Here is a 72089-nt window from a genome sequence, read left to right as displayed (position 1 = left end):
AAGGAGTGTAATATGAGCTTGGGTGGGGCCGGAGTAGAGAGAAAGCTTCAATTGGCAGAATTAGAATGTTTGAGATTGGAAGCTTACGAAAATTCTAGACTTTATAAGGAAAAGTTGAAAGCCATCCATGACAAGAACATTAGGAGAAGAGAATTCCGACCCGGTGACCTAGTCCTTCTCTACAATTCAAGGTTGAGATTACTACCCGGAAAGCTTAGATCAAGGTGGAATGGGCCCTACCAAGTGGAGAAAGTAGAACCTTATGGAGTCTACCACTTGCGCCACCCATCAAACCTGGACATCTTCAAGGTAAACGGGCACCGTCTCAAATTGTATCATGGTGAGCAAAGAAAGAATGCCAAGGAATTTGAAGTGTTCCTCTTGAGGGATGCAACTCTTGAACAAACACTATAAGCCACTGAAAGTCCAACTTAAGGACGTTAAACAAAAGTGCTAGGTGGGAGACACCCCACCATGGTAAGATCTTCCTTTGAGATTTGTACATAGACACTTGACTTCATTTGTTGACTTCCTTGATAGTTTACCAAGTAAAATGCCTTGCTATAGTGCTTAGGTGGCTGTATGGGGGGGGGGGTTTTGAAATGTCAAAAGTGGTGTAAACACTTGCAAATTTAGAAAAAAAAAAAAAAAAAAACCACCCCTCTGCGCATGCGCGCACATGGCGCGTCCGCGCACATGGGCGAAATCTGCCAATCGACGCGCAAGCGCACTGTGCGCGTCCGCGCCGATTGCCTTGCTGCCCTCCCCTAGTACATCCTACAGAGAGTTAAGCCACTCTCAAGCTTGCACTAAGCCACCGGCCCAGCACCTTTGCCGCGTGCGCGCACCTGGCGCGCACGCGTCCATACAAGGCGAGCACGAAATGCGCGCGCGCGCCGCAGCCGCGCACGCGCCCTTTTATTCTGCACTCCTCTCTGGGCCACTTCACAGAGAGTTGAGCCCCCTCCAGGCCCCTCTCATGCCTGGGGCACAACCACGAGGACGCGCGCGCGCGCGCCAAAAAGCGCTGAGGCCATCTCTGGTACTTCGTCCAGAGAGTTATGCCACCCATGTGCCTCTCTTGTGCCGCCAGCCCAAGCGCAGGGACGCGCCCGCGAAATGTGCGCGCGCGCGCCCCTAGTCCACCGCACTCCCCGCGCGAGCGCGCACCGCGCGCGCACGCGCCGGTGATCGACGCCTTCTTTAAAACAAAAATTAAAAGGGGCACACTCATCCCTTCATTCTCATTCCACTTTTCTTCTTCCATATCCTTCTCCATCTCACAAGGTATTATACTAGGCTCCCTCTTAGTCCATTAATCTCTTGTAGTTCTTATTCATTTAGTTGCACCATCTTTTAGGTAGCTTCTTTCTTCTTTTTTTTCTTCTCTCTTCCTTCTTTCTCTAGTTACTTTCTTGGGATGTCTTTGCTCTCTCCTCTCTTTCAATCCAATTCTTCATGGGCATTTAGGTCTCAAACTCACTTACATGAATAGATGAATGGTGTTGCTTAATTTTCTTGCAATCAATATGCACTATAATCATTAATAATGGATTGTGGAAAGTTACATTGCTCTCATTTTCACATAATCACATACTACTTGAAGGATGCACACCAAGTGTTCGATGAAAGGCACACTTAAATTTTGGACTCATTGTGACTACCTTGCCTCTCAACCAATCACTTTTGAGTGCATCCCCACTTTCCACAAACCATTCTTTCCCATTTTCTTGGCTTGCCTTCCATTTATGGTCCCTAAGGGTGTGTGCTTCTCATGCCTCTTCCTTGCATGCTTAAACTACCCTTACACCACATGAAAATAATTTGCCTTGCTCCTCACACATTATCCTAGTTACATGTTGCAGCTGTCATGTAACAAAGATACCCATATTTTATGGCACAACTTTTTCATTACATAGAGCTCATGTACCTCCACTTCTTTGAGTTTGATATTTTCCCTTTCTTGCTTCCACAGGATGATCATCAAAAAGGACAACGGGAAAGGCCCCAAGAAGCCAGCTTCCAATAAAGTGCGCCTAACCTCTAGCACGGAGGACCGCGCTAAGTTTTAAGTGTGGGGAGGTCGGCCGACCGATCTCCGTAGGTAACATCTGAATAAATCTGAATAAATTAGGATAGGTTGCATGATTAGGTTTTAGTTGGCATCATTCGCATGATAAGTCTGCTTGGTTGGAACAATGAAATTCTCTCTTAGGAAACCAACACTTTGGGGCGACCATGGCATTGCAAATTTTAAATGCTTTGATGCCAAAGTTGCATGAAGAATTATATTCTGGAACATGGGTTTGAAGTTAAGAACACAAGCTTGTGAGATTTGAGCCTAATGGTGTGGTTACATCTTATAACCACTTATTTTTCCTTCTTGTGTGCACTATTCTCTTTCTATGATTGCGATCTTTGATTTGTTTGATTCTTTATGTCCATTATTCAGTGTATTCTTGCATTTATATGATTGAGGCCATCATTTCATTAGCTCACTCACCCAAATGGCCTTACCTTCTATCTTCCTTTGTTAGCCAAATTTGAGCCTGCGATTAACCCACTTTGTTCTTAATTTAGCACATTACAAGCCTTAAAGCGGAAAACAATAAAAATCCTTATTTGGATCTTTGATTAGCTTAGGCTAGTGTGTGTGAGTATCATTCAAGTGTGAGAACCTTGGGACATTGGGTGAATAAAAGGGTATTTTATATTATTATTGAAAATATTGGGAATTGGGTACATACTCATGTATTGATCAAATGTAAAACCCTATGCATTGACGCTCTTGTATATAGAAAAAAAATGAGAAAAACAAAAGAACAAAAGAAAAAGAAAACAATATGGAAAAGAAAAAAAAAGAATATAAAAAGAAAGAAAAGAAAAAAAAAGAGGAAAAATAATAAAAAGGGGACAAAATGCCCCAAAGTGAAGCTCAAAAGGAATCAATGCATAAGTATTGTGAAACGAAAAGAAAATGCATAAGTATGTGGAAAAGTGAGGAATGGATAGTTAGGTTAGTACTTAATTGTATAGGTCATTATATAGGTTAGGTGGGAAAAGTTTAAGTTAATCAAAGATTCAAATCCTAAGTCCACTAGCCATATATGACCCTACCTTAACCCTAACCCCATTACGACCTAGGAAAAGACCTCATGATAATTGTATGCATGCATTGAATAATTGTTGATTGTTAGATGAAAAACAAATCTTGGAAAGCATGATTAGGGGAGAATTGAGAGAATAAACCCCAAACACCGAGTGATTAGAGTGCAAACACTTCCGACAAGGGTTCGATGCTCAATCCTTTGATTCCCGGCTCTCGCGAGCATCCCTCATGCAAGGTTGCGCATATTGCATTTGATGCTTAGAAAGTGGCAAGTCCTATGCTTTGACCACCATCGTATCCCATGTGCTCGCATATGTCCTAAGAAGGCTAATTTGCTCCCAACCAAGTGGATAGTGGCACTAGTCATAGTTGCATGCATATAAGTAGGTTGCACTTTATGAGTCTTATACTTTTGCAATCTCTCGGTCTTCTGTGTTTCTTTGCATTTCTCTAAGCATGAGGACATGCTAGAATCTAAGTGTGGGGAGGTTGACAAACCCCAATTTGAGGGTTTATCTTGTACTGATTTCAGGGGTTTTATCAATGATTCCACACACTTTCTATATGAAAATACAAGATTTTGCATTCCTTTCCTAGTTTCGCCTCATGAATGAAAACATGCTTATTTCGCACTAAAATAGATACATTTCTAATCTTCTCTTGATGCCATTCGATGCCGTGACTTGTGTGCTAAGTGGTTTCAGGATATAGAGTAGGAATGGACCGAAAGAGAGAAGGAAGACGGGTACAAAGGAAGGAAGCATGAGGATTAAGCTTTGGAAATTTCCGCATGGGCGCGTGCGCGCACTTGGCGCGCCCGCGCGGATAGGGCAACGTGAAGCCAAAGCCAAGAGCCGGCTTGAGAAGCGGCTAAGCCAGGATCTTCATGGGTGCGCACGCGTACATCACGCCTCCGCGCACATTACAAGACGTCTCAACGGCGCGTGCGCGTACCTTGCGCGTGCGCGCCGATTCGCGAATATGATTTTTTAAGAAGTCACGTGACTTAGGCGTGGAGGCAGTTAAGGATCCCATTTTGGGGAAACACCTTGGCGGGAAAAGCTTAAGAAGACCAAAGGAGCAAGGGTTAAGGACACTTAGTTAGTTCATTTTCTAGATCTAGATTTTTTGGGGGGAGAGGAGAGTTAGTTACACTTTTTGGGAGAAGAAGAGGGAGATTCCAAGCTTCACTAGGGTTCATCCTCATCTAACTTCTGAATTTTCAATGACTTTTTTGGTGAGATCCATTACAATTCTCACTCCACTTTGTTCATGTCATAGATTTTCTTCTCCAATTTCAAGTAGTAGATGCAATTGATCAATTCTCATAGATCTAGAATTCAACTTTGTAATTTTGGATTTCGTCTCTATTTTGAGAATTCGATTTTCATTGCTACTCTTTGAGACTTGTTGTTAGATCTTTGTGTTGCAATACTTTCAATTCGACTTTTCATCTCATTTTACTATGACTTTCCTTCTTGCTCATCACGTGTTTGATAAAATGACAACACTAGCTATGGAGTAGAATTTTCACACTTGGCATAGGGTTTGGTCCTTGGAAGAAGTTGAATAGTTGTATCAATAGTTGATTTGGAATTAGGGATTGCTAGTTGGCTTGGAGTGCACTAAAGCTAGATTCCCATAAGGTGAAGCTAGGACTTGTGACTCAAGTTGATTGCTTTCATTTGACCTCCCTCTATACCTAGGGGATAACTAAATGAAGCAAGACCTAATTGTTGTCAACATTGAATGGACTATAAGGATAGAATTTCTAATGCCAACCCTAAGCCAAGTCTTTTGATGATTGATTATTTGTTTCTCATTACTTTGCTAAAACCTTCAAAGAATTCCAACAAGGCTTACTAAATCAATAAGATGCACATTTTGGCAATTCCAAGGGAGAACGACTCGGGAGACTAGTACTCTCGGATATAGATTGTAGGTTTGTTTGATGAAGGATTTTGCGTCGGTTTAGACTATACTATGATTGATCATTTGATAATTTCTATACCGACAAAAAATTCATTTGTCAAGCATGTACAAATCGCGGGCAACCTACCTTTCCCCGCCAGATGTACCAATTTGACTGGGAAGCTATTCTCAGAGTTATTGCACTATCTGGCAGCCGTTGGATCTACGGATACCATCGTACCCGCCTTAAGAGAATATCGGCTTCAGCAAACAATGTGGCTTGTGGCTTCTACTGGCCTACCCTCTATAGAGATTCCCGAGAGTTTGTACGTAACTGTGACAGTTACCAGAGAACTGGTAATCTGCCTGATGGTTATGCCATGTCTCAACAAGAAATCTTGGAGATTGAGTTGTTTGATGTATGGGGTATTGACTTCATGGGACCTTTCCCACCATCATACTCAAACACTTATATTCTGGTTGCAGTCGACTATGTATCCAAATGGGTAGAGGCCATTGCCACACCCACTAATGATACTAAGACAGTGCTGAAGTTCCTCCAGAAACATATCTTTAGCAGGTTTGGTGTCCCTAGAGCACTAATTAGTGATGGGGGCACTCACTTCTGCAACAAACAGCTTTACTCTGCTATGGTCCGGTATGGAATTAGTCATAAGGTGGCAACTCCATATCATCCACAGACAAACGGGCAAGCTGAAGTCTCTAATAGAGAACTAAAAAGAATCCTAGAATGGACTATAAGTACCCGTAGAAAGGATTGGGCGAGAAGCTTGGATGATGCTCTGTGGGCTTACAGAACAGCATTCAAGACTCCTATAGGGACCTCTCCATACCAGCTTGTGTATGGTAAGGCCTGTCATCTGCCCGTGGAATTAGCTGGAGAAAAAAGATTGCGCCAGCTGAATGAGCTAGAGAAATTCAAACTCACTATTTTCGAAAATGCCAAGCTTTACAAAGAGAAAGCAAAAAGGTGGCATGACAGAAAGCTATCATCTAGAGTCTTTGAATCAGGACAGAAGGTTCTGCTGTTTAACTCTAGGCTCAGGCTATTTCCCAGGAAACTGAAATCCCGGTGGAGGGGACCATATGTGATTACAAATGTGTCACCATATGGCTATGTGGAGCTTCAAGACATTGATTCTAATAAGAAGTTTATTGTTAATGGACAGAGAATCAAGCATTATTTTGAAGGCAATGTTGAGCAAGAGTGCTCAAGGCTGAGGCTAGATTAAAAGCTCAGCAAGGTCTAGCTAAAGACAATAAAGAAGCGCTTGTTGGGAGGCAACCCAATGTTATTTAACTATATCTATTTAGTTTCCATTGCTATTTTATGTTTTCTATAGGTTGATGATCATGTGAAGTCACAAAAACTACTGAAAAATCAAAAACAGAATGAAAAACAGCATTAAAAATAGCTCACCCTGGAGGAAGAGCTTACTGGCGTTTAAACGCCAGTAAGAAGCAACAAGCTGGCGTTTAACGCCAGAAAGAAGCATCAAGCTGGTGTTAAACGCCAGAAACAAGCACCAACTTGGCATTCAACACCAAGAAAGGGGAAAAGCTGGCGTTTAACGCCAGAAACAAGCAGCAGTCTGGCGTTAAACGCCAGGATTGCACACTAAGGGCGTTTTGCATGCCTCAATGGAGCAGGGATGCTAAGTCCTTGACCCCTCAGGATCTGTGAACCCCACAGGATCCCCACCTACCTCACCATTCCAATTTAAACCATTTCCTTCCCATACCCACCCATTCACACACCTCCTTCTCCTCCACTTCTCCTTCTACTCACTTCTATCTTCTTTTGCTCGAGGACGAGCAAACCTTTTAAGTTTAGTGTGGAAAAAAGCGTTGCTTTTTGTTTTTCCGTAACCATTTATGGCACCTAAGGCCAGAGAAACCTCTAGAAAGAGGAAAAGGAAGGCAGTTGCTTCCATCCCCGAGTCATGAGAGATGGAGAGGTTCATCTCAAGGGTCCATAGTTCAGTGGTAGAGCATTTGACTGTAGATTAAAGAGCTATGAGGAAGGAGCAACAAAGACAAGGAAGAGACATAGAGGAGCTCAAGAGCACCATTTGTTCTTTAAAAAGAGGAAGACGCCATTCTCACTAAGGTGGACCCGTTCCTTAATCTCCTTGTTCTTATTTCTCTGTTTTTCGTTTACTATGCTTTATGTTTATTTATGTTTGGGTCTTATTACATGATCACTAGTATCTAAGTGTCTATGTCTTAAAGATATGAATGTCCTATGAATCCATCACCTTTCTTAAATGAAAAATGTTTTCTGAAAAAAGAAAAAGAAGTACATGAATTTCGAATTTTAAAATAGTTTAATTATTTTGATGTGGTGGCAATACTTTTTGTTTTCTGAATGAATGCTTGAACAGTGCATATGTCTTTTAAATTTGTTGTTTATGAATGTTAAAATTGTTGGCTCTTGAAAGAATGATGAAAAAGGAGAAATATTATTTGATAATCTGAAAAATCATAAAAATGATTCTTGAAGCAAGAAAAAGCAGTGAAGAACAAAGCTTGCAGAAAAAAATGCGAAAAAAAAAAAGAAAAAGCAAGCAGAAAAAAAAAGCCAAAAGCTCTTTAAATCAAAAGGCAAGGGTAATAAAAAAGGATCCAAGGCTTTGAGCATCAGTGGATAGGAGGGCCTAAAGAAAAAAAATCCTGGCCTAAGCGGCTAAACCAAGCTGTCCCTAACCATGTGCTTGTGGCGTGAAGGTGTCAAGTGAAAACTTGAGACTGAGCGTTTAAAGTCGAGGTCCAAAACAAAAAAAAAGAGTGTGCTTAAGAACCGTGGACACCTCTAAGTAGGGACTCTAGCAAAGCTGAGTCACAATCTAAAAAGGTTCACCCAGTTATGTGTCTGTGGCATTGATGTATCCGATGGTAGTACTGGAAAACAAAGTGCTTAGGGCCACGGCCAAGACTCATAAAGTAGCTGTGTTCAAGAATCAGCATACTGAACAAGGAGAATCAATAACACTATCTGAATTCTGAGTTCCTATAGATGCCAATCATTCTGAACTTCAAAGGATAAAGTGAGATGCCAAAACTGTTCAGAAGCAAAAAGCTAATAGCCCCGCTCATCTAATTAAGACTGATCTTCATAGATGTTTTTGAAATTCATTGTATATTTTCTTCTTTTTATCCTACTTTGTTTTTAGTTGCTTGGGGACAAGCAACAATTTAAGTTTGGTGTTGTGATGAGTGGATAATTTATACGCTTTTTGGCATTATTTTTAGGTAGTTTTTAATATGTTTTAGTCACTTTTTATTATATTTTTATTAGTTTCTAGGAAAAATTCATATTTCTAGACTTTACTATGAGTTTGTGTGTTTTTCTGTGATTTCAGGTATTTTCTGGCTGAAATTGAGGGAGCTGAGCAAAAATCTGATTCAGGCTGAAAAAGGACTGCTGATGCTGTTGGATTCTGACCTCCCTGCACTTGGAATGGATTTTTTAGAGCTACAGGAGTCCAATTGGTGCGCTCTCAATTGTGTTGGAAAGTAGACATCCAGAGCTTTCCAGCAATATATAATAGTCCATACTTTGCTCAATGATAGACGACGTAAACTGGCGTTCAACGCTAGTTCCATGTTGCATTCTGGCGTTAAACGCCAGAAACAGGTTACAAGTTGGAGTTAAACGCCAGAAACAGGTTACAACCTGGCGTTTAACTCTAGAAACAGCCTAGGCACATGTAAAGCTCAAGTCTCAGTCCCAGCACATACCAAGTGAGCCCCAAAAGTGGATTTCTGCAATATCTATCATAGTTTACTTATTTTCTGTAAACATAGGTTACTAGTTTAGTATTTAAACAACTTTTAGAGATTTATTTTGTATCTCATGACATTTTTAGATCTGAACTTTGTACTCTTTGATGGCATGAGTCTCTAAACTCCATTGTTGGGGTGAGGAGCTCTGTTGTGTCTCGATGAATTAATGCAACTATTTCTGTTTTCTATTCAAACACGATTGTTTCTATCTAAGATGTTCATTCGCACTTCAATATGATGGATGTGATAATCCATGACATTCATCACCATTCTCAACCTATGAATGCGTTCCTAACAACCACCTCCATTCTACCTTCGATTGAATGAGTATCTCTTGGATTCCTTAATCAGAATCTTCGTGGTATAAGCTAGAATCCATTGGCAGCATTCTTGAGAATCCGAAAAGTCTAAACCTTGTTTGTGGTATTCCAAGTAGGATTTAGGGCGTAGTGACAAATGCAAAAGGATCAATGGATCCTATTCCAGCATGAGTGAGAACTGACAGATGATTAGCCGTTCGGTGACAGCGCACCTGGACCATTTTCACTGAGAGGACGGATGGTAGCCATTGACAACGGTGATCCACCAACACACAGCTTGCCATAGGAGGAACCTCGCGTACGTGAAGAAGAAGACAGGGGAAAGCAGAGATTCAGAAGACAAAGCATCTCCAAAACTCCAACATATTCTCCATTACTGCATAACAAGTATTTAATTCATGCTCTTTTATTTTTCGCAATCCAAACTGATAATTATAATTGATATCCTGACTAAGAATCACAAGATAACCATAGATTGCTTCAAGCCAACAATCTCCGTGGGATTCGACCCTTATTCACGTAAGGTATTACTTGGACGACCCAGTGCACTTGCTGGCTAGTGGTACGAGTTGTGAAAAGCGTGATTCACAATTCGTGCACCAGCTTGCTTCTCTTTTTTTTCGCATATACATATATTTTTTTTCTTTTATTGCTTTTTTGATGCTTTTTCTTGCTTCAAAAATCATTTTTTTTTCGATTTTTCAGATTACCAATAATACTTTTCCTTTTTCATCATTCTTTCAAGATTCAACATTCTTAACTCCAACATCAAATATGCACTATTCATTCATGCATTCAGAAAGTAAAAGCAATGCCACCACATCAACATAATTGAACTATTCTTATTATATAACTCGAAATTTAAGTATCTCCCTATTCTTTTCAAATAAAATTTTCTTTCAAGCAAAATGAGAGATGCATGGAATATTTCATAGCTTTAAGGCATAAAATAAAGATGATCATGCACTAGAAACAGACAATAAGATAAAATACATGGAAAAACAGAAAAATAACATAGGCAACAAGGGATTAAGGGAACGGGTCCACCTTAGTAACGGCGGCTACTACTCCCTCTTTGGAATCCAATTGAGAGCTTGATGTCTTCTAAGTCACACTCCTGTCTCTGTTGTTCTTTGCTCATGGCTCTTTGATCTTCTCTTATTTCATAGAGGATGGTGGAATGCTCTTGATGTCCCATCCTCAACTGATCCATGTTGGAGTTTAATTCTTCTAGAGAAGTATGCAATTGGTCCCAATAGCCTTGGGGAGGAAAATGCATCCCTTGAGGCATCTCAGGGATTTTTTGTTGAGGCAGCTCCACATGCTCTTGTTGATGTGCATGTGTAGGCTCTCTAGTTTGCTCCATCCTTCTTTCAGTGATGGGCTTGTCCTCCTCAATAGGGATGTCTCTTTCTATGACAATTTCAGCTGAATTGCACAAGTGACAGATAAGGTGGGGAAATGCCAGCCTTGCTAAGGTGGAAGGCTTTTCAGCTTTCTTGTACAATTCTTGAGGTATTACCTTATGTACCTCCACCTCACTTCCAATCATGATGCAATGAATCATGATGGCTCTGTTAATGGTCACTTCTGACCGATTGCTAGTAGGGATGATGGAGCGTTGGATGAATTCCAACCATCCTCTAGCTACGGGCTTGAGGTCAAGCCTTCTTAGTTAGATAGGCTTGCCTTGAGCATCCCTCTTCTACTGAGCTCCTTCCACACAAATGTTTGAAAGGACTTGGTCCAGCCTCTGATCAAAATTGACTCTTCTAGTGTAAGGATGTGGTTCTCCTTGCATTATTGGCAAATAGAGCGTCAACCTTACACTTTTCCGGCTGAAATCCAAGGGTCGCCCTCGGACCATGGTGCTCCAATTTTTGGGATGTGGGTTCACACTAGTATCATGGTTTTTAGTGACCCATGCATTAGCATAGAACTCTTGCACCATCAAGATTCCAACTTCCGGGATAGGATTGGTTAGGACTTTCCAACGTCTCCTCCGGATTTCTCGTCGAATCTCCAGGTACTCATTCTTTTTTAGCCTAAAGGGGACTTCAGAAATCAACCTTTTCTTTGCCACTACTTCATAAAAGTGGTCTTGATGAGCTTTGGTGATGAATCTCTCCATCTCCCAAGGTTCGGAGGTGGAAGCAACAGCTTTCCCTTTCCACTTTCTAGAGGATTCTCCGACTTAGGGTGCCATAAGTGTGAATGAAAAGCAAAAAGCAAGGCGTTTTCGACACCAAACTTAAAAGCTTTGCTCATTCTCGAGTAAAATATGAACAAAAGAGAAAAAAAGAGTAGAAAAAGAAGAAAATATGGGAGATGGAGGCAGAGTGTGATTTGGCCAAGTGGGGGCTTTAGTGGATGAATGTGTGTGTATGAAGGATTGGAGGAAGGGGTATTTATAGGGGTAGGATAGGGTAGGGTTCGAATGAATGAGTGGGAATTGGGTGGAAAATTTGAATTTGAAGTGGGTGGGGGTTGGTGAGAGTTATGATGGGTTTTGGGAAGAGATATGGACGTGATTAGTTGAGGGTTTATGGGGAAAAGTGTGTGGGGAAGAGTGAAAGTAAGAGAGAGAAGAAGGTGGGATAGGTGGAGATTCTGTGGGACCCACTGGTCCTGAAAGGCTAGGAAATTTGAATTTTCTGCCCCCTTGTAGGTGTTGAACGCCCAGCTTCATGCTCCTCATAGGGCGTTGAACACCCATAGAAGACCTCCTTCCTGGCGTTTAACGCCAGGTCTCTGCCTCCTGGCTGGCATTCAACGCCAGCAATGCTGCTCTGCTTGGGCGTTGAACGCCCATTAGGGATAGCCTGTGTGGCGTTCAACGCTAGAATTGGCTGCTCTTCATGGGCGTTGAACGCCCATTCTGGCCCCCTTGTCTGGCATTCAACACCAGCAAGATGCCTGCTCCAGGGTGTTCTGTTTCCAGTTCCGATTGCCTCTGTTTCTGTTCTAACTACTACACATGATCGTAAACTTAAAGAAATAAATATAAAATACTGATATAACTTAAATAAACTTAAAGATAAATAAGAAAACTTTAATTATTGATGGGTTGCCTCCCAACAAGCGCTTCTTTAACGTCACTAGCTTGATGGCTAGCTCCTTATAGAGATGGATATGGGCTTAGAATTTCACCCCTTACAGTGAACTTCTTGCCTATGCTCTTATGGATGAGCTCCACATGCTCTAGAGGCAGGATCTTATTCACTGTGTGTAGAATGACTGGGTTGTCGGTGAAAACAACTCTCATGCCAGGTGAGAGGCCTTCAATGGGGATCTTCTTGTTCTTCCAGCCTTTAGGTACTTTCTTCTTAGTACCTTTACTCTCAGTGCTTGGTGATGGCTGCCCAACACCAAACTTATAATTGGTGTCTAAGGGCTCTATATAACTTTGCACTGAGAGAGAGGGTTGGAATACTAGGTGTTGCACAACTGTCTCTCTTTTGTTAGAGGGAGAGTTAGGGTTAGCCATCTTGAGCAAGATGTGGTCCTCCCATAATTGTAGAATCAGCTCTCCCTTTGCTACATTGTGATGGCATTGGCAGTGGCTAGAAAAGGTCTTACAAGGATGACGGATTCATCCTTGTCTTTCCCAGTATCCAAGATCATGAAATCTGTAGGGATGTAAAGGTTCTCAACCTTTACTAAGAGATCCTCTACCAGACCATATGCCTTTTTCATTGACTTGTCTGTCATCTCTAGTGAGATTCTTGCAGCTTGTACCTCAAAGATTCACAGTCTCTCTATTATGGAGAGTGGCATAAGGTTTATGCTTGACCCTAGGTCATACAAAGCCTTCTCAAAGGTAATGGTGCCTATGGTGCAAGGAATTAGGAAGCGTCCGGGATCCGGAAGCTTCTGAGGTAGTTTCTGTTGAACCAAGGCATTAAATTCCTTGGTGAGCACTAGGAGTTCTTCCTTCAATGCCTCTATTCCAAATAACTTGGCATTTAGCTTTATGAGGACTCTTAGGTAACAAGTAACTTGCTCTTCCCTAGTTTCCTCTTCCTCATCAGAGGAGGAGTGATCCTTATAATCCATAATTTGTAACAAAGGCATTCAATGGAACTTCTATGGTCTCCTCATGACCCTTAGTTGCCTTCAATTCTTCAATAGAGAAGTCTTTAGTGGGCGTTGAACGCCCAGTAAGGACTTCCTTACTAGCGTTCAATGCCAGAGTATCCCCTTTAGATTCGGCCTCAGCTTCCACAATGATGACCTTACACTCTGCTCTTGGATTTACTTCAGTGTTACTTGGGAGGGTGTTAGGAGGGGTCTCAGGGATTCTCTTACTCAGCTGACTAACTTGTACCTCCAGATTTCTGATGGAGGACCTAGTTTCTGTTATGAAACTGTGAGTGGTCTTAGAGAGTTCAGAGACTATGGTTGCTAAGTAAAAAAGGCTCTGCTTTGAAGGCTCCATATTTTGCTGAGAAGAAGGGAATGGTTTATTATTAAACCTATTCTGGTTTCTTCCAGATTGATTATTGTTAAAGCCTTCCTGAGGCTTCTGTTGATCTCTCTATGAAAGGTTAGGATGATTTTTCCATGAGGAGTTGTAAGTGTTTCCATAGGGTTCTCCCATATAATTCATCTCCTCCATTGTAGGTTGATCTGGATCATAAGCATCTCCATCATAGGAGGTGTCTTGAGTGATGCTAGCTACAGCTTGCATTCCAGTCAAATGCTGAGAGATCATATTGACCTGTTGAGTCAAGATCTTGTTCTGAGCCAATATGGCATTTAGAGTGTCAATCTCCAAGACTCCTTTCTTCTGAGCTACCCCATTGTTTATAGGGTTTCTCTCAGAAGTGTATATTAATTGGTTGTTTGCAACCATTTCAATGAGTTTCTGTGCCTCTTCAGGCATTCTCTTCAAGTGGAGTGATCCACCAGCAGAATGGTCCAATGACATTTTGGACATCTCAGATAGACCATCATAGAAAATTCCTAGGATCGTCCATTCTGAGAGCATATCAAGAGGACATCTCCTGATCAGTTGCTTGTATCTTTCCCAAGCTTCATAGAGGGATTCACCCTCTTTTTGTCCGAAAGTTTGAACTTCCACCCTGAGCTTGCTCATCTTTTGAGGTGGAAAGAACTTGGCCAAGAAAGCATTGACCAACTTTTCCCAAGAGTCTAGGCTTTCCTTAGGTTGAGAATCCAACTATATCCTAGCTCTGTCTCTAACAGCAAAAGGGAAATGCCTAAGCCTGTAGACCTTAGGATCCACTCCATTGGTCTTAACAGTATCATAGATTTGTAAGAATTCAGATAGAAATTGATGTGAGTCTTCTAGTGGAAGTCCATGGAATTTACAATTCTGTTGCATTAGAGAAACTAACTAAGGCGTAAGCTCAAAGTTATTTGCTCTAATGGCATGTATGGAGATACTTCTTCCATAGAAGTCAAAAGTGGGTGCAGTGAAGTCACCAAGGACCTTCCTTGCATCTCCTCCATTATTATGATCAGCTACCATGTTTGTGTTTTCAGTTTCTTGTTCAAAAAGTTCTATGAGGTCTCTGCTAGAGTGTTATGCTTTAACTTGTTGTAAATGCTTCCTTAGGGTCCTCTCAGGTTCAGGATCAGGATCAAAAAGAGGTTCTTTATCTCTGTTCCTGCTCATAAACAAGAAAAAGAAAAACAAGAAAGAAAGAGAATGGGAATTTCTATGTTAAAGTATAGAGAACACCCTGTGAGATGTGAAGAAGAAAGAAGAATGAAGATAGGGGAATGGGAGGAAGAATTTGAATAGAGGGGTAGAAGAATTTGAATTTTAAGATGTAAAAAGGGAAACTAGAATTAAAATATTTTTGTTTTTATTTTAATTATTAATTGAATTCAAAAAACACGAAGGAAATTAAAAGCTAATTAGCTAAAAAGATTTGAAAATTGAAAGATGATTTTCGAAAAAGAAGAGAGAAAAATTAGTTAGGAAGTTTTGAAAAAGATAGAAAGAGAAAGGAGAGTATTAAAGAGATATCAAACTTTTAAAATAAGATAAAACAAGTAACTAATTAAGAAATATTTGAAAATAAGATAAGATAGGAGATTTGAAAAAGATTTTATTTTTAAAAATTTTAAATTTAAAATTGGAAAGAAAAAGTCAACAAGATAAGATAAGAATTGAAAAGATTTGAAAAAGATTGGATTTTGAATTTTGAAATTGAAACAAGATAAGATAAAGATTTGAAAATAAGTTGGAAAGATAAGACATGGTGAAGATTTGAAAAAGATTTGAATTTAAAATTTAAAATTAAGATAAGATAAGATAATAATTTGAAATTTAAAGAAAGATGAACCAAAGATAAGATAAAGATTTGAAAAAGTTTTAAATTTTAAAATTTTAAAAGAAAGATAAGACAGAAAAGCATCAAATTAAAAGAAAAGATTTGAAAAAATTTAAAAAGATAAGATTCGAAATTTGATTTTACTTACAAGAAAATACCAAACTTTAAAAATTTTTAAATCAAAATAAAAAAAGAAAGCAAGATTTTCGAAATTTTTGAATAAAGATAGAAAAGATATTTTTTATTTTTTCAAATTAATTAAGAGAAAAACAACCAAAAGACACCAAACTTAAAATTTTTAAATCAAAGATACTAGTTTTTTTCGAAAATTAAAAAGAAAAATACCAAAAGGCACCAAACTTAAAATTTTTAAGATCAAAACAAGAAAAGAAACAAGAATGACTTGAATACCAAGAAGAACAACTCAAGAACAAATTCGAAAATTTTTAGAAAAGAAAAACATACAAGGACACCAAACTTAAGAACTGACACTAGACTCAAACAAAAAGACACAATTTTCGGAAAAAAATTTTGGAAAAAGAAAACAAGAATGTTCAAACTTTTAACAAGAACAAGAATAAAAGACTCACACAAAAGACAAAGATTAATAGTGAAAAGAAAAGGTGTTGAAAAATTCTTGAAAAGAAAACAAAAGACACAAAACAAAATAATAAAAAGTACCTAATCTAAGCAACAAGATAATCCGGTAGACCGGCAAGTGCACCGGGTCATCCAAGTAATACCTCAGGTGAGTGAAGGTCGATCCCATGGAGATTGTTGGTTTGAACAAGAAATGGTTACCTTGTAGATCTTAGTCAGGAGATTAGAAGAGATGATAGTTGATGCACCACTATTTCGTGGTATATCTTATGCTTAATTGAGTGGATTTTATCCACTAAACTCACTCTTATTCACATAATTCGCATGTTTTACATTTTCCTTCCTAATTTTATGCTATGATTGAAAACATGCTTCTTTGGCCTTAAATTGATAATTATTAATCCTCTCTTATTACCATTTGATGCCTTGATATGTGTGTTAAGAATTTTCAGAGTTTATAAGGCAGGAATGGCTTAGAGGATGGAAAGGAAGCATGCAAAAGTGGAAGGAATACAAGAAATTGAAGGAATTGCTAAGCTGTCCAACCTAACCTCTTCGTACTAAATCGACCATAACTTGAGCTACAGAGGTCCAAATGAGGCAGTTTCAGTTGCGTTGGAAATCTAACATCCGGGGCTTCAAAATGATATATAATTTGCCATAGTTGTCCTGAAGATAAGCGACACGCATGCGTGCATCTGCGAAAATTCAACGTATCTGAATTTGCCCCCAGCGATTTCTGGGCTGTTTTTGACCCAGTTCTCGGCCCAGAAAACACAGATTAGAGGCTGCAGAGTGGAGGAATGAGAGGACACAACTTTCATTCACATAATTTTAGGGTTTAGATGTAGTTTTCTAGAGAGAGAGGCTCTCTCCTCTCTCTAGGATTTAGGATTCCTAGTTTTATGCTTGAGTTGGATATTGACAGAGTCTCTACCCCGTTGAAGTCTTTATCATTCTAGTTTGTTTTCTTTTTCCCTTACTCTTTCATATCTTTAATCTTTGTCCAGAGTTACCATTGGATTATTTTTAGAATTTATTAATGTAAGAAGTATTTTTCCATTTAAATTTTATTATTTGTTTAATTGCTTCCAATTGATTTTAATTACCATGTTCCCTTTTTACTTCTCTTATAAGGTTACGAAGATGGTATTCATGTTGACAGAGTAGACTCCCAACTTGACTTGGGAGTTGATTAAAAGGAGACCCTTGAGTTAGAATGCTCAAGTGATTAGTTAAATTGGAAGTTGTTAGCTAATTCTCTATTTACAAACGGTAATCCTTCCCAAGGGAGAGGATTAGGACTTGCGAATAAGAGTTAGCTCAATCATTTGACTTTCCTTTATTTAGTAAAGGTTAACTAAGTGAAAATAACAACCTCTTGATACTACACTTGAGAAAATCCAACAAGGATAGAACTTCCAATTAATCATTTCCCCGGTCAAGGCTTTTTATTCTGAATATATAAATCTCTTTTAATTTACATTGCTTCAATTTATAATCATTTATTTTTCCACTCTCCAACTCCCAAAATATCTCAGAAAATCTCATATGATAAACACACTTCCCTGTAATTCCTTGAGAGATGACCCGAGGTTTAAATACTTCGGTTATTACTTTTTAGGGGTTTTGTTACTTGTGACAACCAAACTTTTTTATGAAAGGATTCTTTGTTGGTTTAGAAACTATACTTGCAACGAGAATTTATTTGTGAATTCTTTACTAGCAAAAATTTGATCATCAAAAGAATGGTGACGTTGCCGGAGAATTGCAATCGTGTGCCTTATTATTGGTTATAGTAAATATTTACTTTTTTCTTGTTTGCTAGTTTTTGTTAGTTTAGGAATTAATTGCTTATTTTTACTAGTTTTTGTTTTTATTTTCTTTTGATACTATGAACTCTCACCCCTCTGGCTATGAGTTTGGTTCGAATTATGTTGTAGGGAATGGAAGCTATAATGGGAACATGCATCAAGGTTGGAACAATCAAAGATGGGAGGAGTCACAAGGATCTGATCAACCCTTTCGGCAACAACCCCAAGGCAATGGTTATGGTGGACCCTTTCGTGACAACCAACCTCCACCAAATTACTATGACCAAGAGCCATTCCAAGAAGCATACCAAGATAATGGCTATGGTGAGCACTCTTTTGATTATCAAGAACCACCACCATACGCCTATGAACCCCTCCTCAACATAATTTTGAACCACCATACTCACAAGCCCCTTACCACCAAACACCCCCATATGAACCTAATCCTTATCCACCATACCAACTACCATATGAACCACACATAGAACCACCCCAATTCCAAAACAATTGCCCCCCTTCATCTTCCTATGACGAGATGCTTCAATCTCTTGCACAAGGACAAAAGACCCTAGAAAGCACACTTACCGGTCTGACCTCCGCTATACAAGCCCTCGTTTCCTAGATTAGATCATCGAATACCTCCAACAATCAACCCTCAACCTTTAGTACACCCCCTTTTCAATCCCATAATGATCTCTCTATCCCATCACCACCCTCCATGAAGGAGCACCCACATCCATCAATCCAAGAGCAACGTGATCCCAATGATGCCACTGACCCAGAACAAGAGAGAAGGGATCGGTTTTGCAAATTCATACTTCACAAGAAGCTAGAGGAGGCCCCAAAGGTGAAGGTAGTAGAGACCCTTGAGGAAAGTTGTCATGAAGGGGAAGACATCAAGGAGGAGTCTAATTTTGTACTAGCGCAAGTGGAGAAAGCCGAAACTATCAAAGAAGAAGAGGTGGTCAAAGACTTAGGAGATGCAGAACCTCCATGGGAAACTCAAGTCATAGCGCCTCCTTCCAAGACGTTTGAATTTGATGTTGAAGAGGGTGTACAACCTCCAAGGCATATCATGGTTGAAGACTTAGAAGCTGTTGATCATGATATGAGTTCAATAGTAAATGAGTTTCTACCTACAGTTGAACTCTCTCCCATTGAACTAGAGGAAGAGGTTACTGTTGCAGAAGGTTGTCAAGAGGTGGAAGTTGTCAAGGAGGAGCTCAAGGGAATGGAGCTGGAAATCACCTTGCCAAAGTTGTTAGAAACCTCTCCCCCAAAGTCATCACCATCCATTCCTTCATTCAAGTGGGTAAATCTTTCATCTCTAAGCTTAATTAACCCACTTGAGTATGCTTTGCTTGAGACGGATGGGCAACTTAGAGCTCTTTGTGGCTTTAAGAGTAAGAGGGAGATGGTTAGTGGTAGGAGTCATCCTACAAGGTTTAATATGGTTGCATACTCAAAGTTGAAGTGCAAGGATTGGTGTAGAGCTCGATTGAATGGGTCTAGGAGGCTGTTTGGATGTCTCAGTGAGAATTCCAATTGCTCACCACCCAAGTGGAGAAATGATGATCAACAAGAAGACGAGTGTAGTAACAAGATTTGGGATCCGGGCATACAAGAGGATCAACTTTGGGAGCTTAAAGCTTGTTAAGAACTCCATCAACGCTTGGGGAATGTACCTGGAATTGATAGAAACTATTGGAAATCCAAGTGTTGGTGGAAGTTTCAGGATGATTTCAAGCACAAGCCACCATTACAAGGAGCTCACCAAATATCCAACTTAAGGACTCTAACTAAAAGTGCTAGGTGGGAGACAACACACCATGGTACGATCTTTCATTTTTATTCTTAGTTTTATTTTATTTTATTTTTATTAGTGTTCATTAATGATTTCTGCATAATCACCTGTATTCTGCATTTTTCATCCTTTATAAAAAAAATGGTGGATCGACGCGCAAGCATCTACAACACGCACGCGTCGTTTGTGTGCGCAACTGAACAAAGAGTTGCGCGAGAGACGCGCGGGAGCGGTGCGTTGCGCACAAGCCACGCCACGCGTACGCGTACCTCACGCGTATGCGTACCTCACACGTACACATCCCCTGCAGAAAAGTTCAACCCACGCGTAAGCGTCGGCGACGCGTATGCGTGGGAATGAAAATCGGCGTAAAAAGCACATTGAACAAAGAGTTGTGTGGCCATGGTGCTGGAGTTGTGCAAGAAGGCACGCGTACGCGTGAGCGTCTGAGCGACGCGCACGTGTCATTTTGCACTTTTGGCCACCCACACGTACGCGTGAGCGACGCTTACGCGTCTTATGGCTGTCTCTATTTTCACGCGTGCGCGTGATGCCCGCGTGCGCGTCATGTCCCGTTTTTCATTCCTTTCTCCTTTCTTCTCTCTTTTCTCCTTCTTTCTTTCTCCTTTCTTACTTTCTTCTTCTTCATCTCTTCAACTTCTCATCCCTATTCTTCTCCATTCTATTTTATTTAATTTATTTGCATACTTTCATTCATTGCATTTCAATTGTGTGCATATTTTACCATTGGTGTTAAATATCCTTATTTAACTGTTGCATCTTTTCTTGCATTATTCTGGTGCTTCGTGACTTGTTCTTAACTGTTGGGTGTTATTAATTATAAGTCAATGCTAATTTTATGATCCTGGTATTCTTTTTGCATTGACATGAACTTATACTATCTTGTATTACCCACACTCTCTTCCCCTTTGTTGTAATTTTTACACTACTAATATGCCGTTTGCTTCTACTGTCCTCTCTCTTGCATGTTGTAGCTACCATGTAATTGATACCCTCATTATTTGGCATTAACGAACCCATGTTTTATTTCTTTTCTTATCTTCGTTTCTGGGTTACTTTTCTTCCTTTTTCTCTTCTTTCAGGATGGCCACCGAGAAGGGTGACGTTAGGATTTTTGCCAGTAAAGAAGTTCATAAAAACAGTCGCATTGTAGATATAGTCTCTAAACTAACAAAAATCCCTTCGTGCAAACGTTTTGGTTGTCACAAGTAACAAACCCCTTTTAAAATTGATAACCGAGTATTTAAACCTTGGGTCGTCTTCTCAAGGAACTGCAAGGAAGTATGTTCTTATTATTGGTTATGGAGGTTGTAAAATCGGGGTTGAGAGTGAAGAGTACATATGACAAATAATTTAAATGGCAATTAAAATAAATAAATATTGTAAAGCAAACTTTTAGCAAGGTAAGAGAAATTGGAAGTCCAACTTAGTTATTCCTATCAACAATAGTGAAAGTTGAATCTTAATTCCACTTAGTTAACCTTTACTAAAGTAAAGAAAAGTCAAGGGACTAATTAGTTTGACCTTCGAATCCTATTTATTTCCTAAGAAAAAGTTGGGATTATTGAAGTTCAGTTCAATTAGCAAGATAATGATTATCAATTATGCTGAGTTTAATAATGTTGAGTTACTGATTTCTTAACCAAGACCAAAAAGAAAAAAAGTAAAATTGTTGGAATAAAAATGTCCTTAGATGGGAAGCAATAATAACTTAAATTAAAGAGAACAATAATAAACTGAAATACCTCAAATAATCATTAATTCAAATAATAATCTGTAACATGGAATAATTCATAAGTTAATTGGGCAACATCTGTAGATACGAATAAAAGCATTAAAGTAAAAGTAGCATAGAAACATAAATTAAAGTAAATATTAAACCTGGATCGAGAGTCACTCTTAAAAACTAAGAGAAGTCCTAAATCCTAATCCAAGTCCTAAATCCTAAGAGAGAAAGGAGAGAATCTCCCTCTCAAAACTAAATCTAAATCATGGTAAGTAATAAAAAATGCGAGCTCCCTTAGAATGGATATATTCCCCCACTTTATAGCCTCCAATCTGTGCTTTCTGGGCCGAAAACTGGGTCAGAAACAGCCCAGAAATCGCCACCTGCATATTCTGATACGTTCAGGTCGCGGACAAGTGACGCAGAGGCGTCGTCCACGCGGCCGCGCAGATTGAAGTTCGCAGATGCGATGCGTCCGCGTGGATCACGCGTTCGCGTCGCCTAGCATCAGGGAAACTATGGAATATTATATATCAAATCGAAGCCCCAGACGTTAGCTTTCCAACGCAACTAGAACCGCATCATTTGGACCTCTGTAGCTAAAGTTATAGCCGTTTGAGTGCAAAGAGATCAGGCTAGACAGCTTAGCAGTTTCTCCAACTTCTTGTATTCCTTCCACTTTTGCATGCTTTCTTTCCATCCTCTGAGCCATTCATGCCCTGTAATCTCTGAAAACACTTAACACACATATCAAGGCATCTAATGGTAATAAGAGATGATTAATAATAAGCAAATATAAGATCAAAGAAGCATGTTTTCAATCATAGCACAAAACCAGGAAGGAAAATGTAAAACATGCAAATAGTATGAATAAGTGGGTAAAGAGTTGATAAAAACCACTCAATTGAGTACAAGATAAACCATAAAATAGTGGTTTATCAACCTCCCCACACTTAAACAATAGCATGTCCTCATGCTAAGCTCAAGAGAAGCTATAAAAATGAAGAGGAATGGTAGGATGTATGAAATGCAATCCTATCTATATGAATGCAACTACATGCAAAATATTTCTACCTACTTGGTTTAAAAGTAAACAAGTTCTCCAAGACAAATACAAACCAATTTCCACTAATTCAAATCGTACAATAAAAAGCAAGTAAACTTGTAAGAAGACAGCTCATGAAAGCAGGGAACATAGAATCAAGCATTGAACCCTCACTGGTAGTGTATATCACTCTAATCTCTCAAGTGTATAGGGTTATTCACTCTACTCTTCTCTAGTCATGCTTTCTAAACCTTGTTCTTCATCTAACCAATCAACAATTTTTAATATACCAATGCAAACATCATGAGGTCTTTTTCAAGGTTGTGATGGGGCTAAGGTAAGGGTAAAGGTATATATATGGCTAAGTGAGCTTTATAAATTGAATCTTTAATTAACCTAAGCTCTCACCTAATATACATATACTCTATATACTTTTAAATTCATGCCTAGCTACCCATAATTCCCACTTTTGTATAATTTTCATATTCATGTACCAAATTTTTTTTCTTTAATTTTTATCACATGTGCATTGATCTTTTATTAAACTTAATATTGGGGTAATTTTGTCCCCTTATTTACTTATTTATTGAGTATTTTTGGATTTTTCTCTTTTTTTTCTTTTTTTTTTCTTGTTTTTTTTTTGTGTAGAGAAACAAACATAACTTATCAATGCACATGGATTTTCTATTATTTTTCTATTTTGGTTTTTCATGAGTAGGTTCCCAAATTCCTGATATTCAAATAAATTAGAAACATTATACTTTTCCTTTATTAACCCATGTTCCCACAGTTTTCCGACACTTAATTAACACACTATCTTAAGCTAACCAAAGATTCAATTGGGATAATTAATTTGTTTTCCGCTTAAGGCTAGTGATGTGGTAAGATATAGAACAAATGGGGATTTCAAGGCTCAAAGTGGCTGACAAGGGTGATTTAAAGGGTAGGCTTATTTGGGATAAGTGAGCTAAAATCAAATAATGGCCTCAATCATATGCAAGCATGTAAATACACTAAATATTGGACATATAGACTGAAGTAAAGATCACAATTATAAAGAAGTAAACACACAAGAATAAAATATTTATGGTTAAATAATGTAACCATGTAAATAAGCTCAAAATCTCACAGGTTGTGTGTTCTTTGGCTCAAAAACTATGTTCCAAATACAACTTCAAACAAATTTAACAAAAAAATTTTCAATTTAAATTAGTGAAATTTTTCAAAAATAGGGTCGTTAGAAGAATTTTATTACTTTAACCAAGTAGTAACTAGATGCATAAAATCAAACAAATATGCAAATGCAAAAACTAATTTAACAAAGAAAATTAAACATTGGTGCTAAAATATGAAGTGACTAACCCATGGAAGTCGGTATCGACCTCCCCACACTTAAAGATTGCACCATCTTCGGTGCATGCTGAGATGTGCAGGTGGACGGGCTGTTCCAACTGATGCTTTTCTTCAAGGATTGTGCTTATGTACTTGTTTGTCTCCCCATGTAAACGTCTTCTGGTTCCCTTCCGGGTGGCCATCCTGAAAGAGAAAAGGGAAGAAGAGTAACCCAGAAATAGAGATAAGAAAATAAAAGAAGTATGGGTGGGTTAATGCCAAATGATAAGGGTCTCATTTACATGGAAGCTTCAACATGTAAGTGAGAAAACAATAGAAGCCATGGCATACCAGTGGTGCAAAATTGCAACAATGGAGAAGAGAGTGGAGAAAGAGAGATAATATAAACCCATGTCAATGCAAAAAGTAATACAGGTATAAAAGATTGGCATTGATTTAAATAATATTACCTAACCAGAATAAAACAAGTCATAAGCACCAAGATAATACCAGAAAAGATATAATAGTTGAATAAGAACATTTGAACACCAATAGAAAAATAAAAATATGCAATGAATGAAAGTATGCAAATAAATTAAATAAAATAAAATAAAATATAAGAAGAATGAGAAGGGAAAGAAGGGAAGAAGAAGTAAGTAAGAAAAGAGGGAGGAAAAATTAGGATTGGGAGAGAAAAGATAAGTGGTGCACGAAATTGTGATGTCCAGGCTCAAACAATCCCTGGCAACGTGAGCAACTTGGTGCGCTGATCTCAATACATAATTGTCACAACTTCGATACAACTAACCAGCAAGTGCACTGGGTCGTCCAAGTAATACCTTACGTGAGTAAGGGTCGAATCCCACGGAGATTGTTGGTATGAAGCAAGCTATGGTCACCTTGTAAATCTCAGTCAGGCGGATATAAAGTGATAATGGTGTTTTCGAATATATAATAAAATAGAGATAGAGATACTTATGTAAATCATTGGTAGGAATTTCAGATAAGCGAATGGAGATGCTTTTCGTTCCTCTGAACCTCTGCTTTCCTGCTATCTTCATCCAATCTGTCTTACTCCTTTCCATGGCTGGCTGTATGCAAGGGCATCACCGTTGTCAGTGGCTACATCCCCTCCTCTCAGTGAATAATATGCTCACGCACCCTGTCACGGCACGGCTATTCATCTGTCGGTTCTCGATCATGCTGGAATAGGATTCACCCTCCTTTTGCGTCTGTCACTAACGCCCAATACTCGCGAGTTTGAAGCTCGTCACAGTCATTCAATCATTGAATCCTACTCGGAATACCACAGACAAGGTTTAGACTTTCCGGATTCTCTTGAATGCCGCCATCATTCTAGCTTACGCCACGAAGATTCTGGTTAGGAGATCTAAGAGATACTCATTCTAGCTTAATTCATGTAGAACAGAAGTGTTTGTCAGGCACGCGTTCATAAGGGAGAAGGATGATGAGCGTCACACATAATCATCACCTTCATCACGTTCTTGGGTGCGAATGGATATCTTAGAAGAGAAATAAGAAGAATTGAATAGAAAACAGTAGTACTTTGCATTAATCTTTGAGGAACAGTAGAGCTCCACACCTTAATCTATGGAGTGTAGAAACTCTACCGTATGAAAATACATAAGTGAAGGTCCAGGCATGGCCGAGATGGCCAGCCCCCTAAACGAGATCACAGGATCAGAATACAATCCAGGATCCAAAGATGGTCAAAAAGACGTCTAATACAATAGTAAGAGGTCCTATTTATAATAAACTAGTCACTAGGGTTTACATGAGTAAGTAATTGATGCATAAATCCACTTCCGGGGCCCACTTGGTGTGTGCTTGGGCTTGGGCTTGAGTGTTACACGTGCAGAGGCCATTTGTGGAGTTGAACGCCAGTTTCTGTGCCAGTTTGGGCGTTCAACTCTGGTTTTGGCTCCTTTTCTGGCGCTGGACGCCAGATTTGGGTAGAAGACTGGCGTTGAACGCCAGTTTACGTCGTCAATTATTGGCCAAAGTATAGACTATTATATATTGCTGGAAAGCCCTGGATGTCTACTTTCTAACGCAATTCGAAGCGTGCCATTTCGAGTTCTGTAGCTCCAGAAAATCCACTTTAAGTGCAGGGAGGTCAGAATCCAACAGCATCAGCAGTCCTTTTTCAACCTCTGAATCTGATTTTTGCTCAAGTCCCTCAATTTCAGCCAGAAAATACCTGAAATCACAGAAAAACACACAAACTCATAGTAAAGTCCAGAAATGTGAATTTAACATAAAAACTAATGAAAACATCCCTAAAAGTAACTAGATCCTACTAAAAACATACTAAAAACAGTGTCAAAAAGCGTATAAATTATCCGCTCATCACAACACCAAACTTAAATTGTTGCTTGTCCCCAAGCAACTGAAAATCAAATAGGATAAAAAGAAGAGAATATACTATAAATGCCAAACTATCAATGAAACAGAGCTTCAATCATATGAGCGGGACTTATAGCTTTTTGCCTCTTGAATAGTTTTGGCATCTCACTTTATCCATTGAAGTTTAGAATGATTGGCATCTTTAGGAACTTCAGATTTCGAATAGTGTTATTGACTTTCCTAGTTCAGTATGATGATTCTTGAACACAGCTTCTTTATGAGTCTTGGCCGTGGCCCTAAGCACTTTGTTTTCCAGTATTACCACCGGATACATAAATGCCACAGACACATAATTGGGTGAACCTTTTCAGATTGTGACTCAGCTTTGCTAAAGTCCCCAATTAGAGGTGTCCAGGGTTCTTAAGCACACTCTTCTTTTGCTTTGGACCTTGACTTTAACCGCTCAGTCTCAAGTTTTCACTTGACACCTATACGCCACAAGCACATGGTTAGGGACAGCTTGGTTTAGCCGCTTAGGCCAGGATTTTATTCCTTTAGGCCCTCCTATCCACTGATGCTCAAAGCCTTGGGATCCTTTTTTATTTGCCCTTGCCTTTTGGTTTTAAGAGCTTTTGGCTTTTTCTTCTTGCTTTTTCTTTTTCTTTCTATTTTTTTTTCGCCTATTTTTTTTTATTTTTTTTTTCTGCAAGCTTTGTTCTTTGCTGCTTTTTCTTGCTTCAAGAATCATTTTTATAATTTTTCAGATTATCAAATAACATGTCTCCTAGTCATCATTCTTTCAAGAGCCAACATATTTAACATTCTTAAACAACAATTTCAAAAGACATATGCACTGTTCAAGCATACATTCAGAAAACAAGAAGCATTGTCACCACATCAATATAATTAAGCTAAGTTCAAGGATAAATTTGAAACTCATGTACTTCTTGTTCTTTTGAATTAAAACATTTTTCATTTAAGAGAGGTGATGGATTCATAGGACATTCATAACTTTAAGACAAAGTTACTAACTACTAATGATCATGTAATGAAGACACAAACATAGATAAGCACATAACATAGAAAACAAAAAACAGAAGAAAGAAGAACAAGGAATGAATCCACCTTAGTGATGGTGGTGTTTCCTTCTTGAGGAACCAATGATGTCCTTGAGCTCTTCTATGTCTCTTCCTTGTCTTTGTTGCTCCTCCCTCATTGCTTTTTGATCTTCTCTTATTTCATGAAGCATGATGGAGTGCTCTTGATGTTCCACCCTTAGTTGTCCCATATTGGAACTCAATTCTCCTAGGGAGGTGTTGATTTGCTCCCAATAGTTTTGTGGAGGAAAGTGCATTTGAGGCATTTCCGGAATCTCATGGTGATGAGCTTCTTGCGCCTCTTGAGCTCCATGACTGGGCTCTCTTGCTTGCTCCATCTTTTTCTTAGTGATGGGCTTTTCCTCTTTAATGAGGATATCTCCCTCAATGTCAATCCCAGCTGAATTGCATAGGTGGCAAATGAGGTGAGGAAAGGCTAACCTTGCCATGGTGGAGGACTTGTCAGCCACCTTGTAAAGTTCTTGAGGTATAATCTCATGAACTTCCACCTCTTCTCCAATCATGATGCTATGGATCATGATGGCCCGGTCTATAGTAACTTCAGACCGGTTGCTAGTGGGAATGATTGAGCATTGAATAAACTCTAACCATCCTCTAGCAATAGGCTTGAGGTCCAATCTTCTTAGTTGAACCGGCTTGCCTTTGGAGTCAATCTTCCATTGAGCTCCTTCTACACATATGTCCATAAGGACTTGGTCCAACCTTTGATCAAAGTTGACTCTCCTTGTGTAGGGGCGTGCGTTCTCTTCCATGTATGGCAAGTTGAACGCCAACCTCACATTCTCCGGACTAAAATTTAAGTATTTCCCCCGAACCATTGTAACATAGTTCTTTGGATCCGGGTTCTTACTTTGATCATGGTTCTTGGTGATCCATGCATTGGCATAGAACTCTTGAACCATTAGGATGCCGACTTGTTGGATGGGATTTGTTAGAACTTCCCAACCTCTTCTTTGAATTTCATGTCGGATCTCCGGATACTCATTTCTTTTGAGTTTAAAAGGGACCTTAGGGATCACCTTCTTCTTGGCCACAACATCATAGAAGTGGTCTTGATGGGCTTTGGAGATGAACCTTTCCATCTCCCATGACTCGGATGTGGAAGCTCTTGTCTTCCCTTTCCCTCTTCTAGAGGATTCTCCGGTCTTAGGTGCCATCAATGGTAATGGAAAAACAAAAAGCTTATACTTTTACCACACCAAACTTAGAATATTGCTCGCCCTCGAGCAATAAACAAAAGAATAGATGAAGAAGAAGAAGAAATATGGAGAGGGAGAGGGAGATGTGGTTTCGGCTAAGGAGAGTGTAGAGGGGTGTGTTGTGTGAATTTGATGAAGAATGGAGGGCTTTATATAGGGAGGGGAAGGGGGGGTTAAGGTTCGGCCATATGGGTGGGTTTGGGTGGGAAATTGGTTTTGAAATTTGAAGGTAGGTGGAGTTTATGAGGTAGGTTTATGGGGAAGAGAAGATGGATGTGAGTGGTGAAGGTTTAGTGGGGAAGAGAGATTGAGGTGATTGGTGAGGGGTTTTTAGGGAAGAGTGTTTGTGGGGTTGTGTGAAAGAGAGTGGTGAGAAGAAGTGATTGGAGGTAGGTGGGGATCCTGTGGGGTCCACAGATCCTGAGTGGATCCTGTGGGGTCCACAGATCCTGAGTGGATCCTGTGGGGTCCACAGATCCTGAGGTTTTCAAGGATTTACATCCCTGCACCCATTAGGCATGTAAAAATGCCTTTGTATCCAACTCTGGGCGTTCAGCGCCAGGTTGGTGGCCATTTTGGGCGTTCAACGCCCATTTGTGTGCTATTTCTGGCGTTGAACGCCAGAACCATGCCTGTTCTGGCGTTCAGCGCCCAGAAGCTGCCCATTTTGGGCGTTCAGCGCCAGAACCATGCTCTGTTCTGGCGCTGAACGCCAGACAGATGCTCCTCCAGGGTGTGATTTTTCTTCTGCTGTTTTTGATTCCGTTTTCAATTTTTATATTTATTTTGTGACTCCACATGATCATGAACCTAAGAAAACATGAAAAATAATAAAAATAAGAATTAGATAAACATTGGGTTGCCTCCCAACAAGCGCTTCTTTAATGTCAATAGCTTGACAGTGGGCTCTCATGGAGCCTCACAGATGTGCAGAGCTTTGTTGAGACTCTCCAACACCAAACTTAGAGTTTGGATATGGGAGTTCAACACCAAACTTAGAGTTTGGTTGTGGCCTCCCAACACCAAACTTGAGTTTGACTGTGGGGGCTCTGGTTGACTCTACTTTGAGAGAAGCTTTTCAAGCTTCCTCTCCATGGTTGCAGAGGGAGATCCTTGAGTTTTGAACACAAGGGAGTCCTCATTCCATTGAAGGACTATTTCACCTCTGTCAACATCAATCACAGCTCTTGCTGTGGCCAGGAAAGGTCTTCCTAGGATGATGGATTCATCCTCTTCCTTTCCAGTATCCAGGACTATGAAATCAGTAGGTATGTAAAGGCCCTCAACCTTTACTAATACATCTTCTACTTGTCCATAAGCCTGTTTTCTTGAGCTGTCTGCCATCTCTAGTGAGATTTTAGCAGCTTGCACCCCATAGATTCCCAGTTTCTCTATTACAGAGAGGGGCATGGGGTTTATTCCTGAACCAAGGTCACACAGAGCCTTAAAGATCATGGTGCCTATGGTACAAGGTATTATGAACTTTCCAGGATCCTGTCTCTTCTGAGGCAATGTCAGTTGATCCAGATCACTTAGTTCATTGATGAACAAGGGAGGTTCAACTTCCCAAGTATCAATGCCAAATAATTTGGCATTCAGTTTCATGATTGCACCAAGAAACTTGGCAGTTTGCTCTTCAGTAACATCCTTATTCTCTTCAGAAGAGGAATACTCATCAGAGCTCATGAAGGGCATAAGGAGGTTCAATGGAATCTCTATGGTCTCTAGATGAGTCTCAGATTCCTTTGGTTCCTCAGAGAGAAGCTCCTTATTGATCACTGGATGTCCCAGGAGGTCCTCCTCCTTGGGATTCACGTCCTCTCCTCTCCTCAGAGGTTCGGCCATGGCGCTTATGTCAATGGCCTTGCACTCTCCTTTTGGGTTCTCTTCTGTATTGCTTGGGAGAGTACTAGGAGGGATTTCAGTGATCCTTTTACTCAGCTGGCCCACTTGTGCTTCCAGATTTCTAATGGAAGACCTTGTTTCATTCATGAAACTTACAGTGGCCTTAGATAGATCAGAGACTAGATTTGCTAAATTAGAAGCATTTTGTTCAGAGTTCTCTGTCTGTTGCTGAGTTGATGATGGAAAAGGCTTGCTATTGCTAAACCTGTTTCTTCCACCATTATTAAAGCCTTGTTGAGGCTTTTGATCCTTCCATGAGAAATTTGGATGATTTCTCCATGTTGAGTTATAGGTGTTTCCATAAGGTTCACCTAAGTAATTTACCTCTGCTATTGCAGGGTTCTCAGGATCATAAGCTTCTTCTTCAGAAGAAGCCTCTTGAGTACTGTTGGATGCAGCTTGCATTCCATGCAGACTCTGAGAGATCATATTGACTTGCTGAGTCAATATTTTGTTCTGAGCCAATATGGCATTCAGAGTATCAACTTCAAGAACTCCCTTCTTCATAGGCGTCCCATTGCTTACAGGATTCCTTTCAGAAGTGTACATGAACTGGTTATTAGCAACCATGTCAATGAGTTCTTGAGCTTCTGCAGGCGTTTTCTTTAGGTGAATGGATCCACCTGCAGAAGTGTCCAGTGACATCTTTGATAGCTCAGATAAACCATCATAGAATATATCCAGGATGGTCCATTCTGAAAGCATGTCAGAAGGACACTTTTTGGTCAACTGTTTGTATCTTTCCCAAGCTTCATAGAGGGATTCACCTTCTTTCTATCTGAAGGTTTGAACATCAGCTCTAAGCTTGCTCAGCTTTTGAGGAGGAAAGTACTTGGCTAAGAAAGCCGTGACCAGCTTATCCCAAGAGTTCAGGCTGTCTTTGGGTTGAGAATCCAACCATAATCTAGCTCTGTCTCTTACAGCAAAAGGGAAAAGCATGAGCCTGTAGACTTCAGGATCTACTCCATTAGTCTTAACAGTCTCACATATCTGCAAGAATTCAGTCAAGAACTAAAAAGGATCTTCAGATGGAAGTCCATGAAACTTGCAGTTCTGCTGCATCAGAGAAACTAATTGAGGTTTCAGCTCAAAGTTGTTTGCTCCAATGGCAGGAATGGAGATGCTTCTTCCATGTAAATTGGAATTAGGTGCAGTAAAGTCACCAAGCATCTTCCTTACATTATTATTATTTTCGGCTGCCATCTCCTCTTCCTGTTCGAAAATTTCTGAAAGGTTTTCTCTGGATTGTTGTATTTTAGCTTCTCTTAATTTTCTCTTCAGAGTCCTTTCAGGTTCTGGATCTGCTTCCACAAGAATGTTCTTATCCTTGCTCCTGCTCATATGACAAAGAAGAAGGCACAGAAAAATAATAATAATAATAGAGATCCTTTATATCACAGTATAGGGATCCCTGTGTGAGTAGAAGAAGAGGGGGAGATAAAGGATGTGATGTAAAGGAAAAAACACAACTGTACGGATGGAAGAGATGTGAGATGAGATGTTAGGATATGAATGAATAAATAGAATGAGATGGGGGAGGGATAATTTTCGAAAATTATTTTGAAAAAGAGTTAGTGATTTTTGAAAAATGGTTTTTGAAAAAATGTTGGTAATTTTCGAAAATTAAGATTTAAAAATTAAGATGATTAATAAATTAAAAAGAATTTTTGAAAAAGAGGGGAGATATTTTCGAAAATAAGAGAGAGAGAGTTAGTTAGGTGGTTTTGAAAAAGTTAAGAAACAAACAAAAAGTTAGTTAGTTAGTTGAAACAAATTTTGAAAAGATAAGAGGTTAGGAAGTTAGAGAAGATATTTTGAAAAGATATTTTTGAAAAAGATAAGATAAGAAGATATTTTTGAAAAGATATGATAGAAATTAGTTTTTGAAAAAGATTTGATTTTTGAAATCTCAATTAATGACTTGATTCATAAGAAATCACAAGATATGATTCTAGAACTCAAAGTTTGAATCTTTCTTAACAAGCAAGTAACAAACTTCAAATTTTTGAATCAAAACATTAATTGATTATGTTATTTTTGAAAATTTGATATAAAAATAAGAAAAAGATTTTTGAAAAATATTTTTGGAATTTTCGAAAATATCCAAAAAATTTTGAAAAAGATTTGATTTTTGAAAAAGATTTTGAAAAAGATAAGATTTTCAAATTGAAAATTTGATTTGACTCATAAGAAACAACTTGATTTTTTTTTTTTTTAAATTTTTGAAAAAGTCAACTCAATTTTCGAATTTGATGAGAGAAAAAGGGAAAGATATTTTTTTTTTATTTTTGAAATTTTTATGAAAAACATGAAAAATATGCAATGCATGAAATTTTTAGATCAAAACAATGAATGCATGCAAGAATGCTATGAATGTCAAGATGAACACCAAGAACACTATGAATGTCATGATGAACATCAAGACACAATTTTGAAAAATTTTTAATGCAAAGAAAACATGCAAGACACCAAACTTAGAATTCTTTAATGCTTACGCACTAAGAATTCAAGAATGCATATGATAAACATGAAAAGACACAAAACAAAAAATCATCAAGATCAAACAAGAAGACTTACCAAGAACAACTTGAAGATCATGAAGAACACTACGAATGCATGATATTTTCGAAAAAATGCAAGATGCATATGCAAGTGACACCAAACTTATGATATGACTCAAGACTCAAACAAGAACACAAAAATATTTTTGATTTTTATGATTTTCTAATTTTTTTGGTATTTTTCGAAAATTATATGAAAAAGAAAAATAAGGATTCCAAAATTTTTAATATGAATTCCAGGAATCCTGCATTCTTAGTCTAAAGCTTCAGTCCAGGAATTAGACATGGCTCACTAGCCAGCCAAGCTTTCAATGAAAGCTCCGGTCCAAAACACTAGACATGGCCAATGGCCAGCCAAGCTTCAGCAGGTGATTGAGGATCAGCAGCAGGTTGATTAGCAACAACTAGCTTGCTCTTGATAACAAATTGCAAGCCTCAGTCCAAATGAATTTAGACATGGCTTTACAGCCAGCCAGGCTTCAACATGCTTCATGAAACACTAGAATTCATTCTTAAAAATTCTGAAGCCATAGAATAATTTATTTTTGAAAACATTTTTATTTTTTTTTCGAAAACAGATGAGAGATTTTTGAAATTATTTTTTGAAAAAGAAAAGAAAACAAAAAGAAAATTACCTAATCTGAGCAACAAGATGAACCGTCAGTTGTCCAAACTCAAACAATCCCCGGCAACGGCGCCAAAAACTTGGTGCACGAAATTGTGATGTCCAGGCTCAAACAATCCCTGGCAACGTGAGCAACTTGGTGCGCTGATCTCAATACATAATTGTCACAACTTCGATACAACTAACCAGCAAGTGCACTGGGTCGTCCAAGTAATACCTTACGTAAGTAAGGGTCGAATCCCACGGAGATTGTTGGTATGAAGCAAGCTATGGTCACCTTGTAAATCTCAGTCAGGCGGATATAAAGTGATAATGGTGTTTTCGAATATATAATAAAATAGAGATAGAGATACTTATGTAAATCATTGGTAGGAATTTCAGATAAGCGAATGGAGATGCTTTTCGTTCCTCTGAACCTCTGCTTTCCTGCTATCTTCATCCAATCTGTCTTACTCCTTTCCATGGCTGGCTGTATGCAAGGGCATCACCGTTGTCAGTGGCTACATCCCCTCCTCTCAGTGAATAATATGCTCACGCACCCTGTCACGGCATGGCTATTCATCTGTCGGTTCTCGATCATGCTGGAATAGGATTCACCCTCCTTTTGCGTCTGTCACTAACGCCCAGCACTCGCGAGTTTGAAGCTCGTCACAGTCATTCAATCATTGAATCCTACTCGGAATACCACAGACAAGGTTTAGACTTTCCGGATTCTCTTGAATGCCGCCATCATTCTAGCTTACGCCACGAAGATTCTGGTTAGGAGATCTAAGAGATACTCATTCTAGCTTAATTCATGTAGAACAGAAGTGTTTGTCAGGCACGCGTTCATAAGGGAGAAGGATGATGAGCGTCACACATAATCATCACCTTCATCACGTTCTTGGGTGCGAATGGATATCTTAGAAGAGAAATAAGAAGAATTGAATAGAAAACAGTAGTACTTTGCATTAATCTTTGAGGAACAGCAGAGCTCCACACCTTAATCTATGGAGTGTAGAAACTCTACCGTATGAAAATACATAAGTGAAGGTCCAGGCATGGCCGAGATGGCCAGCCCCCTAAACGAGATCACAGGATCAGAATACAATTCAGGATCCAAAGATGGTCAAAAAGACGTCTAATACAATAGTAAGAGGTCCTATTTATAATAAACTAGTCACTAGGGTTTACATGAGTAAGTAATTGATGCATAAATCCACTTCCGGGGCCCACTTGGTGTGTGCTTGGGCTTGGGCTTGAGTGTTACACGTGCAGAGGCCATTTGTGGAGTTGAACGCCAGTTTCTGTGCCAGTTTGGGCGTTCAACTCTGGTTTTGGATCCTTTTCTGGCGCTGGACGCCAGATTTGGGCAGAAGGCTGGCGTTGAACGCCAGTTTACGTCGTCAATTATTGGCAAAAGTATGGACTATTATATATTGCTGGAAAGCCCTGGATGTCTACTTTCCAACGCAATTGGAAGCGCGCCATTTCGAGTTCTGTAGCTCCAGAAAATCCACTTTAAGTGCAGGGAGGTCAGAATCCAACAGCATCAGCAGTCCTTTTTCAACCTCTGAATCTGATTTTTGCTCAAGTCCCTCAATTTCAGCCAGAAAATACCTGAAATCACAGAAAAACACACAAACTCATAGTAAAGTCCAGAAATGTGAATTTAACATAAAAACTAATGAAAACATCCCTAAAAGTAACTAGATCCTACTAAAAACATACTAAAAACAGTGTCAAAAAGCGTATAAATTATCCGCTCATCAATAAGATATTTGGCAAATTAGGATAAGCTGTGCGGCGCAAGCGATGCAGACGCGTGGGGCACGTGGTCGAACGACTTGCGCTTATACTGATTGACGCGGTCGCGTCGGTCACGCGGTCGCGTGACCCGTTTTATGCCACTGGCGCGAGGGCAGCCTCGCGCTCGCACAACTCTCTGTTCAAAATCATTAATTGCCAAATTTTGGGTGACGCGATCGCATGGGGCATGCGATCGCGCGAGTGGCCATTTAGTAGGATGTGACGCGGCCGCATGAAGCACGCGATCGCGTGAAATGGACTGCGCGTCCAGCGCCAGTCCAGCACCACTCTAGCACAACTTTCAGCTGTGCACCATTATTACGTCGAAATCCTGGTCAGGCGGCCGCGTGGGGCACGCGGTCGCGTGGGAGGCCATTATTCCCACATGACGCGGTCGCATCGGCGACGCGGTTGCGTTGGATGATTTGTGCCATTGGCACGCCTCCAGCCACGCTCTCGCGTGACTCTCTGTTCATTTAATTATTCTCTCCCACATCTGCGACGCGGACGCGTCAATGAGGCGGTCGCGTCGCATAAATTTTTTTTTTTTAAAGAATGCAGAATGAAATGCTTAATGTGAATGCTATGCATGATTCCCGGTTCAATAAAATAAAAATAAAATTTAAACACAAACAAAACTAAATAAAATTAAAATTGCAAAAGGAACGATCATACCATGGTGGGTTGTCTCCCACCTAGCACTTTTAGTTAAAGTCCTTAAGTTGGACATTAGATGAGCTTCCTGTTATGGTGGCTTGTGTTTAAATTCATCCAGAAATCTCCACCAATACTTGGAATGCCAATAGCCTCCAGGGTCCCAAACTAGGCATGTGAAGCTTCTGATCAGCTTCAAGCAGATTTTCAGGCTCCCGGGATGACGAATGTCAGAACAGAATCCATGATCCCAAGCTTTGTTTTTAAATCCGCCTCCGTCTTGATCTACATGTTTCCATCCGGGCGATTTAGAAAGTAGAATCTCACCATGGTAACCAAACGTTCTCTGTGATCCATGCAGTTGAGCATGATACCAATCCGTGTACTTCGAGGTGAAGCGTGGAACCTTATTGAACCTTGTGCACCAGCTCTGAGTACGAGCCATTTCCCTCTTACTCTTAAAGCCGCAAAGAGTTCTAAGCTGGCCATCTGTTTCAAGCAAACCATATTCAAGTGAATAAGTAAAGTTATAGGTTAAGGATTGTACCCACTTGAAGCTTGTGTTAGGTGGTAATGGCCTTGGGGTAGGTGTTTCCGGTGGTTCTGTAAGTTCTACTCCCTTGTGCTCTTCTGTGAATTCCTCCACTTCCTTGCAAGGTTCTACAATTATATCTGTGTCCTGGTCAAAGTCTTCTATGTCTTCCTCATCACTTGAGTCATAGATTGGAGGTTGAGAAAAATCTACCTCCACATCGTCTTCGTATTCACTTGGGGAAGATTCTTCGATCTCAGAAAATTCACTTGCGGATGCAAGTTTATTACTAAGAGAATTTGACTTGTGACTATCATCATCAAGGGAATTTGTGTCCTGGGTTATTCCGTCAAGTTCTTCATAAATAACTTGCCTTGGAGATTGTACAATATCCTCCTTAGCATCAACTGTAGCGTCCTTAACGGAGTTCTCCTCAGTTCTGGATTCCCATGGAGGTTCAGCATCTCCTAGATCTTCAACCAACTCTTCTTCTTGAACAATGACAGCTTCTTCTACCTGTTCTAGTACGAATTCATTCTCTGTCTTGTCCACTGGAGTTTCTGGTATCTCCTTCATGCTACGCTCTTTGTTAGACTGTTCACATGGGGCTGTGGCTGATCCTTGTGTATTTGAGCGCCTAGAAACCCATTGAATTACTACTTGCTCCAGTTGTCGAATGGTTGTTTGAAGTTTATTTACTGTTTCCTTTAGGCGAACCTCTGCTTCTCGGGTTGCCGGACTTGGACATGATACATAGGAAAGTGAAGGTGACTGGGAGTGATTGGATTGGTATTGGGGTAAGGAAGGATCATATGGTGGCGAATGGTGAAGAGAAGCTTGTGAGTGTGGTGGTTCGAGGTTATGTTGAAAGGATGGTTTATATGCACGGGGTGGGGCTTGTTGGTAGTTACAAGGTTGTCCACCATATCTTTCTGTTGGGTATGCACGGTAGAATGGTCTTTGTCCAGGATATCTCGGAGGGTGTTGCTGCCTAAAGGGTTGATTAGATCCTCTTGGCTCCATCCATCCTTGATTGGTCTGACCTTGATGCATATTCCTGCTGTAACTTCTATTTCCTTCAACAAAGTTAGAACCAAACTCAAAGCGAGAGGGGTGAGAATTCATGGTAGCAAATGAAAAATAAAAAGGAAAAACAGAAATAAATAAACAAGTAAAAGAAAAATATTTAAATTAACCAATAATAAGGCACACGTTAGCAGTTCTCCGGCAACGGCGCCATTTTGACGTTAGAATTTTTGCCAGTAAAGAAGTTCATAAAAATAGTCGCGTTGTAGATATAGTCTCTAAACCAACAAAAATCCCTTCGTGCAAACGTTTTGGTTGTCACAAGTAACAAACCCCTTTTAAAATTGATAACCGAGTATTTAAACCTCGGGTCGTCTTCTCAAGGAACTGCAAGGAAGTATGTTCTTATTATTGGTTATGGAGGTTGTAAAATCGGGGTTGAGAGTGAAGAGTACATATGACAAATAATTTAAATGGCAATTAAAATAAATAAATATTGTAAAGCAAACTTTTTGCAAGGTAAGAGAAATTGGAAGTCCAACTTAGTTATTCCTCTCAACAATAGTGAACGTTGAATCTTAATTCCACTTAGTTAACCTTTACTAAAGTAAAGGAAAGTCAAGGGACTAATTAGTTTGACCTTCGAATCCTATTTATTTCCTAAGAAAAAGTTGGGATTATTGAAGTTCAGTTCAATTAGCAAGATAATGATTATCAATTATGCTGAGTTTAATAATGTTGAGTTACTGATTTCTTAACCAAGACCAAAAAGGAAAAAAGTAAAATTGTTGGAATTAAAATGTCCTTAGATGGGAAGCAATAATAACTTAAATTAAAGAGAACAATAATAAACTGAAATACCTCAAATAATCATTAATTCAAATAATAATCTGTAACATGGAATAATTCATAAGACAATTGGACAACATCTGTAGATACGAATAAAAGCATTAAAGTAAAAGTAGCATAGAAACATAAATTAAAGTAAATATTAAACCTGGATCGAGAGTCACTCTTAAAAACTAAGAGAAGTCCAAAATCCTAATCCTAATCCTAATCCTAAGAGAGAAAGGAGAGAATCTCCCTCTCAAAACTAAATCTAAATCATGGAAAGTAATAAAAAATGCGAGCTCCCTTAGAATGGATGCATTCCCCCACTTTATAGCCTCCAATCTATGCTTTCTAGGCCGAAAACTGGGTCAGAAACATCCCAGAAATTGCCCCCTGCGTATTTTGGAACGTTCAGGTCGCGGACAAGTGACGCGGAGGCGTCGTCCACGCGGCCGCGCGGATTGAAGTTCGCAGATGTGATGCGTTCGCGTGATCACGCGTTCGCGTCATCTAGCGTCAGAGCAACTATGGCATATTATATATCAAATCGAAGCCCCAGACGTTAGCTTTCCAACGCAACTGGAACCGCATCGTTTGGACCTCTGTAGCTAAAGTTATAGCTATTTGAGTGCGAAGAGATCAGGTTGGACAGCTTAGCAGTTTCTCCAACTTCTTGTATTCCTTCCACTTTTGCATGCTTCCTTTCCATCCTCTGAGCCATTCCTGCCTTGTAATCTCTAAAAACACTTAACACACATATCAAGGCATCTAATGGTAATAAGAGAGGATTAATAATAAGCAAATATAAGATCAAAGAAGCATGTTTTCAATCATAGCACAAAACCAGGAAGGAAAATGTAAAACATGCAAATAGTATGAATAAGTGGGTAAAGAGTTGATAAAAACCACTCAATTGAGTACAAGATAAACCATAAAATAGTGGTTTATCAAAGGGAAAGGAAAAACTTTTTACATGGGGCAACCGACAAGTCCATCTACACAATCCTTGGCGGAAAGCATCAATTAGAGCAACCCGTCCACTTGCACATCTCAGCATGCACCGAGGACAATGCAATCTTTAAGTGTGGGGAGGTCGATACCGACTTCCATGGGTTAGTTATTTCCTATTTCAACACCAATGTTTAATTTTTCTTGTTAAATTAGTTGTTGCATTTGCATGTTTGATTGCATATTTGTTTGGTTTTATGCATGTTCTTCTACCACTACTTGGTTGGAGTGATAAATTCTTTTCAAGACCATAGTTATAGTATTTCACTAATTTAAATTGAAAAATTTGTGTTAAACTTGTCTGAAGATTGTAATTTGGAACATGAATTATAGCTAAGAACACACAACCTGTGAGATTTGAGCTTAATTATATGGTTACATTATTTAACCATAATATTTTATTCTTGTGTGTTCTCTTCTCTATGATTGCAATCTTTGCTTTGTTTCATTCTATATGTCCATTGTTTAGTGTATTTACATGCTTGCACATGATTGAGGCCATCATTTGTTATTACCTCACTTATCCCAAATAGCCTACCCTTTCAATCACTTTTGTTTGCCACTTTGAGCCTTTTAATCCCCATTTGTTCTATATTTTACCACATCACTAACCTTAAGCAGAAAATAATTAATTACCCTAAGTGAATCTTTGGTTATCTTAAGTTGGAGATTATGTATCAATTAAGTGTGGAAAACTGTGGGAACTTGGGTTGATGAAAGTGTACAGTGTTTCATTGACAAAATATTGGGAATTTGGGTACCTACTCATGTGAGACTAGAAAAATTAAATAACCATGTGCATTGATATGTTATGTTTACTTTTATATTTTTAATAAAAAAAATCAAACAAAAAAAATATTCAGATAAACAAATAAATAAATAAGGGGACAAAATTACCCCAATGTTAAGTTTAATAAAAGATCAATGCATATGTGAAAAAATTAAAGAAAAGTTGATGCATGAGTATGTGATGCAAAAGTGAAAATTTTGGGTAGTTAGGCATGATTTTGGAATTACATAGAGAGTGTGTGTATGTTAGGTGAAAGCTTAGGCGAGTCAAAGATTCATATTATAGATCACTTGGCCATACATATATCCTCACCCTTACCTTAGCCCCATTACAACCTTGAAAAGACCTCATAATGTTTGCATTAATGGTATACTAATTTTTTGTTGATTGGTTAGATGAAGAACAAAGTTTAGAAAGCAAGAATAGAGAAGAGTAGAGTGATTAACCCTAGACACTTGAGAGATTGGAGTGATATACACTACCGTGAGGGTTCAATGCTTGATTCTATGTTCCCTGCTTTCATGAACTATCTTCTTTCAAGTTTACTTGTCTTTTATTGTGTGATTTGAATTAGTGGAATCTGATTTATGTTTGTCTTGGAAAATTTGTTTACTTTTAACCAAGTAGGTAGAAGCATTTCACATTTAGCTGCATTCATATAGATAAGTTGCATTTCATAAGTTTTACCATTCCTCTTCACTCCTTTATAGCTTCTCCTAAGCTTAGCATGAGGACATGCTAATGTTTAAGTGTGGGGAGATTTGATGTACCACTATTTCATGGTACATCTTATGCTTAATTGAGTGGATTTTATCTACTAAACTCACACTTATTCACATAATTCGCATGTTTTACATTTTCCTTCCTAATTTTGTGCTATGATTGAAAACATGCTTCTTTGGCCTTAAATTGATAATTATTAATCCTCTCTTATTACCATTTGATGCCTTGATATGTGTGTTAAGTATTTTCAGAGTTTATAGGGCAGGAATGGCTTAGAGGATGGAAAGGAAGCATGAAAAAGTGGAAGGAATACAAGAAATTGAAGGAATTGCTAAGCTATCCAGCCTGACCTCTTCGTACTAAATCGACCATAACTTGAGCTACAGAGATCCAAATGAAGCGGTTTCAGTTGCGTTGGAAAGCTAACATCCGGGGTTTCGAAATGATATATAATTTTCCATGGTTTCCTAGAAGATAAGGGATGCGCACGCGTGCATCACGCGCACACGTGCATCTGCGAAAATTCAGCGTATCTGAATTCACCCCCAGCAATTTTTGGGCGGTTGATAAACCCCATATTTAGGGTTTATCTTGTATTGATTTTAGGGGATTTTATCACCTTTTACCCACATTTATTCAATGAAATAGCATGGTTTCATGATTTTCTCCCAATTTGTGCTTAAGTGTGAAAACATGCTTTCTAGGTCCTTAATTAGCTAAATTCAATTCACCCTTCATTCCACTAGATGCCTTGATTTGTTTGTTAAGTGATTTCATATTGAAAAAGGCTAGGAATGAATCAAAAGAGTGAAGACAAAAGCATGCAAAGTGGAGAACACATGAAAAAGCCAAAGATTTAGATATCTTCATCCACACGCATGCGCACTGTACGCGCACGCGTGGATCGCGAAAACACAAGGGACGCGCACGTGCACTATACGCGTACGCGCCGATGGACGCACGTGATTTTTTAATAGAAAACGTGCCCAGCGATTTCTGAGAGCTGTGGGGCCCAATTTACAACCAACTTTGGCGCCAAAATGCATTCAAAGGACCAAGGATTGAAGGGAATAAAAACTTAGCATCATACATACTCATTAGGATTAGTTTAGAGTAGTTTCTAGAGAGAGAATCTCTCTCTTCTCTCTAGAATTAGGAGTAGGTTAGATCTAGATTAGGAATTCTTAAATCTAGGTTAATTTCATGCTTTGATTTACTTTTCCTCTTGTGATTCTTCTTCTCCTACCTTTCCTCTCTCTAGTTTTGCATTTAATTATTGTAATCCTTTACTTTTATGTTGATGAACTTTTTTTCTTTTATTTCTCTTTAATGCAATTTATGTTTTCATGTTCCTTTATTGTTCATTTGATTTGTTGTTGTTTAATTCCTTGCAATTGAGTAGTGTAGATTTACATTCCTTTCAATTTTACTATGCTTTCCTTTTATGCCTTCCAAGTGTTTGATAAATTGCTTGGTTGGATTTTAGAGTAGAATTTTATGCTCTTGGCTTGGGAAGGTAACTTAGGAACTCTTGAGTTACTAATGTCCAAGTGATTGACGATTGGGAGTCATTAACGCTAGATCTCACTAATTGATTTGGTGTAGAACTAGGACTTATGGTCTTGGATTGACATAGCTCACTTGACTTTCCTTTATTAGTTAGAGGATGACTTAGTAGGGGTTATCCTTGCCAAATCTCATGTTGTGGTTAGTGATTAGGATAGAGATCCTTGACCGCCAAACCTTGCCAAGGTCTTTTTAGTTATTAGTTTATTTTCATTGCCATTTACATTTCATGTCTCTTATCAAAAACCCCAAAACATGCTCCATAACCAATAACAAGACACTTTATTGCAATTCCTAGGGAGAATGACCCGAGGTTCAATACTTCAGTTTATAGATTTTAGGGGTTTATACTTGTGACAAACAAATTTTTGTATGAAAGGATTAGTGTTGGTTTAGAAACTATATTGCAACGAGATTTCATTTGTGAAATTCTAAACCACACAAAAGTCCTAATCATCAAAATGGCACCGTTGCTGGGGATTTGCAATGGTGTTGTATTATTGGTTATTGTATATATGTGGATAGTGTGAATATGTTTGCATTTGTCAGTTCTTGCTAGTTTTAGGATTTAATTTTCTTACTTCTTATTTGATTTTGTTTTCATTTTCTCTTGTTATCATGAATTCTCACTTTAGCTATGAGTTTGGTTCTAACTATGTTGTAGAAAATGAGAACTATAATAAAAAAATGTATCAAGGATGGGACAATCAAAGGTGGGAGGAGCCATATGCATATGATCAATCCTCATGGCAACAACCTCCACCAATGCACTATGAAGAAGAACCATTCTATGATGCATATCAACCCAATGGCTATGTTGAATCTCCTTGTGACTTTCAAGAACCACCACCATGTGCCTATGAGCCATATCCTCAACATGAACCTCAACCATACTCACAAGCCTCCTTTCACCAAACACCTTCATATGACCCTAATCCATATCCACCATACCAACCTTCTTTTGAACCATATGAGCCATGCATGGAACCACCATTCCAATATCCATACTTCCAAGAACCACCTCAATACACACTACCATACCCTTATCAAGAAGAACCACCTCCCTATCTCCAAGACAATGAACCTTCTCATCCACCCCAATCCTCAATGGATGAAACCCTTAGCCTTATACTTCAAGGGCAAGGAGAATACAAAGGGAGATACTAGAATTTGTGGCTACCTTGACCAAGGTAGTAAGCATTTTAGTCTCCCAATGCTTGAGCACTCAAAGCACTCCCATGGTCACATGTGGAGAATCAAATGAAAAGCATAGCATGACGGAGAGAATGGAAACTCCGGTGGAGGGGGAGGAATCTTATTTTGTGCTAGAGCAATTGGAGGAGCCTATGACCATTGAAGAAAAGAAAGAAGTGGTTGAAGACTTAAGAGATACGGAACCTCCTTAGGAACCTAGAGTTGAAGAGAACCTCTCCAAGAAGATTGAATTTGATGTTAAGGAGAAAAGTGCACAACCTCCAAAACAATTTTTGAATGAAGACTTGGAAGGAATGAAGCAAGAAGTAAGTTCCCTTGGTGATGAAGATCATGCATCCAACTTTTTTGGTGGTGAATCTTTTGAATTTAAAGAACCTTCTCCCAATGAGATGGAAAGCAATGTGGAGGTAGATTTCTCTTAACCTCCCATTTATGATTTGAGTGATGGAGAAGAGCTAGATGAAATTGATGAACAAAGGATTGAAAGTAAAGAAGTTTGTGAAAAGGTGGAGGTAGTTAAGGAAGAATATAAGGGAGTAGAGTTTGCAAGGACATTGGAGATACCTCTCCCCAAGCCATCACCATCCATTCTTTCATTCAAGTGGGTAAATACCTTATACTTAAGCTTTATTATTCCCCTTAAATATGGTTTGCTTAAGACGGATGATCAACTTAGAAATATTTGTGGCTTTAAAAGCAAAAGGGAGATGGTTAGTGGTTGGAAATATCATTCTAAGCTCATGGTGGTTGCACGTTCAAGGTTGAATAGTAATGATTGGTGTAGAAGCCAATTGCAAGGGTCTAGGAAGTTGTTTGGGGGCTTCTTTGAGAATTCTAAGGTCATGCCACCCAATTGGAATCATGATGATCAATTTGAAGATGGGTGTCAAAACAAAATGTGGGATCCCGGATCGCACAGGGAGAATCAAATTTGGGAGCCCATGGTTTGTGAAGAACTCCATCAAAACTTGAAGATATTAAAATTGAAGAATGGAGCTTATTGGAGACTCAAGCATTGGTGGATGTTCCAAGATGAGTTTAAGCACAAGCCACCTTGAGAGGAGCTCTCCATAAGTCCAACTTAAGGACAATAAACAAAAGTGCTAGGTGGGAGACACCCCACCATGGTAACTTCTTTTTATTTTCTCTTTTTGTACATATTGGTAATTAGTTTAAATTCATGTTTTTGGTTGATTTGTTGAGTATAATTCATAGCTTAGTATGCTAAATAAGGTTTTAAGGTGTTTTGGTAGCTGTTTGGAGGTTTGGAATGCTTGGATTGGTGCAAAAACATAGACAAAAATTTTGAAAAATAGAGCACCATCCACGCGTACGCGTGCATCAAGCATTTTTGCCTATCCGCACGCACGCGCCATGTACGCGTACGCGTGGATTGAGAAATTCCACTCCTAAGCCAAAAACCCGAGAGTTGTGCGAACGTTGCGCGCGCATTGTGCCTTTGGCACAAAACAACTTACGCATACGCGCACATGACGCGTACGCGTCACTCTCGAAATAAGCCATCAGCACTGATGTAAAGGTGCCAGCTGACCAGAGGAGAGTGATTTAAAAAAGACATAAGCTAGGACACCTGTGAACTCGGAGGGCGAGACAAAAGCGGGTACCGTCATTCCCGTATAAAGGTAGAACATCGAATCAGCTTACCTCGCCTTAACTTAAAAGGGCGCACTCCAGGCTAGGCTGCCAATTGCTATTCAAGCGGATTGAAGTGCGTGATAGAGATAGATGCATTTCAGATTGGAAACTCATCGTCATACTGGTTGGAAGGTCTTGGCAGGTGAAGGTGTGGGATCAGACACACACCGGAACGTCTTTCAATGACTTAGTTCTTCCCTAAGTGGTTCGCTGACCAGCTGTGCCCAGCCTTCGCCTTCTTCAGTGGCCAAGTTGAAGCGTTCAACGGCCTTCCATCTGCTTCTTCCTCCAAATGGTTTACGCGTCGCATCCATTACACCATCATCCACGCGCGCGCCATGCACGCGTATGCGCGGATGTCCTTCCTTCCACACATCTCTTTTCTTCTCCTCTTTTCATTTATTTCCTTCTCCTTTCTTCTTCCCTTCTTCTACCCCTCATCCAACACTCCCAAACACCATTGATAACCATTTATTTTAGTTAACTAATTAGTTAGTTAGTTAGTTGATTAGTTAGTTGTAGTTAGTTTTCAATTCATTTTCTCTTTTTCATTGTAAGTGTTGGATTGTTATTCTTGTTTACCATTAATTGCTGCTGAGTATTATAAAGGGATGTTATCTTAACATCATTATATTTATAATCTTTGTTGGATTCTATTGTTGATGTTATATTTTGCTACTTGGTTTTGAGTTTTTCATGCTTACCTTTTAAGAATACCAAGTGATGAGAATTGCCCTCGAGCTTGTAACTCTTCTTGAATTGCATGATTTGGCCACCATGTGATTTGAATCCTATTCTTTGATTAGGCAATCTATTGACATTGAATGGTGCGCATTTACTTCAATGCATTGTGTTTCATGATTATATGCATCCATATACTTTTAGCTTGAATGCTTTCATGCTTCTTTAATGCTTGTTTTACCTTACAAGTTTACTTAAAGTATCTCAAGCACACTAGGATATGTGAAGTGCATGCTTCTTTAGTGACATAGCTTTTATGCTAATGTGTGTTCTAAACCACGCGCAATTTAGAATTCACACACTTATTTGTCATTAATGTCACACTAATTCACTCACTCAATCCTAGTGATTTACCTCATTCCAACAATGTATGCTTCCTTGATTTTATATCTTCTCATCTTATGGTGTTATATTTTTGTTTTTTATGATGGCTGCACCACAAGCAATAACGGAAGCAAGACTAAGAACACGCAGCACCGGTTGACCTACCAGCTGAAGGTAGCAATCCGGAGAGTCGCCGTACCCCCTTACTCATATTTGAATGCACCGAGGATGGTGTAAAATTTTAAGTGTGAGGAGGTCGTCCGACCAATCGGCAATTTTGGGTGACAAATTTCTAATTCCAACACTTTTGCATTTCATTTTTTTAGGTTTTTAGGATTTTTGTTGCATTTTCTTAAATTTTGCATATATATACACAATAAGCTTAGTCAAAATAATGAAATTTTTCGAGAAATTATCTATAGAGCACCTCAATTGATTTGAGTGAAAACTTTTCATAGAACTTGCTTGAATTATATATATTTTGGATCATGTTTTTGAGCTAAGAACACAAGCAAGTGAGACTTGAGCTTAATTGTGTGGTTACATTTTATAACCACTTATTTTCCTTCTTGTGTGCATTATTCTCTTTCTATGATTGTAATCTTTGATTTGTTTGATTCTTTATGTCCATTATTTTGTGTATTCATGTATTTATATGATTGAGGCCATCATTTCATTTAGCTCACTTACCCAAATAGCCTTACCTTTTATCTTCCATTGTTAGCCAACTTTGAGCCTACGATTAACCCACTTGTTCTTAATTTTAGCACAATACAAGCCTTAAAGCGAAAAACAATAAATTTCTTTATTTGGATCTTTGATTGGCTTAGGCTAGTGTGTGTGTGTGTGTAACATTCAAGTGTGGGAAACTTGGGACATTGGTTGAATAAAGAGGGTAGTTTTGTATTTTTGTTGTAAATATTAGGAATTGGATACATGCTCATGTGTTAATTAAAATGTATAGACCTTATGCATTGATGTTCTTGTATATAGTTTGAAAGAAAAGAAAAAAAATATGGAAAAGAAAAGAAAAAATAGAAAAAGAAAGAAACAAAGAAAAAAAAGAAAAGGAATAAAAAGGGGACAAAATGCCCCAAAGCAAAGCAAAGCTCAATAAAATCAATGCATAAGTGTTGTGAAATGAAAAAGAATGCATGAATATGTGAAAAAGTGAAAAATGGGTAGTTAGGTTAGCTTTTGAATTGTATAGGATGTCATAGGCTAGGTGGGAAGTCTAAGCTTATCAAAGATTCAAATTTCAAGCTCACTTAACCATATATGCATCCTACCTTGACCCTAGCCCCATTACAACCAATGAAAAGACCTCATGATACTTGTATGCATGCATGAAATAAATGTCAATTGTTAGAAGAAAAACAAATCTTGGAAAGGATGATTAGGGGAGAATTGAGTGAATCAATCCTAAACACTTGAGCGAATAGAGTGCAAACACTACCGGTAAGGGTTCAATTGCTCAATTACATATTTTTCACGTATGATAATCACTCCTCATGCAAGTTTGTAAAAATATTTAATAGCTCAAATCAATTGTTGTTTGGCATGGTTGTTAATACCCTTAGCCCTTGCGCTTATATTGGTTTTCTTGGAAATTGATTTATTTTGACCAAGCAATTACATTCATTTAGATAGTTGCATATAGGTAGATTACATTTAGTTAGATTTCATTGAATAAATGTCATACCCTTTGCTTCATTCTTGGTTTAAGCATGAAGACATGCTTGGTTTAAGTGTGGGGAGGTTGATAAACCCCATATTTAGAGTTTATCTTGTATTGATTTTAGGGGACTTTATCACCTTTTACCCATATTTATTCAATGAAATAGCATGGTTTCATGATTGTCTCCCAATTTGTGCTTAAGTGTGAAAACATGCTTTCTAGGTCCTTAATTAGCTAAATTCAATTCACCCTTGATTCCACTAGATGCCTTGATTTATTTGTTAAGTGATTTCAGGTTGAAAAGGCTAGGAATGAATCAAAGGAGTGAAGAGGAAAGCATGCAAAGTGGAGAACACATGAAAAAGCCAAAGATTTGGATATCTTCATCCATGCGCACGCGCACTGTACGCACATGCGTGGATCGCGAAAACGCAAGGGATGCGCACGCGCACTATACGCGTACGCGCTGATGGGTGCACATGATTTTTTTAATAGAAAACGTGCCCAACAATTTCTGAGAGCTGTGGGCCCAATTTGCAACCAACTTTGGCGCCAAAATGCATTTAAAGGACCAAGGATTGAAGGGAATAAAAACTTAGCATCATACATACTCATTAGGATTAGTTTAGAGTAGTTTCTAGAGAGAGAAGCTCTCTCTTCTCTCTAGAATTAGGAGTAGGTTAGATCTAGATTAGGAATTCTTAAATCTAGGTTAATTTCATGCTTTGATTTACTTTTCCTCTTGTGATTCTTCTTCTTCTACCTTTCCTCTCTCTAGTTTTGCATTTGATTCTTGTAATCCTTTACTTTTATGTTGATGCACTTTTGTTCTTTTATTTCTCTTTAATGCAATTTATGTTTTCATGTTCCTTTATTGTTCATTTGATTTGTTGTTGTTTAATTCCTTGCAATTGAGTAGTGTAGATTTACATTCCTTGTAATTTTACTATGCTTTCCTTTTATGCCTTCCAAGTATTTGATAAAATGCTTGGTTGGATTTTAGAGTAGAATTTTATGCTCTTGGCTTGGGAAGGTAACTTAGGAACTCTTGAGTTACTAATGTCCAAGTGATTGATGATTAGGAGCCATTAACGCTAGATCTCACTAATTGATTTGGTGTAGAACTAGGACTTATGGTCTTGGATTGACTTAGCTCACTTGACTTTCCTTTATTAGTTAGAGGATGACTTAGTGGGGTTAATCCTTGCCAATTCTCATGTTGTGGTTAGTGATTAGGATAGAGATCCTTGACCACCAAACCTTGCCAAGGTCTTTTTAGTTATTAATTTATTTTCATTACTATTTACATTTCATGTCTCTTATCAAAAACCCCAAAACATGCTCCATAACCAATAACAAGACACTTTATTGCAATTCCTAGGGAGAACGACCCGAGGTTCAATACTTCGGTTTATAAATTTTAGGGGTTTGTACTTGTGACAAACAAATTTTTGTATGAAAGGATTAGTGTTGGTTTAGAAACTATATTGCAACGAGATTTCATTTGTAAAATTCTAAACCACACAAAAGTCCTAATCATCAGCTGTTTTTGACCCAGTTCTCAGCCCAGAAAACACAGATTAGAGGCTGCAGAGTGGAGGAATGAGGGGACACAACTTTCATTCACATAATTTTAGGTTTTAGATGTAGTTTTATAGAGAGAGAGGCTCTCTCCTCTCTCTAGGATTTAGGATTCCTAGTTTTATGCTTTTGAGTTAGATATTGACAGAGTCACTACCCCGTTGAAGTCTTTATCATTCTAATTTGTTTTCTTTTTCCCTTACTCTTCCATATCCTTAATCTTTGTTCAGAGTTACCATTGGATTGTTTTTAGAATTTATTAATGTAAGAATTATTTTTCTATTTAAATTTTATTATTTGTTTAATTGCTTCCAATTGATTTTAATTACCATGTTCCCTTTTACTTCTCTTATATGTTTACGAAGATGGTATTAATGTTGACAGAGTAGACTCCCAACTTGACTTGGGAGTTGATTAAAAGGAGACCCTTGAGTTAGAATGCTCAAGTGATTAGTTAAATTGGAAGTTGTTGGCTAATTCTCTATTTACTAACGCTAATCCTTCCCAAGGGAAAGGATTAGGACTTGCGAATAAGAGTTAGCTCAATCACTTGACTTTCCTTTATTTAGTAAGGGTTAACTAAGTGAAATAACAACCTCCTGATACTACACTTGAGAAAATCCAACAAGGATAGAACTTCCAATTAATCATTCCCCTGGTCAAGGCTTTTTATTCTGAATATATAAATCTCTTTTAATTTACATTGCTTCAATTTATAATCATTTATTTTTTCACTCTCCAACTCCCAAAATTTCTCAGAAAATCTCATAACCAATAATAAACACACTTCCCTGCAATTCCTTGAGAGACGACCCGAGATTTAAATACTTCAGTTATTACATTTTAGGGGTTTTGTTACTTGTGACAACCAAACTTTTATATGAAAGGATTCTTTGTTGGTTTAGAAACTATACTTGCAACGAGAATTTATTTGTGAATTCTTTACTAGCAAAAATTCGATCATCAATAGCTGTCACGAAAAATGCATAAAACAGATAAATGAATAAAACATTAGTAGATAGATGTGAAATCAGTGATGATAAAACGGTTGAGGCTTCGGAGATGCTTCTTCCTTCTGGATCAACTTTTCTCACCATCTACTCCAACTTCTGATGATTCATTCCACGGCAGGCTGTAAATGAATAACGCCGGGTCAGCAGTCATTAATCTCCTCTGCTCCAGATCAAATGCCGAGTCAGCGGTCATAAGCTCTAGCAGTCCATTCCCTTGGTGATCCTACTCAAAGCGCCACAGACAATGTTGGATCTTTCGGATCAGAGAATACTGCGTCCTAGTTCTAGCCTATACCACAAAGGCCCTAATTTTCCCGTACCTCGGCTGCACTGATGGCTCCAAGTACCCAACAAAGTCATGGATTAGCCGTCTAAGAGATGTATAATCAACCTTGTGGTTCAGTACTATCCCGTCAAGGACTCGCAAGAACCCATGTAAAATAGGGATGACGGTCAAGTTACACTCCCAATTTATTAGGATGAAGAACGAAGATACATCTTAGAATGAAATCAAATATAGATTGAAATAGAATAGTGATATTATCTATCCATAAGAATCAGCAGAGCTCCTAACCTTAACCTAGGAGGTTAGTGACTCATAACTTACAGAAAATAGTAATGTATTCAAAAATATGGCATAAAGTTCTCTGAACAAGGGTGATCCTTGTTCTATATATACTAATCTAATAACTAAGGATTACAGAAATAAGATAAACTAGTCTTGTAGTGCGAAAATCCACTTTCCGGGCCCAATTATTGAGTGTTTCGGCCGAGCTTGAGTGAAGCCACGAGTTGGTACTCCCTCTAGGGTGTTGGACGCCAGCTTTGGACTCCTGAATGGGCGTTGGACGCCAAGAATGGGGTTGTGGCTGGCGTTGAACGCCAGTTTTGAGCCTTCATTTCCAAAGCAAAGTATAGACTATTATATATTCCTAGAAAGACCTGGATGTTAGCTTTCTATAGTTGTTGAGAGCGTGCCATTTGGAATTCTATAGCTCCAGAAATGCTCCTTCAAGTGCATGGAGGTCACAATCTGACATCATCTGCAGTCCTTTCTCTGTCTCTGAATCAGACTTTGCCAAAACTCCTCAATTTTAGCTAGAAAATATCTGAAATCATCATAAAACACAACAACTCAAAGTAGAATCCAAAAATATGAATTTTGCACTAAAACTTATGAAAACATAATGAACTTAAACAAAACATAACAAAAACTATATGAAAATGATGCCAAAAAGCGTATAAAATATCCGCTCATCAGACGTGTATGTGGCATGGTCCAATTTTACTTGGATACATACGCGGGCACTGCATGTGTATGCGGATACCCAAATTTCAAGGCATATGTACGCGGGAGAGGGGTTCCCGTACGCGAGACCCCTGTTTTGCTAAAAAATTATTTTCTTCACTTTTCAAGGATTCTCTAGTCTTTCAAACTCCTGTATCTACTATTTAAGATTGCTAACTAGTAGTTGACACTTGAGATTAATGAGAAAGAGTTAGAGGGCTTAAATTAGATAAAGATAGTTAAATCTTAGAAGACAGAGACTTAGGCGTAGTATGAATTGTAGATGAATTAGTCTGAGTTAGTTGGTGGAGAGTTCTTTGATACTAAATGGAAGACATATGATGTGATGATAATCTTATTTGAGATTGAGAACATTGAGGTATGAATCCCGAGCATGATGAGACTTAGAATGAGCTGAGAGATTTTTACTATGAATCATTAAATTGTTTTTGAATAATATTGATGAGCTGTAGGTATAAAGGCTGGGTTCGTCCCGCTTATGTTGAGTTGTAGGTATAAAGCATGGGATTCATCCCTCTTACGTTGAGGTGTGAGGGCTGTGGTAGAAGTCCCACTCACATACTTTCGGTCATAAGAGTGGTCGAGCACTATATCTCAAGAAATGTGAGTCGGACACTATATCCCAGGGGGTTCCCATTTATAAACATGACCGAAAGCAACATTCCCATGGGAATGTGTTGGGTTGGCAGTTGAACTGATAATATGATATCACAGTCAATAGGACATGCATTCATCATATGCATTTTCTATCTGTTTGATTGCTTTGTCTACTTGCATCCTATGCCTAATTGTATAACATGCTTAACTGCTTCTTGACTTACCTGTTACATATGGACATGACTTGTGTATTACTTGTATGCAACTAATTGTTTTTTCTATTAGGGTTGAGGAGGTTCGATAGGCGGTGGCGAAAGGGTCATGTGGAGGTTAGGCTGGTGAAGGCTGTGGGACAACGGTATTGGTTTAGTTAGCAATTCCCTAAGTTAGGTTATCCCTATTTCCTTATGGTTTTTCATTATGATTTTAAATTTAGCATTACTTTAAGTTTGGATCTTAAGTTTGATGTGAAGTTCTAGGATTTCCATTGGCGTCTTGGAACCTTATATCTTACATATTGTGCATTGTTACCATACTAAGAACCTTCAGTTCTCATACCATATTCTGTTGTTATTTTTCATATGCAGGTTGTGACCTATCTCTGTGAGTTGCGAGATGGTGATGGAGGGGAGAAACTTTTGCTCTCTTTTGAATTTTGGTTTACTTTCTCATAGATATACTCTCACTTTTGTATTTTAGACTTAGTTGCCTTAGAGGCTTGCTGATGAGCGGATATTTTATACGCTTTTGGCCATCATTTTCATATAGTTTTTAGTATGTTTGTTTAAGTTTTATTAAGTTTTCATAGGTTTTAGTGCAAAATTCAAATTTTTGGATTCTACTTTAAGTTTGTGTGTTTTTATGCAATTTCAGGTATTTTCTAGCCAAAATTGAGGAGCTGGAACAAAAGTCTGATTCAGCGGCAGAGAAAGCACTGCCGATGCTATCTGGATTTGACCTCCTCGCACTCAAAAGAGCTTTTCTAGAACTACAGACATCCAAATGGAACATTCTCAATGGCTATGGAAAGCTAACATCCAGGGCTTTCCAGTAATATATAATCGTTTATTCTTTGCTTCAGAATTAAAGGCCCAAAATTGGCGTTCAACGCCAGCCTCCAGTCCTATTCTGGCGTCCAACGCCCAAGGGAGAAGAGACCAGTGTCCAACGCCCAAAAAGGACCACCTAGCCAGCGTTCAACACCCTAGAGGCCTCCTAGCACGTGAATCTCAATCAAGCTCATCCCAAACACTCACCAAGTGGGCCCCAGAAGTGAATTTTAGCACTAAAAGACTGTTTTACCCTTCTTATGTAATTCTTAGTCATTAGTCTAGCATTTATTTGAGAGACGCTAAAAGACTATTTACACACAGTTTATCTACAAACTTTAGCCTAAGTCCTCCATACGATGTTGCTGTTATGTGGCCACTCAATGAAATATTAGAGAGACGCTCTTTGAGGATGTATGATCGTGCAGATGAGTAGTAGACGATCTTCTGTCTTTTGATGACTTTCCACTTGACTCGAGTTTTGAAGACCTATAACGTACTTTTCTTTGCTTTTGTAGTTTAGAGGATTTAGGTGAGTATAGAGTTTAGGCTAGCCTGGGTGTCAGTTTAGGGACTTCTTAAACAGGTCAGGGTCTGGGATGTTGTATATATATATATATATATATATATATATATAGGGATGTTCTAACAGAGATATTTACTTTAATAAAGGCTAGATAACTAAATGTTGTTAACTGCTTGAGATGTATTTAAGTGTGGTTGTTTATAACTGTTTTATCTATTATTATTTGTGAATTGATTATAAATGATTCCCTTTATTAATTCAAACATTTTCAAAAAAAAAATACCTCACAAGATAACTATGCTTTTAACAACGAATCAGACTTATATAATAAATAATAAATAATAATTAGAAAGTCAAGTTGGTAACGCTCAATTTCCAGTATGATTTAGACATACTGAAAATTGGATCGTTACAAAAGGAGAAAATGAAGTAATAAAAAAAAATAAAGCAAGACTTTATAAATACCAGGTGCTCTCTATTCCTTGTATAATCAATCCTTGTCAACTTTGGTCTTTGTCAATTTTGGACTTTTGTCATATTTGATGTGTATTATTTGTGTTAAACACAACTTTGGTATCCAACATAGAAACTGTTGAAAAATCACAAATTCAAAACACAACAATAGAAATAATTTATGAGTTGTGTAACAAAATTATTGAGCATAAAAATTTTAGCTTATAGAACAGAAATTTTATGGTAACCATCACAGATGGCTTTAGATACCAATTTAAGAATTTCGTTTTCCATGAACTTTTGTATTTGTGATTCACTACTAAGTTTTATCAATTTTGAATTCTTTAGGAGATTTGAATTATTTTTTTCATTATTCTAGTTACTTAGTATGAAGTACCGGGATTTAGTTTCTCTTATTTCTATTTTTGTGCTATATACAAAATTTTTTTTACTATATTGATAAATTTCTATATTTTTTAACAAAAGTTTGCGTGTTTTATCATTTTTCTTGTTTTATCCGCTCATAAAGAATAAAAATAAGAAAAGAAAAAGAAAAAACTAAATAAAGAAACGAAGTTGAAAGAAGTGCATGATTCCCGTACAAGTATGTAAATAATTTTTGTTGGGCTTTGGTCAATTTAGTTAGATTTAATTAACAAAAAAAAATTTTTGCATGTAGCAGTATTGTATTAATACAGCAAATAAAATATAAAAGAAATAATATGATGATTTGTCTTGAAGAAACACACTATTTACGTGCACGCTATATGAATATTTTTGTTTTGTTTTGGCTAATTTGATTGGACTTAGTTGACAAAAAAATTGTGCATGTAATAGTAACCGCCAATAAAATATAAAAGAAATAATATGATGATTTGTACTCATTAAAACTCATACTCAAACTCATGAAAAAAAAAAAGACAAAATTTGTGTGAACAAACTACCACACAACTAGCCAATTTAAGTTGGTCGAATAGTCAGCTCACTCATCCGCTTAAGCAAGTGTCGGGAGTTTGAATTCGGTCTTGTGTATGAAACAACTTATTAGTCAGCGGCAGACCTTTAAATAAAGCTCATCTACGACGAATTAGTTCTTAACCTGTCGAATCGGAAATACCATAAACATAAAATTAAAAAGCTGCCACAAAACTTTGTAGTTTCTCTTTATTTTTCGCAAAGTTAGAGTACAAGTTTAAATGAATATGAATGATCATATCACTCCTCCAAATCATAAATTCATAATATGAAAAGAAGCAAGAAATTGGTAGTTTCATTCATATAGCTCTAGGAGGTTTTTCCAGCAATGCAGAGAGATACACCTCATCCTTTGACTTTGGACTAATAGCCCATTTATGCTTCTTGTACCTCAGCTGAAGAAACATGTACATATAATCATCCAAATCCTTCTTACTACAGAAGAATCTATCAATCCACAACAACCCTCCAGGCCTCAAAATCCTGTCCCAATCATACAATATAAAATCAAGCAGCAAAAGATCTATCCATCCATCCATGAAACCAGTGCTATGAATCAAATCCATGGTGTTATCAAAGAATGGAAGCCTCTGATTTAGTGTTACATACAAAGGAATCAGTCCCCTTAGTGCTATCATCTCATTGAATGGAGCACCAAGGTTCAGTGCTGTCGAAACAATTGTCACGTTCTGTTCCCTCATTCTTGCAGCAAATGTTCCGGTTCCAATTCCATAATCCAATCCGATTCTTATTTCCCCTGGCTTGATTTTCAAAACATCACTGATCATAAAATCTGCACTGAGTGAAGAGTTTGTTACCCATTTCAGCTTTTCCTTTTCCATTTCGAAGCAGCCGGTGCATTTTGTGTATCCCCTTTTCGGATTCTTGCTTTGCAAGCAATCGAAATTTCTACAACGGTAATTACTCCACCGGACATTCTTGTTGTCCGGAAGCTTCCAGAGTGACTCGTTGTTGGGGTAAGGCTTCTGGTACTCTATTGAAGCTCTTGTCAAACACCTTCGTCTAGGCAAAGGATCGCAGCCGTTGATCATAAGCTTCTGCGCGAGATTCCAGTCATCGTCACAGTAGGATCCAATGTCATAGTCCATGTACTGTTGAAGCTCATTCTTGTACAAAACACAAGCATGCCCAATTGTGTTGTAAACTTTTTCTGTTCCATAGAGATTGATCTTACCAACTCTGTTCTCTTTTGGGGTTATGTACTTTCTGATTTCCTCTGTTAAAAAGAAATTGATTAAAGGATCCTCTTTCACTGTGGAGTTCTTTCCTTCTTCTTCTTCAATCTTTGGAAGCCTAATTTGTCTTAGGGCAACATTGGCCATATGAAGAGGCCTAACTATTTCGTATTCTAAGAACAGTTTTTCTAAGGTCCCCTTGTTTTTCTCCAATTCTTGTAGCTTTGACTCGAGCTTGTACTGCAAACTTTCCAACCTATCCAACACTTCTTGTACTCTTTCGGAGAGTGATTTGGCGTCGAAATCTTCGTAAACTTCCTTCGCCGTGTAGAAATGGTGGCATATATCTTCATTGTGTAGGAAAAAACCAGCATAGTAGAATCTTGCTAGACTCAAAATGCTAACTAAGATTACCAACCCTCCAAGGATAATTTGCAGCCACCCCATTATTCTGGAAATTTTGTATTTTGGAATACATGACCTCCCCATTATTGAGCACAAACTCCTATTGATGAAAATTTCAAAAACAGATGAACTATTCTAGTATATATATATATATAAATAGCAAATGTGAAACTTTTATGAGAACAAATTGGGGGAATTAAAAGAATGTGTAATACAAGGTATGGAGAAGTGATCGATCAAACTTTGCTTTTTTTTGGGGGGGGCGGGGGGGACAACGACATGAAACGCAATATGTTCTAATACGGAAACAGATATGCATTACGCCACATTTAAAATATTGTATGTGAAAAATATATAGCATTTTGGTACCTAGATGAATTGTGAAATGATAAGCGGTATGTCACCTAATCGGTGAATTCATGTTGCATTTGACTATTTGAAATCTTGTAAAGGCATGGCTCTCCTAGCACCGATTTTTCTAAATCCAAGATCCGGTTCAGAAAGAGTATCTCCAACTAAGGGTGTATGTGATCTGGTCTGACTCGAAGATCTGGTCTGAATTCGAACACTTTGAGACTAATTTAATGTGATTTCATTGAGCTTGGAGTCAGGTAAGAATCCAAAAATAGACCCGGTCATTATTTAGAATCGACTCTAGGTCAAAGCGAACCCGACTTCACCCAATCCACGTGTACCTTAAGGGGACTAAAAAAGGTATATATGTTTTAAATTAATTCTAATATTATATTATATTAATTATAAGTTTATTGTTTTATTTTTAGATCCAATTTGAATAAACAGCTTAATTAAACTCATTTTGAAAAAATAGCTTAAATAATAAATGCTTATATTAAAAGTAGCTTATAAATAAATTATTTTTTGTTAGGTTTTTTAGTTCTAAAAATACTTATTTTAAATGAAATGTGATTAAAAAAAATTTTTTATTATGAGAAAAATCATTTTTTCACTCTATAAACACTTAAATAGCTTCTTAGAAAACTACAATTTGGTTTTGAAAATTGCACTAGATATTAATATTACTACTTTTTATAAGTCAAAAGCTCAAAAAATAATTTTTGAAGCTTCTCAAACGGGCCTTAATCACACTTGTTGAATTAGAAAATACACAAAGAAATATGAGATTAAAATTTATGGACAAATTAAAGTTTAAATATAGATATCAACTTCTTGATAACAAGTATGTTTTTTTCTTTTTTATAAATAAGTGCATCATAACTTTTTGACATAATGTTTATCAAGATCTGAACTTCATCGGTTTAAATTTGGTTTTAGTATGACCGAAAATAGTAAGATTTCATCAGATTTAGAGTCGGATAAAGGTCTCAAAGATAGACTCAATCATTATTTAAGGTCGATTCTAGATCAAGACGAACTAGACTTCACCTGACCCATATACACCCGTATCTCCAACTAATGAAAATGTATGAGTTTAACTACAGGTATATAGGAAAACATGTTGCACTATTGACTCCAATAATTGGAACAAGTTCTTAATCAACCTTAAACCACATATTGGGCCCACTGAATTCTTAGTCACTTCATGAGAATCATAACAGAATACAGGCAAATCATATATATCAGCATACAAGAACCATGGATATATATATATATATATTAATGCTCTAGCAGAAAGGAAAATCAACATACCTTTGAGTTTTTCGGGTTTTAACCTATGCTTTGAGTTTACAAAGAGGGTGCTGCTTGCTACATGCCTACATTAGCCTATGCGAATAATTTCTGTTGAAGAACTTCTATTGTCTATCCAATGAATTTTGAAAAGAGAACAAAAGAAAAGGGCATAAAAACAGTGATTCATGAACTTGACATAGACTACAGAACACTCAAAGTGGTCAATTGACTTGATTGGTTTATAAACTACTAATTATAGTGCATAGTTCTTACGTGATCACAAGATATCCTACGCAATAGATAAACAACTGAAATCGTTGCGATCCAGTTTTAGTGCTGAGAATACTTAGATATCAAGAAATACCACATGCCGTGTAATTTTCAAATCTCAAATTGCATAAAGTACCCTTCATCTTTACTTAAATTGCATTTAGCCCCAAGTCTTTATAAAAAATTAGCACCTCGCACTTAGTTGACACTTGAGTACTTGACAGTCCGACCCTTTCTTTCATTCTTTTTGTTGACTGCTACAACTTTTGTATCTTCGTTTGTTTTTGTTCTTCTATGTTGTTGCACCACGAGCTATTTTCTTATTGGGATTTTTTACGATGAAGAGAACCATTGGACAAAAAGTACACCCGAATAATTTTATTAGAAGACATTTTTATTGATAATAAAATTTGAGTGCAATTTTGTTGACGACAAAATTATTCGTATATATTTTTAGTGGTTTATCCATTCTAAATTTTAAAAACATGTGCAATGCATATAATAATTTTTTTTGAATTTTTTTCTACTAAAAAAAATAGTATTTACTTTTCAATAAGATTTTACTCTTTACTATAATATTAACTTTTTTTTATTAGTTTAATTAGTGACTTAACTTTTTTTTGTTAATATTAACTAATTTTTTAAAAATTTATTTTTTTATTCTAAATTATTAATTATAAATCCTAAATTTTAAAATTTATATCCTAAATCACAACTCTAAACTCTAAAAATACCAAAAAATTGAGAGTTAAACAAATTATAATAAAAAGTTGACTAAAGTTATCTTACTTGGTTTGGCATACTTTTTTCTTTTATACTAACCGACAATTTTTATTAAGGGAGAGGGCATCAGGTCCAAAAAGAAAAACAAGAAGCAAATAAGAAAAAAATATCCACATAAATCAATTTGGGTTGGTCGAGTGGTAGTTCACTTGTCCGCTTAAATAAATATTGGGAGTTCGAATTTTAGTTTGTGCATGCAACAATCAATTGACCAACAACAGACCCTTAACTGAAGTTCAGATTCGCGACGAATTAATGTTTAATCTCTCGTATTGAGAGATACCGTGAACAATATATATATATATATATATTGTTACGGATCTGGCCCACGGATCCTATACTCGGAACGGTCCCCGAACCCGGTTACCCGGATCCGACCCGCTTCGCCCTTCCAGAAGGCCCGAAACCGACCCACTAGAGCTCCTAACCAACTTTCGAATTCAAACGTCTCCCTTATCTTAATCAAGTAAGATAAGATAAGATAATTCAAACGTCTCCCTTATCTTAGCCAAATAAGATAAGATAAGATATTCACCATCACCTATAAATAGAGGACCCAAGTCCCTCTGGGTATTCATTCATTCCTCACACCTTCTACCTCTTAGATCTATTCTGACTTGAGCATCGGAGTGTCTTTGCAGGTACCATCCCCCATTGCTCCAGTCAAGTGATCCGGCATCTGCCTCAACCCGCAAGTTCTTGATCCATCTCTCAACCCGTACCAGAGACATCTTGTACATTGGCGCCGTCTGTGGAGACTTTGCAACGTTGTGGCGGCATGGCGGATAACACAGAAGAGCAATCATCAAACTCAGATTTCTTGCGTGTAACTGAGAGCAAAAAGGAACAATGTTTCCTTAACTTGCATCACCTTTGCAGTGATAACACACCTTCGCCCTACTCCAACGGCGAAATCCCAAAGGAATAATGTTTCCTTAACTTGCATCACCTTTGCAGGGATAACACACCTTCGCCCTACTCCAACGGCGAAATCCCAAAGGAATAATGTTTCCTTAACTTGCATCACCTTTGCAACGATAACACACCTTCGCCTCCCTTTAGTGGGACACCTCCACCTCTTGGACCCTCTCATTCACCACTCCCTCATCCGTGTCTCCAAGCGCCATGGCCCCATCTTCTCCCTCTATTTTGTCTCCATGCCCACCGTGGTTGCTTCTTCTTTGGAACTCTTCAAGCTCTTCCTCCAAACCCACGAGGTCACCTTCTTCAACACTAGGTTCCAAACCTCTGCCATCCGCCGCCTCACCTATGACAACTCTGTCGCCATGATCCCCTTTCGGACCTTACTGAAAATTCATAAGGAAGCTCATCATGAACGACTTCCTTAAACGCTACCACCGTGGCCAAGCTCAGACCTCTCAAGAGCCAAGAGATCAAGAAAGTTCTCAAGGTTCTTGCACAGATGCGGGGGACAGCCAAATCGTGGCGGCATGACGGAGAACCTCGAGGAGCAATCCTCCACCCAACGCCCCAACTCCCGAACTCCAAGATAACACTCCTCCCACCCACGGGAGGATAATAAGCGCGGCACATCGCCAACCAACCCCAACCCAGCAACAACCAAGAGAGGACAACCGTCCTCCCACTGAAGCCCGGCCACTCGACGGCCTAGGAGAGAAGGCGGTCCAGATAATCCAAGAGCTGTGCCTCAGGGTGCAAGACCTCAAAGGCTGAGTTACACCCAAAGAAAAGCACAACGCCAAAAACGGAAGTCACGCAACCTCCAGATCAAGATATCGCCATGAAACCAGGCACAGCGGATCGCCAGAACAGCGACATGCCAAGAGATACAATCGTAGCATCTCCCGTGACCACAGACACGACAGGATGCCTGAACGACGACACGGCAAAAGGTATGATCGCAGTGTCTCACGCAACCCGGCTCATCAACATGACACGGACGACGATCGACGACATCAAGAGGCCAAACGCACAAGAAGTGACCACGTGATAATGGGAGCCACTCCCTTCACTGAAAGAATCCTGAAAGAAAAACTCCCTAAAGGCTTCGACAAACCTACGGATATTAAGTACGACGGAACCAAGGACCCCCAGGAGCACCTAACGGCCTTCAAGGCCAGGATGAACCTGGAAGGGGCCGCTGACGCGGTCCGAGGTAGGGCCTTCCCGGTAACCCTAGCCGGGCCAGCGATTAAATGGTTCAACGCCCTCCCCAACGGATCCATAACTGGCTTCCATGATATCTCACGGAAGTTCATGGCCCAATTCACCACCAGAATCACCAAAGCTAAATACCCCATCAGCTTATTGGGAGTCACCCAGAGACAAGACGAGTCCATGAGAAAATACCTCGATCGCTTCAACGATGAATGTTTAACGGTCGACGGACTCATGGACTTAGTCGCAAGCCTTTGCCTAACTAACGGGCTCATGAATGAAGACTTCCGGAAACACCTCACTACCAGACCGGTGTGGACCATGCACGAGATCTAGAGCGTCGCAAAGGAGTACATAAACGACAAAGAAGTAAAGTAGGGCCTTGCAGACAAGGTCAGGAGTATAGCACACCTACGGGAGCTAGCCCTAAAATAGAGAATAAGCCTAAGGTACAATGGCAGCATGGTACGACGAGACTTCCGACCAGGAGACCTCATCTTACGACAAAACAACATCGGTCTACCCACTCCCGGAAAAGGGAAGCTCACGCCCAACTAGGAGGGTCCCTACCAAATCAAGACGGTAATCGGAAAAGGAGCCTACAGGCTCGAAAGACTAGATAGGACCAAGCTCCCAAGATCCTGAAATTTCACCAACTTACGGTGCTACTATATGTAGAAACATCCTTCTAAAGCAACAAGATCGAGGTCGTTTAAGACTATCTCTTTACCTTTTATATTTTGGCTTCTTCACTTTCATTTATTACTTAAGTTATTCAATCGTATATTTTCTTACTGGGCACTCTTTCCTACCCACATCGGGAGGTTTTAACGAGGCCCAAACCACAAATGAAATTCATTATTTCAAAAGCATTGCCCCGTCAGACGACAAGAACTAAACGCGGCTACACCCAAGGATCGATCACCCCGAGGCCAACAAAACGGATGTCCAAATAATAAAACGGATATCCAAATAAGTAAACGGCTACTTGGGAATCGATCACCCCTAGGCCAACAAAACGGATATCCAAATAACAAAAAATGGCAGCCTGGGGATCGATCACCCCGAGGCCAACAAAACGGATATCCAAATAATAAAACGGATATCCAAATAAGCAAACGGCTACCCGGAAATCGATCACTCCGAAGCCAACAAAATGGATATCCAGATAACAAAACGGGTATCCAAATAACAAAAAATGGCGGCCTGGGGATCGATCACCCCGAGGCCAACAAAACGGATATCCAAATAATAAAACGGATATCCAAATAAGTAAACGGCTACCTAGGAATCGATCACCCCTAGGCCAACAAAACGGATATCCAAACAACAAAACGGGTACCCAAATAACAAAAAATGGCGGCCTGGGGATCGATCACCCCGAGGCCAACAAAACGGATATCCAAATAAGCAAACGGCTACTTGAGAATCGATCACCCCGAAGCCAACAAAATGGATATCCAGATAACAAAACGGGTATCCAAATAACAAAAAATGGCGGCCTGGGGATCGATCACCCCGAGGCCAACAAAACGGATATCCAAATAATAAAACGGATATCCAAATAAGTAAACGGCTACCTAGGAATCGATCACCCCTAGGCCAACAAAACGGATATCCAAATAACAAAACGGGTATCCAAATAACAAAAAATGGCGGCCTGGGGATCGATCACCCCGAGGCCAACAAAACGGATATCCAAATAATAAAATGGATATCCAAATAAGCAAACGGCTACCCAGGAATCGATCACCCCGAAGCCAACAAAATGGATATCCAGATAACAAAACGGGTATCCAAATAACAAAAAATGGCAGCCTGGGGATCGATCACCCCGAGGCCAATAGAACGGATATCTAAAAAACAGAACGGATATCCAAATAAGTAAACGGTTACCCAGGGATCGATCACCCCGAGGCCAACAGAACGGATATCCAAAAAATAGAACGGATATCCAAATAAGTAAACGGCTACCCAGGGATCGATCACTCCGAGGCCAACAAAACGGATATCCAAATAATAAAACGGATATCCAAATAAGTAAATGGCTACCCGGGAATCGATTACCCCGAAGCCAACAAAACGAATATCCAAATAACAAAACGGATACGAAAATCCAAATAAGCTAAATAAACAAAGTCTTGAAATCTGGCCACCAAGAGGTCTTAAAAAAAAAGTTCACAATAACGGCCCAAAAAAGGCCACACAAAACAAGCATGAGCTGACGGTCTTCCAACTCGCAGAAAGCCAGACTGACCAACATCCTACCAATTGGTGCAGGATGATGTCACGTCCTTTTCAGACCCCTCACAGTCTCCCGAACTACAGAGAATCGGACTCTCCAACGACTTAGCATTGAGACCAAGAAAGCATACTCTCATGCTCTGGGGGCAACTGTTCCAGACCCGATCTCCGAGCCCTTTCTTCGGAACGGTCATCAAACCCGGCATGTGATGAGATGCCTAAACAACGTGCTCCTCGCCTGACCATGAAACGGCCAGGAACTCCCCAAATCATCGACCTTGACCGGAAAAACCAAACAACGATCTCCTTGCCAAACCACAACGGCAAGGAAAAGGTTTCTCCAGCGATGAGACCGAGCACCCTCACTCTCTCGCTCCGAGGGCAACTGTTACGGATCTGGCCCACGGATCCTATACTCGGAACGGTCCCCGAACCCGGTTACCCGGGTCCGACCCGCTTCGCCCTTCCAGAAGGCCCGAAACCGACCCACTAGAGCTCCTAACCAACTTTCGAATCCAAACGTCTCCCTTATCTTAATCAAGTAAGATAAGATAAGATAATTCAAACGTCTCCCTTATCTTAGCCAAATAAGATAAGATAAGATATTCACCATCACCTATAAATAGAGGACCCAAGTCCCTCCAGGTATTCATTCATTCCTCACACCTTCTACCTCTTAGATCTATTCTGACTTGAGCGTCGGAGTGTCTTTGCAGGTACCATCCCCCATTGCTCCAGTCAAGTGATCCGGCATCTGCCTCAACCCGCAAGTTCTTGATCCATCTCTCAACCCGTACCAAAGACATCTTGTACATATATATATATCCACATCAACCCTTAAAGCTTATTCCAAGTTTGAATAAATTATCATTTATACCCATAAAAAATATAGACGCTGACAAATGTACCCATATAAAAATAAAACTGACAATTGTAACTACACAATAGCTATATTTGATACAACTGTCCACAATAGCTATATTTGATGGAACTGTCAGAAATATTTAAAAAAGTGCCTCAAATCATTTTTCTGTATTAACTAATGGGGTCACAATAATTTTGGAAACCGCATAACACCTCTGCCGCCTCCTCGACTCATGGAATCCCTTCGCCTCCACCGACTCCTCCAATTGCCCTACCTAGGAGCGGGTGTCTGCAACAAAGACTCCGGAAATGTAACTACCGCCATCCTTGACCGACTCTCCCTCGGCCGCGAGCTCAGGTTTCACCCTCTTACTAACCTCAAGATGCTCTGCAACCTCACCCCTCTTTGGTAACCAACTCACTGGTTGCCTCTCTCCCTCCCTTTTCACCCACCACCTCGATCTCTCACATAACGCCTTCGACGGCCTCATCACCGTGCAGATCAACAACTTATGGGACCTCATCCACCTCAACCTCTCCCTTAACCACATTTCAAGGGTGGCTTCCGCAACGCCTTCCAAAATCTTCCGTAACTCATGGTCCTCCATTTATACTCTTGAATGCTGTGATGACATAGTTGATGTTGCGGTCCTTCACATTGTAGAACATGTTGAATTGGTAATTTGAGTATAAAGTTGCAAACCAGTTCTACGATAGTATCTTTCTTTATGTCGAGAATGCTCATCTATTGCCAACACCCTACATTTCATGAACCTTGGTGGTAATGGTCCTTTTTTCGGTGGGAAATCCATTAAGTTATTTCGAAATTTGAAAGTGTTGGATTTGGGGATAACTCCATTCCGTGGGAGCTTCCCTCTTTTGGACCGTTGTCCGGTGTGAAGGCCTCGTTTAGGATTTAAAATTAATTTTTTTAAAAAAAGTTGTTGATTATTAATAAATATAGCAAAGTATATTAGGATAATTCTGTAATTATTTTTGGCAGTTCCATTTGATGGAACTCTCTTCATCAAATACTTTGCCTTCAGTGTATATCAGACAAAGCAATTTCCATAGCATCAAATCATCAATCTATCCGGGAAAATATTGTCACTCTTATCTTTTAATAATGTTATTATGTAAATTACATTTTTGGTAAAAGTTTCCACGAGAATGAATAAAAAAATACTAGAATGTTTTAGGCACCCATAAAAAGATTTTTAAGAGATCAAAATGGAAAAAAAAATCGCAACAAATTTGAAAAAAAATAAAAATAAAAAATACTGCATTTTTAATAAGTTTTCATTTGTATAAAATAAATTAGTTTGTAAAAAAAATAATTTTACTTTGAGTATTTGATTAGAAACTAATTTGCGGAGTTATTTTTATCAGAAATCAATTGATCTAATATTTTATAAAATCGGCGATCAATTTATTATTTTTTTCCTTTTTTTTAATGAATTAAAAATTTGTTCTTTTCCTTTTTTTTGGATTTGAGCTTGGGCTAGAGAACTGATCCGACCCGAACAATCAGAACCCAAATTGCCCTGCAACCCAACTTACGTGGAGCTCCACCTTACGAGACCCAATTCCTCTCTTCCTCGTTCTTAGTCTCTGAAGATCTCCATTTGTCACCGGAGCTTTTCCTCAAGTAACCAGAGGCTTGTTGTATGGAGCTAGGGCCAAGTTCCTCCATCTTCGACCTTGGCGTCGCCCAGAATCTGAAAAAGTTTTCTGTTGAACCCTGCCGTTGCCGCACTGCACCTCCCCGAATCTGAGAAGCATAATCCTTGTCTTCAATGGTGGCCCCTTTTCCTCCTTCACCCTCTCCCCCACCATACGCCACATCGCCAATCATTTGCAATTGCCTAGGTATTGAAGCTCTTTGTGGTTCAGCAATGATGTGGCCCCCAGTCTTCTCTTTCTGCCACGCTGATGGGAAGCAGAAGCTGGTGAATTAAAAATTTATTAAAATGGTTACGTTGCGAGTACAGTTCTTAACTCACCGAAAATCTGCCTATCAATTTAGAAATATGTCACAGAGAGTTTAAATTAAAATTACTGGAAGTTTTAAGTCCCAAGTCGTCTCCCAACGAGTTGCAGAAAAGTGTGCTGTTTTATTAATCAGATGTTCCAAGAAGTTGAGCTAGGTAAATTGGGAATTAAATTGAGGAATTTTAAGTAATATAAATAAAAGCCTTGACTGGGAATTGATTGGTTGGAATCTCTATCATTGATGGTGTGATTGTAAGATTAATTTATAATTAATGGTTGTTCTGTTTGGTTATCCTTTACTAGGTAAAGGAAAGTCAAACAAGTGGGAATGTCAGATCTGTTCACAAGTTGTAACCCACTTAGTTCAAATGGATTGGCGTCTGTGACAAGATAGCAATCCAACATTTAACCCAATTACAAATTTTCTTTCAATCCTTCCAACTCAAGAGTTCCTTTTAATCAACTTCCCATCAAGTAAGGGAACTACTCACGCATTGTAAATAAAGAATCCATGGCACATGAAAGGAAATTAAAAGAAGACATGATTATTGATATTGAAATTGAATTAAAAAGAAATAATTCTTGCATTAAATAATTATAAAAGTATCTGAATGACAAAATTGAACATAACAAGGAACATGGAAGAATAGAACCAAGTTAAGAGAACAAACTAGAATGATGAAGTATTGATGAGGAAATAACTCTTCTCACTGTTCCAATGCTAAGACCAATTGAAAATTAAAATTCTAAAAACTAGAGAGAGAAACCTAAGAGAGTGAAAAACTAGATCTAAAACTACTGAATGAATGTCTCTGTTGTTTCTGCATATTCTCTGACTCTAGTCTGCTGTTCCGGGCCAAAAACTGGGCCGAAATAAGGTCCAAATTCACCCCCAACGGATTCTGCAGATTATGCAGATCGCACAAGTCACGCGATCGCGTCGTCCATGCGGACGCGTCGCTTGCGCTTTTTTTCCTCTCCACGCGTTCTCGTCGTCCACGCTACCGCGTCGCCTGTGCTATCCAATCCGCGCGGCCGCGCAAGCCATGCGGCCGCGTCGCTGCGATTTGCGCTCCTTCGCGCGGTCGCGTGAGCCATGCGACCGCGTCACTTCTCGCTGGTTATCTCCTCAATTTCTTGTGTTCCTTCCATTTTTGCTAGCTTCCTCTCCAATCTCCATCTCATTCATGCCCTATGGGGCCTGAAACACTTGACACACAGATCACGGCATCGAATGGAATAAAGGAGAATTAAAAGTAAATAATTAAAGTCTTTAGGAAGCAATTTTCAAACATGTACTGAATTTAGGAAGGAAATCTAAATGCATGCTAAATTGATGAATAAGTGGGCAAGGATCATGACAAAACCACACAATTAAACACAATATAAACCATAAAATAGTGGTTTATCACACGCCTTCCGACATGCAATGAATCTCTCGACGCTCCTCCTCGGTCCTTCTTTCCCATCTCAATTGTTTCCTTGAAGATCCCTTTGATAGCCCTGTGCGTTGCTGTTTCTTGAATCTGTTTTTCAACTTCAGTTTCTTCCCTATCCCAGGTTTCCGTTTCCACCCTCCTCGGTAACATGTCTTCTATGTGATGTCTTTGATCGCTAGTTGAAATTGAAACCTCGTTGACTTAATTATGTATACTATGTTTTTGCTGAAGTGTTGCGAGCCCTGCTTCTATTATGATTGTTTTCCTAACTTGACTAGGTGGATTAACTATCCACTATCTTTGTAGTTCATTTCCCGCTATAATCGATGCCAATTGGTGAGCTAAATTGTTGCCATCTCTAAGAGTCTAGGTAGCTCTGACATTCGGAGCCTCATCCAGCACTTGGAGAATGTCTCTGATTATTGTGTCTGCTTCTACTATAGATACTTTTGCCTTAATTGCTTGAACCCGAGGTAAGCAATCTGTTTCAATTATGCATTTCACTAGTTGGAGATTTCTAATAAGAATGAGTGCCTCTCTATATGCTTGAGCTTCTGCTGCTAATGCTGATATTGTCCTGAATGTTGATGTTGTCCCAATGACAATTTTTTCTTGCCAATCTCTTACTACAACTGCTGAACCTGCCGCGCCTGTTTCCTTGTGGAAATATAAATCTGTATTCACCTTCAACCAGTTGTTAGGCGGAGGCCTCCAGGTAATTCTCTTCCTCTCACTACTCCTGCCTACTCATGATCTGATTTCTTAATTAATTTCCTCTGTTGCATTGTGAAATTCTGCTGCTAGGTACTCTGAAATGATTATTACTTTTTTTGGATTGATTTTTTTATTGCTGGAATATGTGTTGATTCCTTGCTTTCCATATGCACCAACATACACATCCCAAGTTGCACAAAATTTTTTCCTGCTCCTTTCCGGTCTCCCTCTTGATCTTTTCAATTGTATCTATCATCCATTTTCCAAAGGATCTCACATTGTAGACCGTAGGCACAATTTGTAGGCTAGATCCAAACCACACCGCTCTGGTCCACTGGCAAAATAATAAAGCATGTTCGATAGTTTCATCCTCTTGCTAACATATGCTGCATGAGGGTGTTTTTGCAATTTTTCACTGATATAAGTTTGCATTCACCGGCAGGATTCTATGTACTGGTTTTCATAAAAACATTCGTACCTTTTGTGGCATCGGTAACCTCCAAAGTGTCTCCCAAACCTCCCTCAAATTCTGACTTGTCGAAGCTTTGCTAAGTTTACTCTCCTCCTTTGCATCTTTATCCTCCTTCACAGAGAGGTAACCTGTTCTCACTGAGTACTGTCCATCATTTCTATGCGGCCAAACAAAATTATCTCTTCTATTGGTCAAACTGATGATTCTTTTGAATATTATTTCAGCTATGTTACTAAGAAATATCTCCTGAATTTTGTTCGCATCCCAACCCTCCCCATCTCTTATCAACTCGCTCACTCTTCTAATTCGTCCTTCTCCACAACTTTGCAGTTTTTCTATTCCTACCACCCAGTTATCTTCCCAAATATCTATCTCTGCTCTACTGCCTACACTCCACCTACCTTTTCTTCTGAGGAAATCTCTTCCATCAACATACTCTTCCATATCCATGATGTGTTTCTTCCTTTTACTGTCTCCCATAGGCTGCAATTAGGATAATAAATGGCTTTCAATATCCGAACCCATATTGAATCCTCCTCTTTTAGTAGCCTCCATGCTTGTTTAGCCAAGTGTGCTACGTTTTGACATTCTAAGTCTTTAAATCCAAGCCTCCGTTTTTTTTACTCCTTGTCATTTTTGTCCAAATATTCCAATGAATTCTTCTTTTCTTCCCATTATTTGTCCACCAGAATTTGGCAATCGCTTCTTCAATTCTTTTGCAGAAGGATTTAGGGAATTTAATGACGTTCATGGCATAGACTGGAATTGTCTGTATTACTGCTTTTATCAAAACCTCCTTTCTAGCTTGATTTAATAATTTCTCCTTCCATCTTTGCATTTGATCTAGTATCTTCTCCTCTATCCACTCCAATGCTCTGTTCTTTAATCTTTCCCATCTCGCTGGTAACCCTAGATATCTTTCGAGTTCCTCTCACATAGTCATTCCTGTGATTTCTTCTATGTTTACCCTATTCTGGATAGGTACCTGACTTCCAAAAATTAGCTCAGACTTCTCAGTATTGATTTTTTGTCCTGATGCCTCCGTATATTTGTTAATAACCTGAATGAGTTGATAAATCTCCTCTTCTTGCATCCCTGTAAAAATTATACAATCGTCAGCAAATAATAGATGAGTAATGACCGGCACTGTTGGAGCTAACTTAATTCCTGAAACTAAGTTATCCTTCCTCGCCTTTTCCATAAGTATAGTAAAGCTTTTCGCAGCCAAAATAAAGAGATAGGGTGATAGAGGATCTCCCTGTCTAAGACCTCTTTGGAAGTTGATCTTGATTGTCAATTTTTCATTTATTTTGAACCTATAACTAGCACTTTTTACACAACTCATCATCAACTTCACCCATTCATTACTAAGACCAAACTCTTCCATGACTCTTTCCAAAAAATTCCATTCCAAACTATCATAAGCATTATTCATGTCCAATTTAATGGCTATGTCTTTGTTTCCAAGACTTCCTTTTTTGTTTAATTTATGAAAAACTTCTTGTACTATTACTATGTTATCTTGTATGAGTCTTTCTTTTACAAAGGCAATTTGAACTGGAGATATAATAACATCTAGCACTTTTCTTAACCTCCCCACCAAGATCCTAGTTATAATATTGTACACAAAATTACAATAGCTTTTGGGTCTAAGGTGATTGAAGCTTTTCGATTGACTCATTTTAGGAATCAAAACAATAGTTGTTTCACCTAAGTCTTCCGGTATGATACCTGTTCATACATCGGTCTGAGCTACGAGATCCGAGTTGGTCCAAGATAAATAAACCGACCTCTTGAAAGGTTGGTCCATTACCGACCTCTTTACAAAGAGCTCAGAAGACCGCAATAGAGGCCCAAGAACAAAAGGACACTGCCCACCCAAAGGCGGTTGACCAAAAGATAAAGATAAGATAACCAGCTTATATCAAAGGAAGATCATCAACCATTACTATAAATACACTGGAGCACCTAGATATAACTCATACACCAATTCTACAAAAAACATGCCTAAAGCCCATACTGACTTAAGCATCGGAGTCTCTTGCAGGTACCACCCCCTATGGTGACGAGGACCAGCAGTGCCTCCCATCCCAATAAGTCAGACACGGTAGTTCTCGTCAAGCCAGAAGATCTCGTCCGAGATTGACCTCCCAGTTTCAGGTAACCCTCGGAACATTGGCGCCGTTGCCGGAGAACCTGGAAGTCATCCCATGGCAAACAATCCTGCCAATGACCATAACTCTGGATTTAAGGAAGGAACACTGCTTAAAAACACAGATGCCACATCAAAAGACATACATCAGTCCAAGGGATACAA

The 72089-nt window shown here is 38.8% G+C and overlaps 2 protein-coding genes and 2 non-coding genes across 4 annotated transcripts; 3 read left to right on the top strand and 1 right to left on the bottom strand.

Annotated features, from left to right (window-relative positions):
• The first annotated feature begins 14135 nt into the window (after nt 1-14135).
• Nucleotides 14136-14239, top strand: LOC148565388 (small nucleolar RNA R71). Its single transcript, XR_015885128.1, has one exon. It is a non-coding gene; the product is annotated as a small nucleolar RNA R71 (small nucleolar RNA).
• Nucleotides 14240-31082: 16843 nt separating this feature from the next.
• Nucleotides 31083-31190, top strand: LOC148565387 (small nucleolar RNA R71). The gene has a single exon (XR_015885007.1). It is a non-coding gene; the product is annotated as a small nucleolar RNA R71 (small nucleolar RNA).
• A 24618-nt stretch (nt 31191-55808) lies between these two features.
• Nucleotides 55809-59040, bottom strand: LOC107641968 (S-adenosyl-L-methionine-dependent methyltransferase). Its single transcript, XM_016345323.3, has 2 exons — nt 58874-59040; nt 55809-57305 (listed from the first exon to the last, which is right to left on the bottom strand). Exon 2 carries the CDS (start codon nt 57287-57289, stop codon nt 55904-55906), a length of 1386 nt encoding a protein of 461 aa, XP_016200809.1. The 5' UTR covers nt 57290-57305; nt 58874-59040; the 3' UTR covers nt 55809-55903.
• Nucleotides 59041-61756: 2716 nt separating this feature from the next.
• On the top strand, nt 61757-62383 carry LOC148565386 (uncharacterized). Its single transcript, XM_088487153.1, has one exon. The coding sequence runs from the start codon at nt 61757-61759 to the stop codon at nt 62381-62383; it is 627 nt and encodes a 208-aa protein (XP_088343279.1).
• Nucleotides 62384-72089: the final 9706 nt, after the last annotated feature.

This window comes from Arachis ipaensis, chromosome B5 (genome assembly GCF_059453495.1).
Source record: "Arachis ipaensis isolate K30076 ecotype BB chromosome B5, ASM5945349v1, whole genome shotgun sequence".
NCBI lineage: Eukaryota > Viridiplantae > Streptophyta > Magnoliopsida > Fabales > Fabaceae > Arachis > Arachis ipaensis.
The sequence above is the reverse complement of the archived record's forward strand: the minus strand, read 5'-3'. Positions and strand labels throughout refer to the sequence as shown.

What these genes read in the sequence shown, in the direction of transcription:
- LOC148565386 (XM_088487153.1), top strand. Translation starts at nt 61,757, where the DNA reads ATGCCTGAACGACGACACGGCAAAAGGTATGATCGCAGTGTCTCACGC.
- LOC107641968 (XM_016345323.3), bottom strand. Translation starts at nt 57,289, where the DNA reads ATGGGGAGGTCATGTATTCCAAAATACAAAATTTCCAGAATAATGGGG.